Genomic DNA, 72,089 nt, shown 5'->3' on the forward strand with positions numbered 1-72,089 from the left:
TTTTAAATATTATTTATTTTAAAGACATATAAATAATTTAAAACAATATAATAATTTTGATAACCATATATAACTACAATAAAGCTTTTACGGGTTGTTGTATCAAATTTACTAATAAACTAGATTATGACCCGCCCTCCAGAGGACGGGTATATTTTTTGTTTTACATTTTATTCTAAATTTTTATTTTCATATTCATATTTTTTTAATTATTTTTAAATATTGGAATAAATGACTCTATTCCAATTCATGATTTAATTTGTTTACGTCGATATAAAAGTGTTCCAATTTAAGGTTTGTAATCATATTTAACATATTCTAGATTCTGACCCGCTCTTAAAAGGATGTGTATATTTTTTGTTTTATAATTTTTTAGAAATTTATTTTTTATATTATGTTTTTAATCATATTTATGTGTTTCCATTGTATAAAAATTAAATTTCTAAATAAATATAAAAGGACGGGTCAAAATTTAGTAACCTATTTAAAACCCGTTAAACTAAAATCCGTAGAATATATTCTAGTAACCCATCTATACTTCTAGGGCTGGGCGTTCGGGTACCCATTCGGGTTTCGGTTCAGTCTATTCGGGTTTCGGGTTTTCGGGGTCAAAGATTTCAGTCCCATTCGGATATTTCTAAATTTCGGTTCGGGTTCGGTTCGGATCTTTGCGGGTTCGTTTCAGGTTCGGATAACCCATTTAAAATGTTTTTAAATTTTAAAAATTCATTATATACTTTAAATTTTCAAAATCTATAAGAAAGATAATATATTACATATAAATTTTCATAACATATATGTCAAAATACCTTAATTTAACATATAAATTGGTTTTCTTTGAATATTTGGATAAAGAATCAATAGATATTTAACTATTTTGGTGTTTTCAGTAGACTTTAGCTATTTTAAACATTTACTTTTGACTATTTGCATATATTTTCCGAGTATTTTGGAAAACTTAAAGGTATCTTATATATTTTTAATATTTTTAATATACATTATATATAAAATAATGTATATATAAGTATATAAATTTATTTCGGATACATTCGGGTACCCAAAATATTTCGGTTCGGATCGGGTTTGGTTTCGGTTCTTTAAATACCGAAATTTTGAATCCGTTCGGATATTTAATCAATTTCGGTTCGGGTTCGGTGCTACTTTTTCGGATCGGGTTCAGTTTGGTTTTTCGGGTTCGGATTTTTTGCCCAACCCTATATACTTCCATAATAATATCAATTGACAATGTTCCTAATTCAATAAAATATATAGATTAAATCATTTAATCAATACTATTAAAAGAAACATAACCTCTATATGTTTGGGTGTTTGTATAATCATATTTCTTTATGAAATGAAATAAATATAATAGATAATTTTATGTAACTATATTAAATAAACCAAGTTTTGTAAGTATTCTCCTTTTGTCAATATTCAGCCCAATTGTTTTTTTCTGAAATGAATTCAACCCAAATGATTATGTGTGGTATTCAATAATTTCAACCTTTTATTGATAAAAATAACAGTATTCAATAATTTCAACTTTTTATTGATAAAAAATAACATGTTACATGCATCTCACCCATATCGTTTGGAGATAAGGGAAGTTACTTACGAACGGTTTAACAATATTCCAAGTATAATTATATTTTACTTTATGCAGTTATATTTTAAATTAGATCCAACATTCTATCAATATATCATACTGCAAAATAGAAATATATATATATATATATTAACTTAAAACATAATAAACCAAAGGCTATAGATTGAACCAGTGGATGACCAATATTTAACCCAATTTATTTAAATTGTTACTTTTATAAATTTTAGATTTAATTTCATTATTTGAATTAGATACTCAATTAATTTTAATTTTTATATTATTGTATTTTATTATATGTCTTCCTTTCAACTTGTTAAAAATTATTTAAATTAAATTCTTATGTGAAATGAAAAATAAATAAAATAGATTTTAAAAATTTACTATATTTTTAAACGTGATTTTTTATTTTATTTTTCAATATTGATATATTTATAATCTATTCTATTAAATTATAAATATGCTTATTGATAAATGTTATGTCCAACTATTTATTTCATTTATTTAAGGATCCATTGATTATTTTCTTTGTATAATTGTATCTAGTTTTGTTTAAATACTAACAACCACAAATATAATTAAAAATACATATATGAAAACTAATTTTCTCAAAATAAATTAAAACAAAAATATATTCATCTTTTAAAGAACAAATCAAAATCTAGTCATATATTAAAATTAATTAAACTACACCATAGTCCATCCACAGTCTTATTATCTCACAACTATATCAGAACAATTGGAAAGTAGTCTAAACCTAGTTTCTAGCATATTAATATCATTAATATTTATTTACAAAATACATCTAAATAAATGCAGGTTAAACTAATAATTATGTGATCAAAACAAAAAAATAGAGAATAGCCACGTAGTCTGGTGGAAAGTGTTTCCTAATATTTTGGAACTAAAGAGTGATATTTAAAAAGTAATGAAATTAGCAACGGCGGTTTTAGAAGTAGTTTCTTTTTAGGTGGTTTAGAAATAGTTTCCTTTAATTACAGTTAATAGAGTTTGATTTATTATAGTTGTATAATATTTGGTTTATTATTTTACATGGTCAATTTATTAGTTGGACACAACCTTCTATCAATTGGTCATGCTTCAGAATTAATAGAATAAGATTAATGAGTTAATCTACTTTATTTTTGTAAAATATGAAATTATAATCATTTAAATTAATATAAAAATTTCGTATATAATATTATATAAATAAAAGTACAATATAACATATTAAAATAGTATATATTTATATATATTAAAATTGTTATTCATATTATAATCACACTATAAATGCAACACTACTACAAATTATATAATGTTATTATCTACAAAAAAAAAAACTATCAACTCATCTCAGATTTTGATTTCGACAAATATATTTTTATACAAAGTAGAAAACAAAGAAACAAATTTTAAAATATTATGTGTTAATAACATGTTTAAATTGAGTAAACTATACAATACATTTATACCAAAATATAAAACTGATAATACATCTGAGACATCTATAAACAAATTATTTTAAATATAACCAAACTTTAAAAACAAAATTATTAAAAAATAATTATGTGTTTTGAAGCAAGGATAAAAAAAGAATAAACTTAGTTTTACTAATTAAATACACAAATTATTAACAAAATACTATATAGAAATATAACTTTGGTCGAGGAAAATATATTAATTTAATTACTGTAACACTCAGACACAGTATGAATAAGGAACACATGTTCAAACATAAAAGAGAAAAACACCTCCGCGCTGATGATCAAGGTTTATTAAAATCTTTGGAAGAGACTTCATTATTTTGTTCACAAACACGCATGGTAAGATTTGAAGTTCAAAGTTTGCAAAGGTTAGTAATCAAATTCGATTACTAAAATAGAGGGTACTCTTCGGACATGATTAAGAGGATAAGAGCAGACCAGCCAGTGAAAACGCGTGCACCTTCTCCGGTTCCTTTTGTTTGGTCGTAGTGTTCCCAGATATATCCAGTCTGATCATAGTTTCTAACCACGTTCCTGCAACAACCACACAAATATATATATATATATATATATAAGGCCTCATTTACTCAGATATTTTCAGCTCCAATGTACCAAGCATTCATACCTTATTAGGTTACTCCTTAGTTGCTCGTAAATGCTTCTTGCCTTGGCCATGTACGGTCCATCCACTGCAGTAATTTTATAGAAGTTGTACATCACTTTTTTGTTTGTCAAGTGAGGAGATGAGAAATGAGTACCTATAGAGTAATGGTGCAGGGAAGAAAGAATCATGTAGTTCATGTTCATCCATATCGGACCTCTCCAATAGGGTGCTTCGTGCTCAGTGTTATACTTCATGTACAAAGAACTTCATGTAGACAAAAACGAATGAGCCAGTGCTCACGGATGGGCTCACGGAAGAATGAAATTTCTCAGGTATATATATGTTTGTTCTTGCAGGGCTCACCTAGTTTTGCCAAGTGAGAGTAATCCATAGTCACTCCATACAGTGCTCCTGCTTGAAATGAGATCAAGCTGTTTCTCGAGGATTGAAGAAGCCTTCAATCAAACAAGAAAAGAACGTGCAGGTTTAGCTACAGTTGTTGTCAGCTTGTAAGCTAAGGGAGTATATATTAGATACTAATTAGTGCCAAATGAATTACTCACAGGTGGGATGATTCTAAACATGAAGGGAAAGAAGCTGACGTAACCAATGTGAGGTACCAATCTTAGCTCTGGCTTCCCAAATGTCTCCCTTACAAGCTCTCGGGACACACGACCATCCTCTCCAGTTACCTCTTTCCAGACTAACCGAACCTGAGGAATATATTTTCTTTAAAAAAAAAAAATCCAAAGAGTTTTCAATCAAGAAGGTTGATATTCAGGCAGGGAGATAAAATTTCCTTACATCTTCCGTATGATTACCAAAGTCGAGGTAAGCCCCAAGATCATGGTCATAGTGCATCTGTAAAGCGAATCAGAGGTGAAGAAGAGGTCATGTGATTAAGGCGTAGGTAGCCTTGTAGTCATTTTTTAATAGAATATAAACCTGATTCAGGAGATTGAAATCTGCAAGCAGCTTGACAGTTGAGCGATAGTCCACCTGCATGATTCAGTTCCAAAAAACATGTGAACAAACACATTAGAGAGAATGTGTAGTTTAATTTTCTTGTAATGTTCTTCTAACCGTCGCAGGTCTGTCTTTTTCCCCAAGAAACTCTATGATGGAGTTCATGCAATCTGCTGCAAGATACATCCAGCACCTGAGGTCTACATGCCTCTCATCTTCAGTTGGGTGAGAAGCCCGCGGATAATCATCCAATCCCGAGGAAAGAGACTGAAATAATTTGTTAAAGATAAGTCTCTAGTTTTCTCTACCAAAGTCTGGTGAGGGCTAAAAATAATACTAATATTTTGGTTTAACGTTTCTACTGAGGAATCAAGAAAGAGTACCTGAGGGTTTAGTTGCCGATTTGTTAAACTGTCTCTGCCATGCCAAAAGTAACTTCCCATCTCCTTCCCTGGTACATCATCATATACGATATAGTTAGTTCATGTAAGTAGAACGGTACTAAGTGTGGCTCCATTTGAGTACGGTAGATACTAGAAACACAAAGAGCAGACGAAGAGTGAAAACACCCTGAAACTCTGTAAAAAATGGACTCCTACCTTTTTGGGAAGTATTGAACCATTGAAACCATGCATCTAGCCGTACAAAAGCTAGGTCAAGGAAGGACAAGATTTCATCTCTTTCTTCCTTGTTAAATTTCTCTGCCCTTATCCCATTTATCAGGTCTGGTAAAAAGAAAAAAAAAACATTTGACTTTAATTCGATTTTGAAAACCGTGTTACTCTTTTTTTCCCAATCTGCAAGCATGTAGCAAAGGTGAATTTAAGAACTATCAATCTTTGACGACAAGATTCTTACCGTGTATCACCAAAAGTAGTGTAGGTGGATTGCCATTACTTGGGATCTGAACAACGTACCCCTTTGGCATCTTACTGCAGAAAGAAATACACTTAAAAAGTTTTTGATATACAACAAAAAGCAATAATGATGACTCTATATATTGAAGTTAGTAACTAGGAGTATTATTTATATAAGAACCTCAGAGCTTCATCTCCCAAGACTTGCTCACGCGGTATCCATCCATCTATGTTCATCAAGTCTAACCAGTTTCCAACGATCTCCAAGGTTATACGGAAATCCCAGCGCCTGAAGAAACCCATCCCACATAAGAAGAACAATCCTTTGAAGAAAGAAAAAAATGTTTTCAGCCTACTGAATGATCCATCTGATATAACAACGAACCAGACCAACAGTTGATGGAAGCCTTCGTCCCACAAAAATCCTCTAGGAAAATTGGGCCTGCTTGGAACTGCTGTGTACAGCTCAGCTGGCCAATATAGCAAGAATTCTTCCTGACTTTTAGCCTGCAGCTGAAAAAATATTAAAACAAACTCTATGAATCTGTTGTTTTAAGGGGTTGGACGTAAATTGAAGCAAGAAAATTGAAAATCACCTGAGTACTTGTAGGAACCTGGATTTTTGATTGTCCATAGAAGTAACCAATGCCACCAAGCATGTTCCCAATTGCAGCTTTACCAACCATCAAAGTTTCAGAATCAAGCTGTACATCAGGGAAATAATATGAAGAATATATTTTGCACAAGCCGCTACAGTTAAGTAGTAAGCAGTCTCTGGTAAAATATATACATCCAGATTAATTTTAGATATTAACTACAAAACAGATCCTCCATTAAACTAGACCTTTTGATGTACTAAATATTAGCTATTGCATTGGCATCTGAAGTTTCAAATTAATAAAAAAAACAGAGCAGAGTCACACCTTTTCAGAAAGGTGGAAACATTCCTTGAACTTTGCATCAAATGCTATATGTTTCTCTTCAAGTAGACTAGAGAGTGGCAAACCTACATAGAAAAATAACTTAGCTCAGACAAGATAAAACTAAAAAAAAAATGACTATGGAGAAGCTTTGTTGTTCAGAAAATGTAATCTGATTTTGCATAAATGCTTTGAAATAACCAAAAGGATTATAAACCTGTAAGACTCCTAATACGATGTTCCACATCAGAAGTGTCTCCTCTTATCCCAGAGACAAATGCAATATCAATAGTAGATTGAGTTGTTGTGGAAATCTGCATGACGAAATAGATGGTGATTAGAGATGAAGAACAACATAAAAAACATCTTGAATCAATATTGATTACCTGAAAAACATAAATGCTGGAAGAATCCTCTGATGTATCAGAGAGCTGGAGTCTTGCAGACTTGTTTTCCTGAAAATATACAGGCCAAGAGGGCTACAAATAAGCACTGTGCTCTTCATAAAGAAGAAAAAAAAAAATACAGTAACTTTCAAAGTTGGGATATAACGTGTATAGCGAGATTTTTCTGAACAGCATCAGACAGATTGACAATGTCAGGGTTCTTGAAACCGCAATAATGTGTTTCAAGATGAGCCTGCAAACAAAAGAGCAGCTGTTGTATTGAAAGAACAACTGAAGATCCTATGATCTCTAAAAAGTAATTGCAAACAAAACGTTACTTGTGACTGTGAAGTTAAGTGCATCTGCCAGCTTCCTACGTCTGCACGTGAACCAGAAGCCAGAAGAGAACTCTCTTTAGGATCCAATACATCTTTGCCTAAATTTAGAATATTGCCACCTTCATCAGCTATGTAGAAGAAGAGATGCACGGTTCTCTGTACTTCATCATTCAACCTATTTTTTCAGCCCAAAATATTGTATTTAGGCAACAATTATGAAAGCAGAGAGACACAACTAACTGAAAATAATAGTAGTATTAGTTGCTTACCCTTTGTTTATAAGATTGATTCGAGCTGACCAGTCCCCTCCATAACCAAGGCTTCCCTCTTTAGACTTGACAAAACTTGTCTCCAGTATAATATCTTGTTCAAACAGCTCTTGCCTCCCAAAGTCTACTCCATTGTGTTCTCTCCAGCCAAATGACTTGAGATCTTCAGAGTTTTCACAGAAATGCCTGATCACATGCTTCCCATCATCATCTTTCTCATCACCGAGCCACATCAAGCCAGCAACGAGAGACTGAGGAGTTCTGCATTAATGTCATCTACAACTTAGCATCTTGTATACAAGAAAAAAAACACTGTTTCACATGATACGGGGAAATGATTAGCTTTTAGAGCTTATGTGAGTTTAGATACTAAGATTCTAGTGTTCTTTTCCTATTCCACATTTACATTCAAGATCTCCGCAGAATAACTGATTCTCACGTACAAACAAGATCATCTCAGAATAAAATAGACAAACAAAGACTATACTCCTTTTGAGGTAACAAGATTTAAAGCAACAAGGAGGTTTTTCAAAAGTAATTTACCTGGCTCGAACTCCAAAATACACCTGTGGACGATAAGTTCCCCAATACAAGCTTTCTTTGTGATCACCTTGAAACTTGAAACAAGAAGCTCCAAGTTCAGATTTCCCCCTAAAAAAACAAGAAGAAGAAAAGTACAGAAGAGGAATAGTCGAGAGTATAATACCATAGGTAAGTGCGAGAGTTTAGGAGCAGGGAAAGGAGTGATAACACGAGGAATCTGGAATTCATCAGGTGCAATAGTCTTATGGCTTGCTCCAGTCATCATCATCCGAGGATCAGAGTATATGATAAACCAAGCGATGAGCAGGGTCCAGAAAAAGAGAGTACAGAGTATTGTTCTGCTTTGTGAATGATCTGAGAAAGTGAATTCTAGCAGGTAGACTTTTAACACACCATGGCTCTGGTCTTTGTCTTTTTGTTTTTTTTTTTGTTTTTTTATAGTAGTTGTCGTTGGGTGGTGGTCACATACTTTTCAGTCATTTTAAAAGACTTTGAAAGTCTTTTTCTAATACCTAGTTTTATTGTAGAGGTCTTTATCGTGATGGATAGTGATGTTGACAGAATAACAACAACGTATATTAGATACTAATTATTGATACGGTATCTGATCTGATTCGAGACTAATGATAAATTTTAGGTCTTATACATGTTGGGACGGTAACATTATGTCATAGTTTCTGCATAAATTAACATGTTGGTGCAAATTGAATACGAAAGTTGTTGTTGACGACTCTGTTTTGTACTCCCCACATTAGTAGACAGAGCTTTGAGGGAATGCTAAAAGTTCAACTTGGGTGCCTCATTATGGTGTTATATCATGGGTGGAGATGTTGTCAAGGACATGCATGCATACTACTTTACAAAGTTCCATTCGAAAGCTCCACTTTGTAATATATGGAAATGACGCTGGCCACCTTTTTATTAATGAGACTCTCGTGACTTTTATCCTCACTAATCACTACCACTCAAATCTTCTTTAATCTCTTTAACAACCACACGGAAGAAATGGTATAAACCCCTAATCATCTCTTTATCTTACGAAGAAGCCTTTGTGGCTGCTCTCGGTTTATACATCTATCCAGTTACGTTCTATCTGCAAACTCATCATTTTTTTTTTTCGTTTCTTCTTTGTTGGTTTTGTTTTGGTGTTGTTGTTCCTAAGATTTATATCACACGTGTGTTTATTATTATTTTTTTCTTCTTCCAGCTTGGTTTTTTTGTTGTTGTAATTTTAGTGTCTGGTAGGCATTTGAAATTCATGATCATAGATTTTCTTTTTACTGGTTATGCAGAGTTGACTTGACACTTCTTTATCATCAAACAACCCCCAATTTTGTCGTCTCTCTCTTTTGCATTATGCTCTCCGTTTACTCCCTCTCTCTCTCTCTTTAGGTGGTGTTGAAAATGGATTTAACACAGGTCCATTAAGAGCTAAATCCAAAATTAGGTCCAACACACTAAGCAAATAAATGGTGACTTTATTAAAAGACAAAATGTACTTTGCTATAAATAGAGAATGCCAAACTCAATGTCAGAGACAGTCAAAAAGGTACAAAGAGTAGAAAAAAAAGACCCCGCTCCAAAAAACGACCATCCACACTTAGAGATCATCGACCGCACATCAAAAGTCTTAGACTAGCTGCACCATTCGGAGCAGCGCATCTTCGACGACCACACACCAAAAGAGAGATACTTGTTTAGAGAACTTGTGTAGACAAGCATCTCTAGTTCTTGTAGTTTTCGAGTTTGTTATTCTTGATTATTAATACGAAAATTTCTGTCCCTTTACATCTTTCATCTCTATTATTCCATCAATCGAATATGGAAATTGATGTTTTGTTTCTGTTTTTTTTTTTCTTTTTTCTTGGGTCATAAACTCATAATTCCTTTTCACAGCAGAGGTAAAATTTTCTAGCCATTTTCTTTAATTGTAACTGATTCTCTTCGTTCCTTAGTGTTTGGAAACAAAAAAACCAAAACATTTGTTGGTTTTGAATAAGTTGTGGCTTTGAGAGTTTCCAGGTGAGGTTGTTGGATCATGGATGTAAGCGAGGTCGAGGAGAATTTGTTTGCTGCTAGTGATGCCAAGGTAATATATATATATATATATATATATATATATATATATATATAGCTCAATCCCATCTCTCTCTCTCTCAGATATTCTTGTGATATAACATGGATTTCATCAATTTCTACCATGGTATATTAGTATTTTATTATATAACTAATGTGTTTTCTAGCCTATTATATATGTTTTCAGGTTCATGAACGTTTCGTGATAAAGTGATGTTTTGGAGCATTTTGGAGTACAAGAGATAATACACCCGAGTTGACCATTCAAAACCAAGTCGGAAGTCAACATTGTGATAAGAATCGATCGATACCCATCCAGAGTTGTCGATTGATGTAGCTGAGAAGATCCGCGTACTAGAAGATTATAATTGATCGATACACATCTAGTGTTGTCGATCGATATCGAAGACGAAATGGTTTAGCCGACTACTTCACCAAGACTTCACCAAATTACAAGATTGCTCCTGACAAGTTTTTAACCTAATGGAAATGCTTAAATATTCCTGCTAAGTTTTTGACGGTAACAAGCTTTGAAAGCAAGCAACAAGTCTTGAGAGGCAAAGCAGAGAGTGTGAGAGAAAGATTAGAGTTTTATGTTTTGAGAGATTGGAGAGATCATTGAGAGATTTGTGATTGAACTTCATTTTTTTCTATTCCCTATCTAAGCAATTCTTTTATCTATCTTATATTATGAATTGTTTAGCTATGTCTGAGTAGTCTACTTGTTAGGTCTAGGGTTTAAATAGGTTTGTGGGATTAGCCACAAACTATAATTGATAAGTTGTGATATTCATCAAATAAATTGCACCCTAAGCTTGTTCTAGAGTAGCTAACTAGAGCATAGATCACTAGGATCTTTGATATCTTGAATTATTTGTTTGAACTAGTTGTCTCCTTGGAGAAGAGCTAACTGCCCTCCTTGAGACCTAGTGTTCATTATCGGCTCGCGCCTAGGCATATCTAGAAGCCGTCGATCGATATCCCGACAGGTGAATCGATCGGCGCTGCAAAAGGTGTATCGCTCGATATCTCTAAAGGATATCGATCGACTCTTTTTCTGGTCAACATACGACAGTTGAGGCCAGAGATCTAGATTATTTAACCAGTGAGACACCACTGAGAGTTAAGCGGCTGAGTTCTATAGTATCATGGAAGCAACTTGTTAGGCATTTATAGATATTATAATCTCCATTCCTGAATAAAAGCCCTAAGTCTACCACTCTTTATTATCATTTAAACAATCATCATATTGTTAGTTAGAGCAACTACCTTGCTCATTTTAGGAATTGTCATTTACATTTCATTATTAAGACCAACATCACTTTGGATTGATTAATTGATTAGATTTAACCGGTTCTCTTGCTGATTTGATCCCTAAGTACTACAGCTGAACCTCTTATTTGAGAGAGTAAGCTCTATAGGGTAATTTGAGCAGTATCATCTTGCCGGTGGAATCTAATGGTATAAAATAAGGGCTTTGCTTTTGTTGGATTGGTCCTGTTTTTTCATTTTATAGAAATTTTAATCTATCCAATGCATTTTTTTGGTCTTTGCTAGAAAACGGTGAAAAGCCACATCCTTTGTTTTTGCATTGCTTCGAACCAAATTATGGGCTGAGATTGTAATTTGTGAATCTTGGGGATGGTTTATTCTTCTTCTTTGATCGGATTTGTTCTATCTATTAAGGTTTGAATCAAGCTCGAGATCAAGGTGAATGAAGTAGTGGAGATTTAGAGAAGATGATGAACGAAAGAAGGTTTATTATTAACATTAATGTTAACTGTACAAAGTAAACTAATGTTACTTATATACATAAAACTGATATTAACCAGTAAACCAAAGTATCTAATTATCATCTAAACCGGTTAAGTAAACCATCTATCCTAAGACGCCCCCTCAGGTCTTTAGCTTCTGTGTCTGGTTGAAGATAAAGTCTTGACATGGAGAATCACCGTAGGAGAGAATGGAATGGACCAGGGTGTAAGGCCTTCGTAAGAATGTCAGCCAACTGATTGCTCGTAGACACATGAAGAGTTTGTAGTCGTCCAACCTTCAGTTGATCACGTACGGTATGACAATCAATGTCGATATGCTTCGTCCATTCGTGGAAGACGGGATTCATAGCAATATGGATGGCTGATTTGTTATCACAGAAAAGCTTCGCCGTCATAGTTACTTGAACATGAAGATCCCGAAACAATTTGCAAGTAGCCAACGCCATACTCCTCTACTCTGCCTCAGTACTACTTCTGTTCACAACTGATTGTTTCTTAGACTTTCAGGAAACCAGAGAAGAACCCAAGAAGACACAAAAGCCAGTAACAGAGCATCTTGTATCCTTGCAAGTAGCCCAATCCGCATCGGAAAAAGCGTTGAGACAAACCTCTGTATCAGCAGGATAAAACAAACCATATGCATGATTATTCTTCAAGTACCGCATCACCTTATGAGCAGCTTTCAGATGGATATGAGTAGGAGCTGAGAGAAACTGACCCAAATGATGCACGGCAAAGGTGATGTCGGGTCTTGTTATCGTGAGATATAACAAACGGACCAATAAGCTCCCTATAAGAAGTAGCATTCCCCAAAGGAATACCCAGATCCTTTGACAAATGCAATGTAGGATCCATAGGAACAGAGCTTGGCTTGCATCCCAAAAAGCCATAATCTTCAAGTAATTAAATTCAACGTATACTTGCGTTGACAAACAACAATGCCTTTGGAGGAACGAACAATCTCCAATCCAAGAAAGAAACGAGCAACACCAAGATCCTTGATCTTAAACTCCGACTTAAGAAGATTTTGCAGCTCCACCAACGCTTCATTATTGTTGCTTGCAATCAATATGTCATCGACATAGACTAAAACAGCCACAAAAGAGATTGATCTGATCTTGACGAAGAGAGTGTTATCAGCTGGTGACTGAACATAGTTAGCACCAAACAGAATGGAAGAGAACCTCTTGTACCATTGCCGAGACGCCTGTTTCATACCATATAAAGATTTGAGAAGTCGACAAACAGGGTTTGGAGGCAATGTAGTACCAGAAGGAGGAGTATATCCTTGAGGTAAGCTCATATATATATATATATATATATATATATATATATATATATATATATATATATCTTCTTCAAGATCACCATGCAAAAAAAAAATTAGAAACATCCATCTGATTCAAAGCCCGTCCGCGTGCAGAAGCTAATGCTAACAAAAGTTTCACACTCGTCAACTTAGCAACAAGGGAGAAGGTATCAACATATTCAAGACCCTACTGTTGAGTAAATCCCTGATCACCAAGCGAGACTTGCATCTCTCAGGGGTACCATCTGCATTATACTTAATTGTATGTACCCATCTACTACCAACAACATTTTTACCAGGAGGTAATGTTTGAACATCCCAAGTTTTGTTTTCTTAAAGAGCATCGAATTCCACTTTCACAGACTCTCTTCACTTCTCAGATGCCATTGCTTGTTTAAAAGGTTTTGGGTTCGGTTTCAAGAGTATAAGCCAGAATGAAAGCTTGGAAATGAGGGGAAAGATTATCATAAGATAAAACAGAAGAAAGTGGATAAGGTGTTTTTGCTCAGAAGGAAAATAAGAAGGGGAAAAGGAACTGAAAGGTAAGAGAGCACAATGATACTCAGAGAGATAGCTAGGGGGTAACCTGTCGTTTGGGTCTATCAACAGGTACAGAGCTAACACCAGTAGTAGAAGTATGATCAGGATGCGATGAAGATGCATGAGCAGTAGGCGATGAAGATGCATGATCAGCATGAGCATGTGGAGGTAATGGATATGTTTCAAAAAAATGTAATGAGACAGGTAATGGAAGAATGTGATTAGGAAACATATCAGCCGCATCAGAGATCAGTTCATCAGTTTTGAAAGGAAATTCAGATTCATGAAAATAACATTTCTAGAAACAGAAATCGATCTAGACTCTAAATCGAGGACTTTGAAACCTTTATAACCAACTGGATAGCCTAAGAAAACACAAGGTTTGGCCCGTTGACTAAACTTAGTACGATCCTTCAATAAATTGGAAACATAACACAACGAACCAAACATCTTAAGAATAGCATATTCAGGTTTCTTGCCAAGTAAAAGTTCAAAAGGAGATTTGAAACCAAGGAGAGGTGAAGGCAATCTAATAATCAGGAAAATAGCCGTTAAGACACAATCACTCTAGTATTTCAAAGGAACATTCGACTGAAATAACAAAGCACGAGCCACGTTAAGCAAATGTTTATGTTTTCGTTCAACTTCAGAGTTTTGTTGAGGTGTGTAAGCACAAGAAAAATAATGAATCATTCCATTTTCCTTTATAATATCAGTAAAAGCCAATTCAGGTGCATTATCAGAACGAATTGCTTTGACTTTGGCATTATACTGAGTGTTAGCGTGCTTTAAAAAAGCAGGAAATGAAACAGAAACATCACTTTTATTCCTCAACATGTAAACCCAAGTCATTCGTGTACAATAATCTACCAAAGTAAAGAAATAACGAAAACCTTCAACAGAGTTTGTACTAAACGGACCCCAGACATCAAACGGTTTCGGAGACAAATTGTTATGTGAAATGAAAGCTAACTTTTTTTTTAGCTGAAGGACATATCGAGACTCTAAAGACGATGAGGAAGACTTCAAAGATGGTAAAATCCGTTGTAAAACAGCAGGTGAAGGATGACCTAAACAAAGGTGCCACAGATGGTCATCAGACAAGACAAAACCACATAAAACAGCAGGAGAAGATGATGGTGAGAGGGACGGCTTCTCAAGAATATAAAGATTATGAAAGATATTACCCCTCCCAATCATCAAGCCCTGTGTAAGTTCCTGTAACAAACAAACATTTGAGAAAAAATGTGCAGCACAAAACAAAGTTTTCAAAAGATTACTGACACTAATCAAATTAAAATGGAAGTCAGGAACATGCAACACATTATACAGTATCAATGAATCAGATAAACGAATGATGCCGATATGCATGATAGGAACACGAGTTCCATTTGGTAATGTAACCATAACAATATGTACTGGTGTGAGCTCTGTAAACATTGATATATACGAACACACATGGCTAAAAGCCCCACTATCTATTATCCAAGCATCACGTGGAAGAAAAGAATGGATAGTAGAAATGCAATGATCTTGAAAGGTAATAATAGTATGCTCATATTTAAGAGTAGTAGAAGGAAAAGGAATGCTACCCGAAGAAGATGTGGTAGCCATGGCACCATGTTCAGCGATAGTAGCTCGTGAGGAAGGAACATGAGGCTCTTGAAGTCGAACTTGAGAGTTAAACTGACAGATCAAATGTTGTATATGTTGTGGTGTAAACTCCTGAAGGGTAGTACGCACACCTCCACTCGTAACCCGAGGAGCTCCAGGATTAACATAAGCAAATGGAGAAGAGCCAACATCAGAATGAACATTTTCAATAGAATTCACTTGCTGAGAAGTCGTAGGATAAGTGATCTGCATTTGCTGAGCAAGACAATTCTGTTGCATACTCTGAGAAGACTTCCGGTTCTGCAGATTATTCGATCCATAACGAGCACCATTTGTCTTATAACCAGGAGGAAAGCCAATAGTTTGAAACATAGATGAACTGTATGACCACTCTTCCCACAATGAGTACAAACTGGTCTTTGATTCTGACGCAGAGTATTATTAGCCACAATGAGTAGTCTGGTGGCTTCTACTGATCCTTCTCAATAGCAGATAATGAAGAAGGATCAGTAGAAGCCACCAGAGTCATAGCTTGAAAAGGGACGTTATCAACCTTTGTAGAAAGCTTAACAGAGGACGAGGAATAGTATCATCGATAAAGCCCAGCTTGTTACGAATATTAAGAGCCATACGCACCGATCTTCTCCAAGAATGGAACTCCAAAGCCATAGTCAATCGATCCGATACAAGAACAAGACTCTGATGATCGCTATTGTGAAGATAATACGGGTTCTCATATTAATACATTTGTGATGTGATCTTGACAAGCAATGAAACTAAAGAGATGGAACAGTTTGAACCAGAGCTTAAGGAAGTTGAAGAAAGAACCATGGAGCAGCTTGAACCTGAGGAAACAAATGGCAAGGACCTAGAAGTACCAGTTGGTCCAATGACTAGATCCAAGCAAGCCAGATTCAATCAAGCTTTCCATAAACTCTTATACACTATCAAGGGCAGTCTAGAGTGTGCTTATCCAACTACTCTGGTTGTAATTCAAGCCGTCTAAGACATTCATCAAGAGAGGTGTTGTGACTTGCACTCTTTTCCTTGGTTTGGTTTTGTCCCATTAGGTTTTCCAAACAAGGTTTTAATGAGGCTTGGACACAACAGTTATACAATAGCCTCTTGATGAAACCATGTCATTTCTCTTATTTTCTAGTCTATTTTCGAATTTAAAACTTGTTCTTTGTTTATGTTTTCAAGGGAGCCTTAGTTTTAAGTATTTTGTGTGTTTCCAAGAAGTTGTGCATGTACAGACTTCTTGTCTATATATTATGGACGAAAATCATGAATAAAGTCATCAAACACTTTCTATTAAAAATTCTCTCTGAATCTTGTTTGATCAAAGCTTGTCTAAGTGTTATTCGGATCCTTGATCCTTACCTTGCAAGCAAACCATTTATAGTCTGAGAGTAATTCCGCAACTCTTAGAAGTATCTTCTCAATCCACTGCTTATTTCATCATCACAATCCGTTGGAGAGCATCAGGGACGAGATCCATTCACCTAGGATCATATCAATTTGGAATCGAGAAGTATTGGGAACAGTCGTCTCCTCACGAGAAAGCAATCCAGAATCAGGATTCGTCATCGAGAAATTAGGATACCAAAACCAAAAGAATCATAACGAAACGATAAAAAGAAGGAAGAATTGTTCGCAAAGGTCAAGCAAAGAGAAATAGAAAATAAAGTGAAGAGAAAATAGCTCAAAACACCTCGAACGAGCTCAACAATGGCGATAAGCAAAAAGAACGCAAATCGCGAAATCTGCATCATTGGAACACTCATGATGTAACGGAAGATCAAAGAGAGTGCTCTGATACCATATTAAGGTTCGATTCAAACTCGAGATCAAGGTGAAGTAATGGATATTTGGAGAAGATGGTGAACCAAAGAAAGTTTGTCATTCACATTATTGTTAACTGTACAAAGTAAGCTAATGTTGCTTATATACATAAACCGATATGAACCAGTAAACCAAAGTATCTAATTATCATCTAAACCGGTTAAGTAAACCATCTATCCGAAGACTATCTATGATTTTCTGCTAAAGTTTTGTGTGTTATGGCCAATTGCTAACAATGCAGTTACATAGAGATATGTGCAAGGAACTATCTGCAATTTATTGCAAAGTACTGTCCATCTTCCCTTCCTTGGAAGAGGCAAGACCTCGGAGTAAATCAGGGATTCAAGCCTGGTGCTGCTTACATATTGCACTCGAGAAGGCAAAGAACATTCTTCAACACTGTTCCGAGTCTAGCAAACTTTACTTGGTCAGTTTTCCTCCTTTGCTTGATACATGTTCTCTCTTGTGTTTTTGGTCTCTTGAATCATCCCTCTATTTCTTTTTGGCATTTCTGAACAGGCTATTACTGGGGATGCTGTATTGTCAAAATTTTAGAAAGCAAAATTTGTGCTTATTGACAGTCTTAGACGTGTAGAAGATATTGTTTCTATCTCAATTGGGTCTCATGTATGTCTCTTTTAGTGTACAACTCATTGTTTCCTTTTACAAACACACCCTCATGTTTATTTTACTTGTTGGATTTGGAATGTTCTGATTGATTGATTTCCTTCAGATTTTGGAGATTGTTGGTGAACTAGAGCACACCAAGTTCTTGCTGGATCCATCAGAGAAGGAAGTTGGTGATAGAATCATTGCTTTCTTGCAACAAGGCAAGAAATTTGACAACGGCACTAACAACTCCGAGCTTGAAATTTTCCACCAAGCAGCTACTAGACTCAGTATAATTTCTTCTAGATCAGCTCTGGCTGAGCGGCGAGCTTTAAAGAAACTCATTGACAGGACACGTGCGGAAGAAGACAAGCGGAAAGAGTCGATTATAGCTTACCTCTTGCATCTCATGAGAAAATACTCCAAGCTCTTCAGAAATGAGATTACAGATGAGAATGACTCTCAGGGTTCGCCACCATCTTCTCCCACTTGTAATGAAGACCCTGTACATCATGCGTTTGGGTGTCAACTATCTAAGTTCGGTTCTATTAATATTCAGAAGTCAGGACAGGCTCCCACTACACCAGAAGAACTGAGGTGTCCCATATCTTTGCAGCTTATGTGTGATCATGTCATTATTGCTTCAGGACAGACTTATGAACGGGTCTGCATCGAGAGATGGTTCAATGATGGACATAACTCTTTTCCGAAGACTCAACAGCAGCTCCCACATCTTTCCCTGACTCTCAATTACTGTGCTAAAGGTCTGATTGCGAGCTGGTGTGAACAGAATGGGATCTCAGTCCCTACTGGACCACCAGACTCTCTTTACCACCTCAATACTAGAGACTGGCCCTGTCTGTCATTGAATCCGCCAATTCAAAGTCAGTTGATCGTTTAGGATCATGCATACCGAAGGCTGTTAAAACTGTTCTGTTGGAGGAGAGTGGTACTATTGTTTCCGAACAACAACAAGACAAAGAAGAGGTCCATGTGGCTGATGAGGAGGCTTCTGATATCAATGTTCTAGAAAAGTATCAGGATATATTGGCTATCTTGGACAAGGAAGAAAACTTAGTTAAAAAGTGCAAAGTAGTAGAAAATGTCACGCTGTTGCTGAAGGATGATGAAGAGGCCAGGATCCTCATGGGAGCCAATGGGTTGTTGAAGCGTTTTCACGGTTTCTAGAATCAGCTGTTCATGAAAACAATGCAGCCGCACAAGAAACTGGAGCTATGGCTCTGTTTAACTTAGCAGTCAACAATAACAGGTAGCACATTGTGTCTTTCTTACCAGGCAATATTCACTGACTAATCTTCTCTCTAATATAACTGTTTGTGGAACATTGATTGTTCCTCTGCAGAAACAAAGAGTTGATGCTAACTTCAAGAGTCATCCCCCTGCTGGAGAGAATGATCTCTTGTTCCCACTCCCAAGGGCCAGCAACTGCGTTGTATCTAAACCTCTCCTACCTGGAGAAAGCCAAAGCCAGTGATTGGTTCAAGTCAAGCAGTTCCCTTCTCCATGAAACTACTTGTTCAGGGAGAAAACACTGAGCCACAACGCAAGCTAGACGCCCTTCACGTCCTCTACAACCTTTCAACCTACTCTTCCAATATCTCCACTCTCCTCTCATCTAACATAATCAAAAGCCTCCAATTCCTTGCGTCAACAGGTGACCACTTGTGGGTAGAGAAGTCACTAGCCGTGTTACTAAACCTAGCCTCTAGCCAGGAAGGGAATGAAGAGATGATATCATCACAAGGCATGATCAACACTCTTGCAACGGTGCTAGACATTGGGGACACGATTGAATAAGAGCAAGCCGTTTCTTGCCTTGTGAACCTATGCACATGAAGCGAGCGGTGTATCCAGATGGTTCTACAAGAAGGAGTGATTCCGTCTCTGGTTTCAATCTCGGTGAACGGAAGTCCCCGAGGAGGAGACAAATCTCAGAAGCTTCTGATGATGTTCAGGGAACAGAGGCAACGAGAACAGCCATCTCTAAACAAATATGAAACTCCCAGGAACATCGTATCTGCACCGTTACCAATGTCTGTACCTGCTCAAGGTTCAGTTCAAGAGTCTGACTTAAAACCTTTCTTCAAATCAATCTCAAGAACGAAAACATTTACAAGACCATTCAGCTTTCTCTGGAAGAAAAGATACTCGCTCCACCATTAAAAAAGACAAGATAGATTGGAGTGTGTTACATTTTACACACTCCTATGTAAAGTTCTGGTTTTGTTTTCTTTACCTCTTACAAGTCACCTGCATAGATAAGAAATATATATATATATCTGTACAGAACAGTTTGTGATCAACGCTATTTTTGCTCACCTTTCCTCTCACACCAGCGCAAGTGTATCCATGCAGATAGCTTACTGATTGATGTACATGTTTATAACCAGGTTTGGAGTTAGCAAAACAACTGGATAATTAAAAGCTCAAACTCAATAAAAATAAAAAACCGTCATTAACCCCGTAACTCAACACTGGTTTGTCCTAATAAAATTCAGAAAATATAATATTTGTTTAAAAAATTGATTAAATCTTGGGAAATTGCATTAGGTGACCATGAAACCAAAGATAATTAGACAAATGGAATAAACTACAGTTGTAAATTCATAATACCGACATCATCCCTATCTCTAGTTCCACACCTATTACTAGCTAATTATTGACATGTAGGTCTGAAGTGACATTTACTAGTGTATCTTATGCTCTCCATCTCCTTCTCTTTCTTCGTCTCTCTCGTGCATTTTGTAAAGTTTTTTTTTTCAAAACACTGTAAAATTAAAAGTTGGTTTTAATTGTTTTGAGTTACAAGATTAAACCATTACCTTTTTATGTTCATGTGCTTTCAACACAAAAATAATAGCAAATAATAATTTGTTTAATTAGATTCTGTTTATAAAAAAAACTATCAAAAAATATTATCAATCGGTGAAAAAAATTTAAACATTGTTAACGCTGTAAACAAAATTCTAAGCTGTAAACCCTAAATATTAGGGTTAATCTCTAAAGTTTAGGGTTTAATGTTTATTTTTGTAGGGTTTAGAGTTTAGGGTTCACCGTATAAGATTTAGGATTTAGAAACTAGAGTTTATGGTTCACTACATAAGGTTTAGGTTTAGATTTTACAAAACTTTTTTATAAATATATTAAATAATATAGTTTAATATTACATAATATTATTTAATATTTTCAGATTTTGATAATTGGATTTTAGTATTTACAATTGGGTTTATGATTTATTGATTTAAGATTTAAATTTTTGTATTTTCAGATTTTGATATTTGAATTTTTTATTTATATTTTTAGGTTTATGATTTAAGGATTAGGGTTTGAGATTTTATTTGAATTTATGATTTTTATTTGAGTTTATTTGGATTAAACCATAAGTTTTAACTCTAACCATTAGGGTTCATTTTTAAAAATTTTGGGTTTAGAATTTAATTTTTACTCAAAAAGGTTTAGAGATTAGAGTTTAGGATCCACCACATAGATCTATGATTTAGAGATTAGGATTCCTGTTTTTTTTTTTGAATAATATGTAAAATTTATTCAGAAAAAGGTATTTTTTACAGACTAAGCTACTGGAAAACAGAGTGTTTTGAAAAACTACGGATCATATTTCAGTTTCCTATCGAGTAGCCAGCCAGGCTTGAAGTATCATTCCATAGCGTCGAGCCCGCTTTGAAACCCAACAAGAGACACTGGTTCCGAATCTGTCAGTCAATAGTTTTAATCATCGCAGGTGCAAGGATTGGCGATTCTCCATGCATACGATTGTTTCGTTCTCTCCAGACTGTGTAGAGAGTCACTTGGAAACTATATCTTAAGAGATAAAGCTGAATCATCTGTTGAGTATTATCTGACAGTAGCTCCCTGATGTCTTGCCACCGGACAGAGAATCGGGAAGGTAGAATCTTGTGGGTCAAGTTCCGCCATATCTGTTGAGAGTAGCTGCATTCAAAAAACAAATGCTCTCTCGTTTCCAGTTGATGTTGGCATAAAACACATCCAAGGTTTATTCCAGAATTCCAAAGAAGCATCTTGTCACCCGTGGACAACCGATTATGCATCGCGATCCAAACCATGAAACTGTATTTCGGAGTGGAAGAAGGGAACCAGACAGTAGAGTACCAGTCAACTTGCGGTTTTGATTCATGAATGAGCAGCCAGGTGCTTTTTGTGTTAAATCTCGGTTTGAAAGTATCCAGATTTTGCTTCCACACTATGACATCTTCTCCAGCATTCATCTTAGTTCTCTGCTTATTCACTGCTTCCTCGATCATTATATAGATATCATATCTATGCCTCCGTTGACGACGAGTCATAGCAGCTTCCACCGTAGCGGATTGAGAGAGTCCCATATCAATACAGCCCCTTGCTCCCACAATATCAAACAGGCGACCCATATCAGACCATGCATCAAACCAGAGCGAGGTTCCTCTCCCATTATTAACTTCTATGCGATGAAATTCCTTCGCTTTATCACGATACTTCAGAAGTTTACGCCATAACCATGATCCTAGCGTTGAATTTGAACGAACTGCCCAGAATGTCTCTCCCTTTAATAGGTACTCTTTAACCCACCGAGCCCAAAGGAAATGGGAAGATGTGATCCTCCATATTAGTTTCAAACAGCAAACAGAATTAACTTCTTTCAAAGGCCGTAGCCCCAGACCCCCTTCTTCTATCTTTGTCGTAACTACTTCCCAAGCAATCTTTGCTTTTTTAGTGTTCAATTCCGGTCCAGACCAGAGAAAAGCTAAGCATAAACTATTGATCTCCTTCAGACATTCTCCAGGAAGGCAAAATGATGACATCCAGAAGTTAACTATGCTCATGAGTACAAACTTTATGAGTTGCAGTCATCCAGCCCTTGATAAAAATCGATTTGTCCAGAGACTTATGCTCTTTTTTATCTTCTCAATAAGAGGTTGATACTCATTTTTGCCCATTCTCTTTGTCAAGAGAGGTAGACCAAGATATCGAACAGGTAACGTACCAACATCCAAGTGAAACTGATTACATATTGCCTGTCTATTTTCCTCCTGCATCCCACCACAGTAGATAGTTGACTTCTCCACACTCATCATCAGCCCTGAGATGGTTGCAAATTTTTCAAAGACGTCCAAGATGCTTTGTATTGAATGTGAATTGCCATCTGAGAAAACAAGAATATCATCTGCAAAACTCAAATGAGTAAAGCTGAGGTTCTTGCATTTAGGATGGAAACCCATCTTGTGCTCTGCTGCAGATTTGTCAAGTAACTTGGACAAAACATCCATACTGATAACAAATAGATAGGGAGAAAGAGCACAACCCTGTCTCAGACCTCTCTCACTTCTGAAGAAACTAGCCAGCTCCGCATTGACTTGAACAGAGAATGATGGTGTAGGAACACAGAGCGAGATCCAATGTATGAATTTTTGCGGTAAACCCAGAGCCCTTAGTGTGTTGAAAAGAAATGTCCACTGCACTGAATCGAAAGCCTTTGAAATATCAATCTTTATCGCGCATCTTTTAGAGATCGTTTCCTTATGATAGTCTTTCACAAGCTCTGTTGCCAAGAGGAGATTTTCGATGAGAAGTCTATCTTGGATAAATGCTGATTGATTGAGACTAATGAAGTTCGGTAGAAGCTTCTTCAGACGATTAGCGATGATCTTTGAGATCACTTTGTATAGAACATTGCAGCAGGATATGGGACGATAATCTTTCATCGTTTTAGCTCCTGTTATTTTGGGAATAAGAGCCAGAATTGTTGTATTGACCCCTTTTGGTAAGAAACCCTTTTCAAAGAAGCTCTGAATCGCCATTACAAACTCTGCACCAATTATCGACCAAGCTGATTTATAAAACTCAACCGTGTAGCCATCCGGACCAGGGGATTTCTCATTAGGCATCGCAAATAATACCTTCATTATCTCCTCAGATGTAACTTCTTTAACCAGGTTCTCCATTTCCAGATCAGAGCATCGGTAAGATAAGAGAGTTTGAAGTTCCTCCACTTCAATTCCAGCATAGTTTGATGGCTTATGCTGTAAGAATTCCCGGAAGTGCCTTTCAGCCTCTGCCTTAATATCCTTAGGAGAAGTCACTACTGAGCCATCAGTGCATTGTATCTCCTTAATTGTGTTAATAATTTCTCGAAGTGTTTCTCCGCGATGACAAACTTTATTGTTTTTATCTCCAACTTCTAGCAAGTGCATCTTTGATTTCTGTTTGAGAAAACTTTCCTCCAGACCTGAAACAAAATCCCATCTCCTATATGCCATACTCTCAGCCTCCATACTCTGTGTAGTTGGGTTCCTCATTGTTTCTTCTTGCCTTAGACAGAGCTCTTCTAAAGAAGCTTTTGATTTTATCGACAGGTTCCCCAATTTCTTCTTTCCCAAGTCTCGTATTACCGGTTTTAATCCCTTTAGCTTCTTTGAGAATCTAAACAGAGAGGAGGTCGATAGGAAAATTGGCTCCGTTGATTGTTGTATTGACCCCCTTTGGTAAGAAACCCTTTTCAGGAGAAGTCCTCAGGAGAAACCCTTTTCTTCGTCTCACTGCTGGTGAAAACTCCTCCAGGCGTGTGATAGCGTTGACAAATTTAAATGGTCTTTTAGGTCGAGATAGTTCTGATTGTAGCTGGATACAGCATCTGAGATGATCCGAACATCCTCCACTTTCAAACACAGCATATGATTGAGGATACGCTGCTAACCAACTGTCATTGAAGAGGACGCGATCTATTTTCTTTAAGATGAGGCCTTCTGCTCGCTTATTACACCAAGTATATCGAGGACCATGTGAGGCTAAGTCGAGAAAAGAACAGTACTGCATGATCTCATGAAAATCTCGCATGCCTTGTGTCGTCATAGGAGATGTCTCATGTGAGGAATGGTCCTCCATCTCCAGAGTTTCATTGAAATCACCTACTACAGTCCAAGGTTTATGTCGGATTATAGGTGAATCCTGATGAAGCTTCAGATCGTTCCAAAGCTCCCTTCTTTCTTCCGCTGAGTTAGATGCATAGACTATCGAGTAAAAGAAATCCTCTGCTCCTTCTAATGATATCGAGACTGTGAGGATTTGTCCACTCTTAAAGAATGGAGTAACTCTCACATCTGACTTCCACACCAACCAGATTCGTCGCAGCGTATTATACTCATAATTTGAGATCGAACTCCAATCTTTAAACACTGTCGACAAGATATTTTCACTCTTCTTCTCTTTGACTCTTGTTTCCAGTAACCCTCCAAACTTAAACTCTTTTCCATGAGCCCAATTCTTCACCACTTGATGCTTCTTCTTTTGATTAAAATCTCGAATATTCCAGAAGAAACTCGACATATTAAAGATTTTTTATGTTTCTTTTCCTCCCTGCAGTACTAGCCAAGTTGCTTGTACTTTGGGACTTTACTTCTGCAGTAGATTTGGCCGTACTTTTCGAGTTTCTAATAGATACTCTCCGAGTGTTAGCACCATCTCCTATCTCTGTTTTTTCTTTTTCCAGACTTTCCTGTTTACTTACTTCCACGTGAGGCTGACTTTCCAGAATCTCCCCCTCTTCACTATCTTCCTCCACTTCTTGAGTTTCGTTAACAGATTCATCCGGTTCGTTATCTAGGACTGCAAACCGAGATGGTGAGCTGATGTTACTGGTTTCCTTTGGCGAGTGTACCATAGGATGACCATGTTTTGATGGTGAGACGTTTGACCACTTCTCTCCTTCCTCTACTTCTGTCATCACCATATTGGTTCTTACCTCCAAGACTGCCTCACTTGTTTTCTTAACTTCCTTCTCCACTTCCTTCTCCACTTCCTTTTCATCACTTACTGCCACTTCCTTCTCTACTGCTACTACTTCTCCTCCACTAGGATTCATGTTTTATGGTTTATGATTTAAGTTTTTGCTGTGTTAACAGCGTCTTAACAGAGCAAAAAAGTTTATTTCATAAACATATTATATAATATAATCTAATATTATTTAATATTTTTGGATTTTGATATTTGATTTTTAGAATTTATAATTGAGTTTATAATTTATTGATTAGAGATTTATTTTTTTGTATTTTCATATTTTGAAATTTAAGTTTATTGTTTATGTTTAAGTTTATGATTTAGTGACTAGGATTTATGATTTTTTATTTGGATTTATGATTTAGTGATTAGTGTTTAATATTTAATATTTTTAGATTTTTTTGATTATTTGTGACATAAACTCTTCTTCAGATTAATATAAATTTAACATTTTACCAAAAAAATATTTTTAGATTTTTATATTTCAATTTTTTGACTAAATATATTTCAGAATTTTGATACATTAACCTTATATACATATACAATAACTATATCACATGTGTAAAGCACATCACGTTTTATGGTTTTCCTATTTCAGCTATAAGTGAGAATAATGACAATACAACACGTCACTTTCGTCTGACCATATGACAAGTGTATCTAAGTTTCATATGTCTATTTTAACACTGTAGCCTATCTATAAAATTTAGATATTGCAAACATTCTGGTAATTTCTTTTATGCATCTCTATCCAACTATCTAATCATCTTTTTGTTTGCATACTTCTGTTTCGTATTTTCCAGCTAAATTGGCCTTAAACTTTTCATATACTTGTTGATCTTACATAAAACTGAATAAACTATAATGTGATTGTTTAGATTTTAATTAAATTTTAGAATAAAACTTTAGATATGACAGTATTAATTTATTTTGGTATTGGTAATCTTTTATAGTTTATATTTTTATTTATTTTAAATAAAAATGAATTTATTTTAATAATTTTTAGTTATTTATTATCTTAACTGGTCGTTAAAATTATAATTAAATATTAGAAATTTTCAATAGCTGTTTCTTCATGGCCGATGAAAAATTAAAATAAATTCCCAATCGATATCGGCTTTTGTAATAATACTAAGGGTCTAAGTGTTTACTGCGGTTAATAAAACCGCACATGGTGGGACCACTTTATGTTACCATTCAGTAATTTTTTGTGTTTGTTTACTGTTGGCTTTTTTAAATAAAAAATAATTAAAAAGGGATAAAATTGCATGTGACTCTCTGACAAGTGTGTTCTTTATCAAAACGCACAAGAAGACATAAGGGTGTGGTTTGTGTTATTTTGTTTTCAAAAGTAATTATTTTTAAATGAAAAAAAAATAAAAAAATCTCGCCTATATAAGGCAAGTCCTCATCAACCAACGCAATCATCTTCACTTCTCAAAATTATTAGTCTGCATTCTCAAATTTCTTCGTCTGCATTTTTTTTTGTTCCCTCTCGTGTAACCTGTTTCAAAGAAAGGTACAACACTTTCTTTTTTCTTTTTTGATCAACGATTCTTTTATCATAAATTTATAAACTATAAATTAGAAATTTAGTTAGATTTTATATATTAGTTGATTAACTAAAGTTTAGTTAGCAAAAAGTTTTGTGATGGTACATAACTTTAAGTATATAAATTAGTTAAATAAAAATTACTTAAGATAATAAAGATATGAAAGTTAGCTAGCTAAAAGTTTATTCTCTATATAAATAGTTTTATATATTAACGTAATTGGTTTTACATCAGCCAAAATAAGTTAAAGAATTAATCATAAACCGCATACAATAAACACTACAAGAAATATCAGTATTGGTAGCACTTGAAAAACGCTATTATAGGGCTTTCGTAGCGTTTTTGTAAACGCTCTGACAGCCGCATCTATAATAGACCCCCCCCTTATCATAACGTTTCTCGTGTGCTATAATGAATAGAGATATTGTAGCATTTAAGTTTCGCTGTATTAAAACATTTTAATAGCACCATGATTTTGCTGTTATATGATTTTCTATGGCGTTTTTCATGTACTATAGCATAAATTATAATAACATAGATATAACGCTATAACTAAAAATAAAATAATTAAAAATATTAGATTAATTTTTAAAAATTTAATTAATTAACAATAATTAATTAAAATAAAATAATGAAAATAAAAACTCAAATTAATTCATAGATAAAAAACATTTATTGATTAAAATCAGTATACAAATGATTAAGAACACGTTAAACCAAAAACAGATTAAAAAATTAAACCAAACCATAATTAACCTAAGGTTTACACATAAACCCGGTTTAGAAATTAAAAAAAAAAACTAAACCGGTTTAACCTAACAAAAAAAATTTAATCCTATCTCTGCACCAACTCTTCTCCGCCGTCAACCAACTGCATCAATCTACTCTTCCACCGCCATCAAACTTCTTATCTGTCTCTCTTCCCTCACCTCTAAACCAACTCCATCTCTTCTCTCATATCTTCCTCGATCCAACTCCATGTAATATTCATGTCGCAAACTGAAAGTAAAAAAAAAAAATCACAAATCTACTCATGATATCAAAATCGGTCAAAAATGCAGTAAGCACGGATACAAACAAACAAATCTCACCCCGTCAAACAGATCTGAGCCGTCGTCCTCTTCCTCTGTCTTCTTCCAATATCAAGCTCTCCACGAAACTACCACCAAAGAAAAATAAGAAACATAAACCATTCATATGACAACTCAAAATAATCCAACAACATAAAGTCTGAAAACTTTAAACAAAAACGCATCTTCTTCAAACGTTACCAACATATCTAGGACACGAAATTGTGGCTTCAAACTCAACCGCTTCAAACTCGACACGAATCTGGTTCTCTGAGTAAGTAAACCGAGTCTCGAAACGAGAGGAGATCTGTGAGTAATACTTCGAATTAGTAGAAAAGCTCGGGATCCAGGAGAAGAGGATTGAACATATCGAAGAAAAAGAGAGGTGATGAGATTTGCGGGGAATAATGAAAGAAAAAGACAAAGAATAAGATACTAGAAATAGAAGAGAAGATAGAGATCTGTCGCAGAAGGAAGAAAGAAGAGCAAACAAAAGAGACAAGAAAGAGAATTAAAACAGAAAAAGCAAAAAGATGTTAAAAAATTGTAACCATTGGATGCAATTGCATCAACGATTACTGATTGTGATCCATGTCTTTTGTTTTTGACCAATAAGGACCCAGATAAATGTTTTAATTTTAGCTTAAATATTTTTATTTATTGTCTTAGTTTTGGTCAAGTTGTGCGGCGGGAAGGAGAGGGAAAATTTGGTGGAAGTGTTGGTGGAAATATTTTAAGAGAAACCAATTAAATAATTTACTTTTAATTTCTACTTAAAATTCTGTGTTTAAATATTTTTTTAAAAATAACCAATTAAATAAATAAAGATGAACTTATGGTTTTGTATGTGGGTTTGAATTTTTGTTTTATGGTAATAAGATGAAGTTTTATATGTAGTTTGAAAAGAGTTTTTAGGGTTAAGATGAATAGTGTTCAAATTTGGAGTATATAGTTTGGAGTAATATATGTATCTTATAGGGATTAAGATATAAAATTTGTATATAGTTTGGAATAGTATACAATCTCTATATATATGTGTCTTATAGGAATTATAATTTATTTAAATTAATATTTATTATTTTATGACATAGGTTAATATGAGGTATGAATATTAATGTTAGGGTTAAGATTTAGAAATAAATATATGATTTGAGTTTTAGAATATACTTGGAGTTAAATTATAAAATATATTATAGGTTTGAAAAGATTATATTCATGATTTTGTATGTAGGGTTTAAGTTTAGGGTTTAGGGTATTAGATATAAGGAGTAGATATAAGGGTTAGTGTTTGAGGTTTAGAGAATAAATTGAAGATTATATTTAAAAAAAATATATAAATGTTGTGTTAAAGCTTGGTATTGAAGTTTTATTATGGAAAGATTGGAATATGATATAGGGTTTGGAGTTATAAGTGGGTTTGGAGTACATGCAGGGTTTGTATTATAATGTTTAAAGTTGAATCTTTCTTTATGATATATAATTTGAATGTTTGGATTAAAATGTTTAAAATTGAAGATTTATGTATAAATTGAATTTAAGATATAGGGTTTGAGATATGTAGTTAGAGTTTAGGGCATGTTTAGGGTTTAGAACTAGAGACAATTTTTTTTCTAATTTATTTTTTGCTTGGATTTTCTTTTTATCATATTACTTCTTCTGTTATCTTTTTGAAATGTGTAATTTAGAATTTGGATCATTATGGGGTTTACTCCATATTATAGTATCACACTAAACATATAAATTCTTAAATATTATATATAAATATTTTATAACAAAACTCTAATTATCATTTGTATCCTTTAATTTTATACTAGAAGATATTTAACTAAAATACAATCATTTTTGAATAATGATGATATATAAACTATTTTATAACAAAACTCTAATTATCGTCTATACATTGCAATTTGATCTATATATCAGGCTCTTTAAATAGTGCACGAGCTTCATTGTATGGCAATTCCTCTGGTATTTGATACCTACATTGATACCAAAATGGTAAAATGCAGTCAAAAGTCGCAAGTCTGATACCAATGTCCTGCTTGTTTCCTGCATTGCCACAAGTCGTTTGCTGTACTTCTCAATGTCCTCCTTGTTTCCTGCCTGTCAACATGAAAATAGCTTATAAAGCTATTCTCTTTCGGTAGTAAAACAAGTAACTCAAAAGGCAAGTAAGAGTGACAAAGACTCTTCAGTACATATAGCTGATAGTTGCCATCAGATATTTCAAAGTTACAAATTTAAAAAGGTTTCTTACAAGGTCGAGTTTGTGCTGGATTCGTTTAACAACTCTGGCACTTGCAACCCTCGAAGCTTCTTCAATCATCAGGCTCTACACCATTCCTACTAAATCAATACCTAGCAGCCTTTAAGATGGGTTCATTAATCTGCAACAGATACGAAAAGAGTGAAACTTAAACTCAGTAATAAGAGCTACAATGACCCTAAAGAGACATTATAATTGCAAGTATACACTTCTTGACAGATCAGATCAGAGAAAGACCAAATAAGATCTCACCAAAAGCTATCAAACTGCAGTTTCAATACAGTCACAGCACAAGGCGATTTAGACACAAGACAAGCTCAGCTCTTAACTAAACGAGCATCATCCACTGGCAATTTTATAACAACTTTCTTGGCTGCTTTCACTTGTAGTGCTTCTCCTTCTCTGAAATCGAACATACAAAACACCCACAAATAAATCATCAGCCATCAAGCATCCAAGAGAAACTTAAATCAAATCGACTTCTTTTAAATCTGTTTCTGTCTTTCACGGCACATGGCAAATGCTTGGGGCAAAAACAAAGCTCTACCAAAGATGAAGGACCATATCTGCAAATAGTTCAAAGATCACCATTGTTGCTCTTCTCCACTTCGATCCCGACGGTGAGGCATGATTCTGGTGATGACGAGAACAGAATAAGACGGAGATGCCGGTTGTGAAGCAAGAACGCGCCAGAGAAGCTTGATTCGGAGCAGGTGGTATCGTGTGGTGGTTTGGTCACGAACTCAGCGATGGATTATATGGATGAGAGCTCCAGACGTGACGGCGACGGCGAGACCGTTGCGGCGCGAAGCAGAGAACGGCGGATTGATGAGCAGAGACACGGCAGTGAGGTTCGAGAGTGGACAAGAGGCGCCACCGTGTTTGATTGCGGGTGAGTGGAGACGACAGAGTGGTGGTTGGAGCTCGAGATCGAGCAAAGGGGAAACACAGAGATGAGACTCGAGGATGACATAGACGACGAGGTGAGACTCGAGAGAGATAAGAACCCTAATGAAAAAGGAGAAGTTGTTTTCTTTTCTTTTTTTTTGGTAAGAAGTAAAGGAAAACCCAGAAAACTAGTTAAGTGTTGGTTCTAAAATAAATTTTTGGCTATAGTAGCGACTTTTGCATTCCCGCTTAATGAAATTTTATCTTGGCACGAATTTAATGCTACGATTGAGTTGTGATCCGATTTTGATATTTTTGGTAGCAGTTGATGAATTCGTGCTACCGCGAACTGCTACTAATACTCATATTTTTTGTAGTAAAAGTTAAATATTATTATGTATTTGAAATATATTTTGAAACAAAAATTTCGTTGTGTTTGAGATTTGAAAAAATACATTTTATTTGCAAATTTAATAAATAAATGTTTTAATATTTTAATTATATATACATTATATTTATATTTTAATTAAAATAGGATTAATGGTGAAACTCTAGTATATTAATAATATTTGTATCATTTTTATAATTCAGATATGTCGGGAAGACATCATGGAAACACAAATCCTTCGGGACATAGAAATTCAAATGTTCAGAACGAGACTTCATCACGAGTAAGAAATTTTATTTTATAGTTATTGCAGCTATTTTAATTACATATCGTTAGAAAAAATTATAAATATAGTTTTTTAATTTGTAGAACACGTCGAGGTTTAAGTGGACTTATGAACAAGAGAAAACACTGATTCAGTTGTATGATCAAGCAATTTCTATGAGCAATTATACTCTTAAAGATCCTACGGTTCTTGGTAGAGAGCTCCTGGTTGACAAATTTAACCGTGCATTTAATTTACATATAAATTATGCATTTTTCAAAAACAAACTGGATGATTTTAAAAAAGCATATAAGAAGTGGAAGTTTCTCATGACTTCTACTGGTATGACGGTCGATCCGGAGACTTCGATGATTTATGCATCAGGCGAATGGTGGGAAGCTCGTGAATCAGTAATAATATTTTTAACTATATTAACTAAAATAATATAATAAATATAACCAACACATTTATGAATTTTATAAAACTTTATTAGGTATGCAAAATAACAAGATCTTTTAAGAGACAACCCCCAGAGTTTTGGGATGTGATGGTTCGATGTTTTGTACTGCACGATGTTTACTCGCAACCTCAACAGTCGTCACATCAACGAAGACAACAAATTTTGAAAGAAGAAACAAAGGAGGATGACTTGCTTGGTTTTTCAGATATTGATGGTGATGACACACCTCAAAATAATGTTCCTGAAACCCAAGAAAGTGAAGAACCATATCGTGTTAACCTCAATGCTGATACACATCCTTCAAATGAATATACTGAAGATCCAACTCGGCTTCCTTCTCGAAGAGGTGAAGAACGTACAAGACGTGGGAGTAGTTCACGAGGAAGTGGAAGACGTGGGAGTATTTCGAATACGTCTGGTAGAAGCTCATGAACTAATGTTGGAAGTAGTTCAAGAGGTAATCGAAGAAGGCAATTATTTGAGAGGACAATACAAGACACAATTAATGGATACAAAGAATTTCAACGACAAAGTCTACAACAGCTATGTCCAGGTGATTTTGATAAGAATGATTATGATGAATTCAAAAAAGCAGAGCAAATATTTCTTGCTTTGGAGCTTTCCAAATTCACTAAATTTTATTGGGCTTGCATTAACTCACTTAAAGAGCTGGTTTTTTTGGCGAAAGTATTTCATTGATATAGCTGGAAGCAATAACGAGGATAAACTGCAATTACTAGAAGCTATGACTGGTGTAACAAGAAACAATGAAGACGTGCCAAAACAATTAGGCTCTGGCCAGCTATTTGGGAGTCCACATTCTGGAGGTTTATCATCTGGGAGTCCATCTTCTGTGGGTAATAGTTCGAGAGCAAACAGTTTTCAAAACTGGGGTGCACCACCGACAACACAACAATGAGGTACACCTCCAAATGTTCAACATTGGAGAACACCACCAAATGTTCAATATTGAGGGACACCACCAAATGTTCAACCATGGGGTGTACCTCCAAGTGGTCCCAGTTGGAACACACCCCCAAATGTTCAACAATGGAGTACACCACCATATCCCCAACAATGGAACATGCCACAGAATTTTCATCATGGTCAACATGCATCAAATTTTCAGCAAGCCGGCTCCTCAGGAACAACACCCACTAATGTTCAATTTCGATTTACAGTTGGAAATCAAGTTGAAAGTCCAATGAATAATCAACGAACGTATCCAGAAGGTACAACCAAAGATACTTCACCCAAAGTTCACCAAACACCATCACCGAATATCGGTTTCACAAATTATCTTGAATCTGGAAGTACTTCGCAACAACCGAGACATGGAGGTCTGTTCAACATTTGGGGAACCACATAAGAACATAATAAAGGACATCAAAGTGATTTAGGAGACGAAGATTAGCGACCTGATTGTCATGTTTTCATATTATGATATAATACTATATTATTTTTGTGTGTTAATGTTTCGTCAAGTCGTAATATTTTAAAATATTTAAATATTATTTTGGTGTGTTAATGTATTGTTATGGTGTAATGTTTTAAAATATTTAAATATTATTTTCGTGTGTTAATGTTTTGTCATGTTGTAATGTTTTAAAATATTTTTATATATTTTGGTGTGTAAATGATTATTATTTATATATGTCTAATGAAGCATTTCACATGTTTATTAATTTTCAGGCGTTTCGTATCTGCCAACTGCGATCACAAAACATCCACATGCTATCTTACGAAGAGAGAATTGAGTTGTGGAATTTAGAAAACGAGCAATTCGAAGAGTTGGTAATTGAACCCACATTGACTTATTATGATCGATATTTTCATAGAGCACCTGCCCGGACAAACGGAGGTAAAGGGTGGAGAAATATGTGGTCTCGACTTCAAGTAGATGATGCTGTTTGTCTACAACTCCTACGAATGTCGCTGCCATGTTTCCGGACTTTATGTAACATGCTACAAACGGATTATGGTTTACAACCAACTTCAAATGTAAGCATTGAAGAAAGTGTGGCTATGTTTTTGCGAATATGCGGGCACAATGAAGTTCAAAGAGATGTTGGGTTGAGATTTGGACGAAATCAAGAGACTGTGAAAAGAAAATTTAAAGAAGTTCTTAAAGCGACAGAATTACTTGCGTGCGATTATATCAGAACTCCAACAAGACAAGAACTATACCGAATTCCTGAAAGACTTCAAGTACATCCAAAATATTATCCATATTTTAGTGGATTTGTTGGAGCTATGGATGGGACTCCACCAGAGTTACAAGGAATGTATTGGAATCGACACGATAATGCATCGTTGAATATCATGGCAATTTGTGATTTCAATATGCTATTCACATATATATGGAATGAAGCACCGGGATCTTGTCATGATACAGCCGTTCTCACAATGGCACAACAAAGCGATCCTGAATTTTCTTTGCCTCCAATGGAAAAATATTATGTCGTTGATTCGGGGTATCCAAACATGCAAGGATTTTTGACTCCATATAAGTCAACACGAAACAATGTTGTCAGATATCATATGTCCCAGTTCAACTATGGTCCTGCTCCACGGAATAAAGAAGAACTGTTTAATCGATATCATGTGTCTCTACGTTCAGTTATAGAAAGAAGTTTTGGAGTTTGGAAGAAAAAATGGAGAATTCTTTGTGATTTCCCAAGATATAGTATTAACATACAGAAGAGAGTGGTAATCAGGAACGAAGCCAGAAAATTTATTCTATGGGTGCATAATTTAATAAGAAATAGCATTAGCGAAAATCGAAATTAAAAACTGTGGGTGCATAATTTGATTTTTACCAATTAAGTTAACAAATTCTATTAGTTTTAAGCTAAAAACGTAAATTTTATTATTATTGTGGGTGCATGTGCACCCTTTGTTAATAAGGTGGCTTCGCCCCTGGTGGTAATGGCTACAATGTGATTGCATAATTTTATCAAGGTTTCAAATTTTTCTGATGCAGATTTTGCTGAAACCATGTCAGAGATAGGAGGATTCAACACACATGGAGAGACTGATTTTCATACCGATTTAGATGATGTAGAAACAGTTGAGGGAACAGATGGAGAACATATGTCTCAAATAAGAGATAATATTGCAAATCTTTTGTGGGAAAATCAATAAATTATTTTTATCTTCTGAATGTAATTTATTTGTGCTTTATAAAAAAATGTAAAATATATTTATAATATACAGTAAAATATTATTTTATATTTTCCCGCACTTTTTAATTTATAATCACCATTCAAACATTTGTCCCGCACTATCTATTACTTTGGTCACCATTCACCTATTGTTTTGAACCGCTTCTTTTAGATGAACCGCACTTCTCCCGCAGTATGCGTTTTGCTAAAATAAATCGCAGTTAAAGCGCACCGCACTATCCTAACCGCTTATCCCGCACCGCTCAAACCGCTGTCTCCGTTCGAAGCCTAAAAAATTAAGAAAGGTCCTATGAAAAGAAGAATCATTATTATGGAAACTATGGAACCACGTATGAACCGAGTTAGGTGTATAACTAAAATAAATAAAAAATCCCTTATATAATAGCCATGTTCGGAATCGCGCTAGGTGTGAGTCGGGCGGTTGGTACGGACCTAGCGAGTTGTAAGAAAATCGGAAATTAATCGGGAGTTAATCGGGGATTAATTTTGAGTGTTTTTTTCAATTTTTAATAGCTTATGTAATATAAAACATGATTTACCAGGTTTGAAGAGAAAGTTATCGTGGTGTAGTGGTTTCTATGCATATTCTATGTCAAGAGATCCTCAGTCCGAGTAACCCTTGGTTTGTTTTTTATTTTTATTTTGTTTTTATCTCATTAATGGCATAATTGTAAATATCCCTTCATCTTCTTTGTTGTCTCTTCCCTTCCTCTGACCTACTAATTTGCAGCCGTTATCTCATTTCCTCCAACACAAATCAACTTTTTTTTAACGATTTGCTTTGATCTAACTATGTTTCTTTGTTTCTAGCACTGTATTATGATGGATTTGTGAAGAATTTATCATTTTCAAACATGGAAATGTCATAACATGATGTGTGTTTTTTGAAGCCGAGTTTTTGGCCGAACGGAGCCAAATCGCGGCGGAGCTACGACGCCGAACGTTGCACCGGCGAGTAATCGGCCACTACGGCCGCGTTTTAGAACCCTGCGCCGCAACTCCGCCGCTCTCTCTCACAGCAACTCAGTCATCATTAGTCGTCACCAAATTCGCGACGGCATCATCTCTGGCACCGTCGGAACCCCATATTATCTGGAGTTCCATGATCTAGATTCTCCAGAAACTGAAAGTCCTCTTCAGCTCTAGCTTATTGAGAATGGCATTAGTTGGGGTGATGAAGAGGGCTAGTAGAAACAATTGGAGGGCGAGATATTTGGGAAGCAGGAGGCAGCTTTCAATCACAAATACCTTTCAAGTGGAAGAAGATGCTAAGCTTCCTGTTCTGATTGTCGGTGCTGGACCTGTGGGTCTCGTTTTATCCATCCTTCTCACCAAACTAGGTTACTCTTTTACATTGTAAAAACTACTTCCTTGATCGAATTGGATTCTCATCTCTTTCTTTCTTTCTTTCTTGTTAGGTGTGAAATGTGCTCTTGTTGACAAAGCCACTCGCTTTTCTAAACATCCACAAGCTCATTTTATCAACAACCGCTCTATGGAGGTTGCCTTTTCTTTTCTTTTCTTTTTTTTTTTGGTTTCTGGTGGTTATCATCCTTTACTTTTCTTCATATGCTTTTAGATCTTTCGTAAACTTGATGGATTAGCTGGGGAGATTGAACGATCACAGCCTCCTGTAGATTTGTGGAGAAAATTTATATACTGTACGTCTCTCTCCGGTTCAACTCTAGGCACTGTGGACCACATGCAGCCTCAAGGTCTCTTCTTCTGTACATATTTTGTTTTTTGTTTTCTCTATCCAGGCCTTGATTGTGTGTGTGTGTTGTTTTTAAAAAACAGATTTTGACAAGCTTCTCAGCCCCGCTTCCGTTGCTCACTTCTCCCAGTACAAATTGACAAGTTTAATGCTTAAGCGGTTAGAAAACCTCGGCTTTAATGTTCAAAAAGACTCGGATGGTCTTGACCTTACTACGGGGAAAATCCTCATGGGTCATGAGTGTGTGGCGATTGATGCTAACAATAAGGAAAGTGTTACTGCAACTCTTTCTTTTCTCAAAGAAGGCAAGCATATGAAGAGGAACATCCAATGTAGTCTACTGGTTGGTGCTGATGGTGCTGGGAGTGCTGTGAGAAGGCTCGCAAAAGTAGAAATGGGTGGGGAGAGAGATCTACAGAAGCTTATTAGTGTCCATTTCATCAGCAAGGAGCTCGGTGAGTACTTGATCAATAACAGACCTGGCATGTTGTTTTTCATTTTCAACACCGGTTGTATAGGAGTTCTCGTTGCCCACGATCTTCTACAAGGAGAATTTGTTTTGCAGGTTTTATCTCAATTACTCTCTATATTTCATATACAACAGTAGCTTAGCGTGTAACCATTTTATTTTTCACTGCAGATTCCATTCTATCCTCCTCAGCAGAGTCTATCTGATTTCAGTCCCGAGGTATTTACTTATAGTTCTCACTTGGTGAGACTAGCTTTGATACACCCCTCTACAAAGTTCAAATGTGATTTTGCTTGTAGATGTGCAAGATGCTGATATTTAATTTGGTGGGACATGAGCTCACAGACTTGAATGTAGCTGATATTAAGCCATGGGTTATGCATGCTGAAGTCGCCGAGAAATTCATGTGCTGTGAGAACAGGGTTATACTTGCTGGTGATGCTGCTCACCGCTTCCCACCTGCTGGAGGTTTTGGTATGTCAAATCATCTCCATTCTTGTACTTTTTATGATTGAAAATATGGTCAGATGAGATACTGTGATACAAACGAATGAATGCCGCAAACTCAGAAAGTTGATTTAAAATGGTCCTTGTTGTCAGTTTCTTTTTCTAAGTTATATAAGTTGAGCCGCTCAGGAACTATCCTGATAGCAAATTACATATGACTTTTGAAGGAATGAACACTGGAATTCAAGATGCTCATAATCTTGCATGGAAAATAGCAGCTCTAGTTCAGGGTTCTGCAAAATCTTCAATTCTTAATACTTATGAAACAGAGCGTAGACCGGTATTGTGTTTTTAACTTTTCTAATTTTTTCTTGCCATCCTCTTTTCTTAAATTGATTCATTTATAAGCATCTTATTGTTTACTGCTAGATTGCCCTTTTCAATACTTCACTCAGCATTCAGAACTTCAGAGCAGCTATGTCGGTTCCTTCAGCGCTAGGTCTTGACCCAACAGTTGCAAACTCAGGTAAACTAGAAGTAGCTTTTCTTCTTGCTCAGTTCATCGTTCCATGATCAGCTTTACAATAATACTTATTATTATATCTCTATGGTGTTGTAGTTCATAGGTTTATAAACAAAACAATCGGTTCCATCCTTCCAACTGGGATGCAAAAGGCGATCTTGGATAATGTCTTTGCACTAGGTCGTGCACAGCTTTCGGAATCCCTGTTGAATGAGAGCAATCCCCTGGGACATCAGAGACTTAGCAGACTAAAAAGTATATTCGAAGGAGGAAAAAGCCTGCAGCTACAGTTTCCTGCAGAAGATCTTGGTTTCAGGTATCAACATCATCATCACCTTTTGAACTGTAGAATGTTCACTCAAGTACAAAGAGTAGAAACTAGGCCACCTGGCCAATCTGCTTTTGTAAACTGTATTAGCGGTTTCATGAAACGGAGATTTTGGTTTTTAATGTTCCATTGTGTTTCTTACATTACATTTCAACAAAAGATATTTAAACTGAGAGTAATTAAAAACAGTAACCAGAGCTGGTGTGTTTACTCTTTAGGTATCTAGAGGGAGCCATTGTTCCTGATAAAGAGTCTGAAGCTGGTGATCCTGAAGCACCGAGTGGTCGTAGAAGAGACTATGTTCCTTGTGCTGAACCAGGTTCAAGACTGCCTCATATGTATGTGAAAGTCCTGTCAGATTCCACAAGAGAAGTTATTGTTTCTACACTGGATCTTGTTTCGATCGACAGGGTGGAGTTTCTACTTATAATATCGCCCTTACAAGAGTCCTATGAGCTAGCTCGCGCTACAATCGAAGTCGCAAAAGAGTTCAAGGCTGATGTAAAGGTATGTGTGGTCTGGCCTAGTAGTAGTAGCAATGATGGTGTTGTAAGGGATAGCAAATCAGCGCTAGTTCCATGTGAAAATGTTGTTGACGTTATGGAAGTTGGTGAAGAAGCTTCTTGGTGGAGTATTTGTAAGATGTCAGAGAGAGGTTCTATTTTAGTTCGTCCGGATGAACACATTGCTTGGCGTATGAAGTCTAGTGTTCCTTTGGAACCTACTCTGCACATGAGAGATGTCTTCACCATCATACTTGGTAAACAATGAACAATGATGCCAAATTACTCCACAAATTCTTCTTTGTATTCTATTTATTTCCAAATAAAACCACGTCTGTTTTTTTTTTTTCGGTAATGGTGTTTTAAGTTCTCTTTACATAGAGTGTAGAATGGTAAGGAGAACATTCATAAATAAGAATATTTAAGTTTCGGTTCTGTTCAGCGGTTTCACTAGGTAGAGGAGTTGTGTCTATGATTGTAAAAAAGATAAGCAAAATAATGCGCCTATGAATAGAGACACAAGGTACCTTTTTTTTTTTTAACAGACATAAGGTACCAAGAGGTGAAGAGTTTGATGAACTGAGCGATGGTGAAAGCCGTGAGGGCGGAGATGAGAGGGTAGTTTGTGAAAATGGAGAAATAATGAGTCGAGGACGTAGACGTAGCAGTAGAATCCTCCATGGCGCTGATGATTGATGTTCGAGAGAGAAGAAGAAGAAGATGATATATGATCCTTTTACGAATTTTCGTCTTCCAATAGCGTCTCCCTGACGGATTAATCTTCTCTTTGACCAACTCTGTTTTCGCTAAATCAAAGACTGGTTTGATTTGGTGTACAACCGGGTCGGTATACTACAAATCAAATTTGAAAGCGGTTCGGTTCGTTTATACCATCTTCTATGTAAACTAATGCGTCTAGCTGTTTGATCAAAAAAAAGTCTAGCTGTTTCGAGTCCCACCAGTTTTCCAACTATAAAAACAATCTCGTTCGTATTATTGTAAATGATGATTCATCCGATGGAGACAGATGTCCACAAATCATCTATCACCGTTATTAATATGTGTCCTCATCTCCTTTTAAGTCATCTTTCACCTTTAGACACTTGTCCTCTTCTCTTCTCATATGAGATGACTATGATACTTTTTCTTGTACTATATAAATAGTACATACGTGAGATCAATGAGATATAACTTCACTCTTTTATTTTCTTGCACACACATGTCCAAAATGTCCACAAATCATCTATCACCGTTTTTTTTTTTTTTTGATTTTTTTGATTTTTTTTTTTGATTAACCTGGGGGTATCCCGGGCCTATGGAAGGGCCCAGACTAATCCCCAAGGGGAGGTGCAGTCCACGGATAGACCCTCTCTCCGGATATGCAAATGGGCCCTAAAGCATAGGCCCATATCCGTGTTGGTGTCCAGAAATCATGACTTAGTTCCCTCCAGCAGGGTTCGAACTCACAACCTGGGTGCAGGAAGGAGCCCGTCCTTACCATTGGGCCATGATGTTCTGGACAACCGAAGAGTTATTCACTCCAAATCGTCCAACTTTGGTCAAGTCATCATTTCTTGGTCAATTTAAAGTCTTTGGTCAAGTCTTCATTATTTTTATAAATTGCTAAATTATATGTTTGACTAGTATTTTGTATTTCAACCTTTTGTATTCTTTGCCTATTATATAAAGACTATTTGATCAATGAAATAAAATAAGTTTTAATTGTTTATTTTTGGAAACTTGAGAGGGTATCTCACTTTTCTTGTTCTTGGTGTGGTTAGCTCCAAGTAACTTTCTGTTTCTCGTTGGACCGGTGCGTCACATCCGGCAACAGATCGAGTTTGCTTCCTTGTCGGACCTGTGAGTCATATCAGGCGACAATCAAGCACCTCTGGTAGTATCATTGGGTCATTCCGCAACCCTTTGTGTCACCGTTCAATCCATCAGTTCTCTTCGGAGTTCACCTCTGGTAGTATCATTGGGCCTTCCGCAACCCTTTGTGTCACCGTTCATCCCATCAGTTCTCCCTTTTGGCGAGTTCATATCCCTAAGTCCGTTTGAGTGATCCTGCCCCGACCCAGGACGTATCAAGAATGATACACCCTAAATCGGGAAGGATCACTTTAGCTGGGTGTTGGATATGAATCGAGAAGTCGAGGCACTTCCGGAACTGGGATGGAATGAATGGATCGTCAAGAGGTGCGGAATGGTTCTTGATATACCCTCGATCTACGGCTAACCACCAAAGAAAAGATTAGTGTGTTGGCTAACCACCAATTAACACACAAAGATGATTGGCTGACCACCAAATCAACAAGCCGGTTCAAACCAATGAACTAGCTAAAGAACTCTCTCTCACTCAGAGAAAAGAAACACAAATAAACTCCAAAATGATCTGATTTTATTCATAGATGAGACTACATATTTATACTACTTGTAGTCAAAGAGAAACATAAAGAAATTGTGGAAAACAATGCATAGAAAAAGACAACATTGACTAGAAAATTATTAATGAGTCAAATTTGTGGAATTTGATGAAGACTGGTCAAGGTTGGTGAAATTGAGGCAGATTGGTCAAAGTGAATCTCTGTCCAGGTTCATTCTGGTCGTGCTGGTCCACGGTGGGAATGATCGGGATGCACGCCGGACGATCCACACAGCCCGAATTCGTGAAAATTGAAGATCACCTTATTTGTAAATTGCATAACTTCCACATCTGAATTCCGTTTGATCTGATTCTTCTTCGGGGAGTTCTGTAATTGAGTTGAGCACATTCTCCAAGTGATTTCATGCGTAGAATCCTCGTGGTTTGGAAGATATGAGTCAAACAATGAACATATATCATTACTGCTTCCCATGACCAAACCATGCATGTCTGTTTTGCCCAGTGTGCTATCCAAGGGTGCATCAAAACCAGCTCCTTCTTCAGTGTCACTTACCTCATCCAGCTCCACAGTAGTGTCACTTATCTCACTCAGCTCATTCAGCTCCAAAGTAGTGTCACGTTCTGATGGAAAAATCTTGGTTGGATCAAGCTGGTAGACATGATCCCCATGTTGGGCCGTGTCCATGAACCAAAAAGGACGGTGCTTGATTTTGGTTCTATCATACTCTCCCAAGGTTTCTCCACCAATTATATGTTTGACTAGTATTTTGTATTTCAACATTTTGTATTCTTTGCCTATTATATAAAGGCTATTTGATCAATGAAATAAAATAAGTTTTGAGTGTTTATTTTTGGAACCTTGAGAGGGTATCTCACTTTTCTTATTCTTGGTGTGGTTAGCTCCAAGTAACTTTCTCTTTCTCGTTGGACCGGTGCGTCACATCCGGCAACAGATCGAGTTTGCTTCCTTGTCGGACCTGTGAATCATATCAGGCGACAATCAAGCACCTCTGGTAGTATCATTGGGTCATTCCGCAACCCTTTGTGTCACCGTTCAATCCATCAGTTCTCTTCGGAGTTCACCTCTGGTAATATCATTGGGCCTTCCGCAACCCTTTGTGTCACCGTTCATCCCATCAGTTCTCCCTTTTGGCGAGTTCATATCCCTAAGTCCATTTGAGTGATCCTGCCCCGACCCAGGACGTATCAAGAGCTTTCTATACCTTGAGAGGGTATCATAACAAATTCGATTTGGGTCCGTTTTACACCAAATTCGACCAGGCCTTTCCTGATGATCTCCTGCCCATTTGCATCAAGAAATATCAACAAAAGGAGTCAAAGTCGTGGCCTGCATTGATTTCTTCAAAGACTAGTCAAAATTCAACTTCTCGGTTCTACAAAAGTCTTTAGTCTTAGTCTTTATTTGTGTTTTCTATGCTTCTAGTTTTCCACAATTATTTATGTCTTTCTTTGACTCATTCTACTATAAATATGTAATCCATTTCATGAATAAAAAAGCAGATCATTTTGGAGTTTATTTGTGTTTCTTTTCTCTGAGTGAGAGAGAGTTCTTTAGCTAGTTCATCGGTTTGAACCGGCTTGTTGATTTGGTGGTCAGCCAATCATCTTTGTGTGTTAATTGGTGGTTAGCCAACACACTAATCTGTTCTTTGGTGGTTAGCCTTAGATCGAGGGTATATCAAGAGTCATTCCGCACCTCTTGACGATCCATTCATTCCATCCCAGTTCCGGAAGTGCCTCGACTTCTCGGTTCATATCCAACACCCGGCTAAAGTGATCCTTCCCGATTTAGGGTGTATCATTTGGTATCAGAGCCACTTTGGCTGGTTTGTTTTCATTATTCTTTTCATCATCTATTCTCTTCATCATTTTCTTTTCTTATTTCTTTTTGGATCCGGGCTGTTCCTTTACTCCCTTGTGATTGCCATTTAAAAAAAAAGAAAAAAATCAGAAAAAAAAAGAAAAAAAAGAAAAAAAAGTAAAAGATTGGCTTGAATCACTTGGAGTGGTGGAAGAGTAATCCTGCTGGCTGAAGAGAAACCCAGCCTTAGGACAGTTAAGGCGGATCCACACAAAACAAAAAAAATTTCTTCATCTTCATTTCTTTTCTTTTTTCACAAAGTTTGTTTTGGGTTTTTGATTGCTGAATTTTGACTGCTTATCATCCTTTGAACCAGTAAAAGAACTCTGAGTGATCACCTAAAAAAATCGTGAGCTAAACACTTTGAGAGTGTGAGGATTTTTATGTGCTAACGTTTGTTAAGTGTTTCAGGATGTTTGGACTTCTCAAGAAATCAAAACCACTACAAGATGATATCTTTTTTTTCTTTTAAAACTGTTTCGGAGAAAGAGCAATTAATTTTTAGAAATAAGAAACATTTTGCTGCTAATAGGTTTGATTTTGTGCAGAAACAAAGGAAGAGACAAAGTAGGTCGGATGATGAGAAGTGGGTCAGAAGTGGTGATCGTCCCTTCACCAAAACCAAGAGAAGCAGCCGTGATGTGTTTGATCAGAATGAGATTCAGACTTATGCCAGTTTGGAGAAGATGTTGCATAAGGCGATTCATGTTATCCGACAACTCAAAAAGAAGGGAAACCCCAACACTTCTCCTGCACCAAAACAGCAAAGTAATTTTTCTTCTCTTTCAAATTCTGATTTGAAAACTAATGTGTTGTCTTCTGATAAAAGCAAAGCTGTGAAACCTACAAGCAAAGCTCTTTCTACCAGGTGCTTCAAATACCATAGGATCGGTCATTATGCCAACAAGTGCCAAAAACAGAAATCGTTGGTGACTTTGGAGAAAGTTGAAACCGAGCCAGAAAAGGAAGATCCTTTGCCAATTTTTGATGACTATGAACATGAACCGAAGGAAGGGTCAGATGGAGAGCAAAACCGTGGTCATCAAGAAGGATCTTCTTCCATTCACAAACCGGACCGAACTCAAGGTGAGCCACGTTTTGATTATGGTTCTTTTGCTTATAATCCTTTTCCTTTTAATGTTTCAGATTTGAGGACAAATCTTTTTAAAGAGGGAGAGTATGATAGAACCAAAATCAAGCACCGTCCTTTTTGGTTCATGGACATAGCCCATGATGGTGATCATGTCGACCAGCTTGATCCAACCGAGATTTTTCCATCAGATCGTGACACTACTTTGGAGCTAGATGAGCTGAGTGAGATAAGTGACACTACTATGGAGCTGGATGAGCTAAGTGACACTAACTTGGAGCTGAATGAGCTATGTGACACTGAAGAAGGAGCTGGTTTAGCTGCTGGGCGAAATGAGCCTTTTTCGGCCCACCGAAAAATTCATAACAAATTCAATTTTGGTCCGTTTTACACCAAATTCGACCAGGCCTTTCCTGATGGTCTTCTGCCCATTTACATAAAGAAATATCAAGAAAATGAGTCAAAGTCGTGGCCTGCATTGATTTCTTCAAAGACTAGTCAAAATTCAACTTCTCGGTTCTACAAAAGTCTTTAGTCTTAGTCTTTGTTTGTGTTTTCTATGCTTCTAGTTTTCCACAATTATTTATGTCTTTCTTTGACTCATTCTACTATAAATATGTAATCTATTTCATGAATAAAAAAGCAGATCATTTTGGAGTTTATTTGTGTTTCTTTTCTCTGAGTGAGAGAGAGAGTTCTTTAGCTAGTTCATCGGTTTGAACCGGCTTGTTGATTTGGTGGTCAGCCAATCATCTTTGTGTGTTAATTGGTGGTTAGCCAACACACTAATCCGTTCTTAGGTGGTTAGCCTTAGATCGTTGGTATATCAAGAGTCATTCCGCACCTCTTGACGATCCTATCAATCCATCTTAGTTCCAGAAGTGCTTTGCCTTCTCGGTTCATATCCAACATCCGGCCAAAGCCATCCATCCCGATTTTGGGCGTAATCTGTTGGTTAGCCAACACACTATGCTAAGAACCAAGGTTTCTCCACCAGTTCATGCTGATCACACCGACCGAGCCGCACGTTCTGTCCACCGTATTGACCCGTGTACGTCCAGAGCTCGTCTTTCCCGACCAACTCGACATTCTAAGACCCACGGTCGAGCCAGACTTAGCTTGGGTCGTGAGGAAATATGATAGAACCAAAATCGAACACCGTCCTTTTGGGTTCACGGACATAGCCCATCATGGTGATCATGTCGACCAGCTTGATCCAACCGAGATTTTTCCATCAGATCGTGACACTGCTTTGGAACTAGATGAGCTGAGTGAGATAAGTGACACTACTATGGAGCTGGATGAGCTAAGTGACACTAACTTGGAGCTGAATGAGTTATGTGACACTGAAGAAGGAGCTGGTTTAGCTGCTGGACGAAATGAGCCTTTTTCGGCCCACCAAAAAATTCATAACAAATTCAATTTTGGTCCGTTTTACACCAAATTCGACCAGGCCTTTCCTGATGGTCTCCTGCCCATTTACATCAAGAAATATCAAGAAAATGAGTCAAAGTCGTGGCCTGCATTGATTTCTTCAATGACTAGTCAAAATTCAACTTCTCGGTTTTACAAAAGTCTTTAGTCTTAGTTTTTGTTTGTGTTTTCTATGCTTCTAGTTTTCCACAATTATTTATATTTTTCTTTGACTCATTCTACTATAAATATGTAATCCATTTCATGAATAAAAATCAGATCATTTTGGTTATTTATTTTCGTTCTTCTTCTCTGAGTGAGAGAGAGTTCTTTAGCTAGTTCATCGGTGTTAACCGGCTTGTTGATTTGGTGGTCAGCCAATCATCTTTGTGTGCTATTTGGTGGTTAGCCAACACATTACAACCGTTCTTAGGTGGTTAGCCTTAGATCGTTGGTATATCAAGAGTCATTCCGCACCTCTTGACGATCCTATCAATCCATCCCAGTTCCAGAAGTGCCTTGCCTTCTCGGTTCATATCCAACATCCGGCCAAAGCCATATTTCCCAATTTTGGGCCTATCATTTGGTATCAGAGCCACTTTGGCTGGTTTGTTTTCTATCTTCTTTTCACCTTCTCATCTCTTCATCATTTCTTATTTCTTTTTGGATCCGGGCTGTTCCTTTACTCCCATGTGATCGCCATTAAAAAAAAAAAAAAAAAAAGAAAAAAGAAAAAAAAAAAAAGTAAAAGATTGGCTTGAATCACTTGGAGTGGTGGAAGAGTAATCCTGCTGGCCGAGGAGAAATCCGGCCTTAGGACAGTTAAGGCGGATCCACAAAAAAAAAATCTCTTCATCTTCATTCCTTTTCTTTTTCCACAAAGTTTTTTTTGGGTTTTTGATTGCTGAATTTTGACTGCCTATCATCCTTTGAACCAGTAAAAGAACTCTGAGTGATCACCTAAAAATCGTGACCTAAACACTTTGAGAGTGTGAGGATTTTTATGTGCTAACGTTTGTTAAGTGTTTCAGGATGTTTGGACTTCTCAAGAAATCAAAACCACTACAAGATGATATATTCTTTCCTTTTAAAATTGTTTCGGAAAAAGAGCAATTAATTTTTAGAAATAAGAAACAGTTTGCTGCTAATAGGTTTGATTTTGTGCAGAAACAAAGGAAGAGACAAAACAGGTCTGATGATGAGAAGTGGGTCAGAAGTGGTGATCGTCCCTTCACCAAAACCAAGAGAATCAGCCGTGATGTGTTTGATCAGAATGAGATTCAGACTTATGAACATATATATCATTACTGCTTCCCATGACCAAACCATGCATGTCTGTTTTGCCCAGTGTGCTATCCAAGGGTGCATCAAAACCAGCTCCTTCTTCAGTGTCACTTACCTCATCCAGCTCCATAGTAGTGTCACTTATCTCACTCAGCTCATTCAGCTCCAAAGTAGTGTCACGTTCTGAAGGAAAAATCTTGGTTGGATCAAGCTGGTCGACATGATCCCCATGTTGGGCCGTGTCCATGAACCAAAAAGGACGGTGCTTGATTTTGGTTCTATCATACTAGTCACAGATTGAATTTGCTTCCTTTTCGGACCTGTGAGTCATATCAGGCGACAATCAAGCACCTCTGGTAGTATCATTGGGTCATTCCGCAACCCTTTGTGTCACCGTTCAATCCACCAGTTCTCAATCCTTCCGGATCTGAGTCCATATCAACCTTACCGAAAGAGTGATCTCGATTTTGGTTCTATCATACTCTCCCTCTTCAAAAAGATTTGTCCTCAAATCTTAATCATTAAAAGGAAAAGGATTATAAGCAAAAGGATTATAATCAACACAAAGCTCATTATGAATGTGGTCCGACTTTTGAATGGACAAAGATACTTCCTTTTTCTGGCTCGGTTTCAACGTTCTTCAAGGTCACCAACGGTTTCTGTTTGTGGTACTTGTTAGCATAATGGCCGACCTTATGGCATTTGAAGCACCTGGTAGAAAGAGCCTTGCTTGTGGGTTTCACAGCTTTGCTTTTATCAAAAGAAATATCATTAGTTTTCAAATCAGAATTTGAAAGATAAGAAGACTTACATTGCTGTTTTGGTGCTGAAGAAGTGTTGGTGTTTTCCTTCTTTTTGAGTTGCCGGACAGCATGGATCGCCTTATGCAACATCTTCTCCAAACTGGCACAAGTCTGAATCTCATTCTGATCAAACACATCACGGCTGCTTCTCTTGGTTTTGGTGAAGGGACGATCACCACTTCTGACCCACTTCTCATCATCAGACCTGTTTTGTCTCTTCCTTTGTTTCTGCACAAAATCAAACCTATTAGAAGCAAACTATTTCTTTTCAAAAATCAATTGCTCCTTTTCAGAAACAGTTTTAAAAGAAAAGTAGACGTCTTGTTGTGGTTTTGATTTCTTGAGAAGTCCAAACATCCTGGAAACACTTAACAACCAAGTTAGCAAATAAAATCCTCACACTCTCAACGTGTTTAGCTCTCAATTTTTAGGTCATCACTCAGAGTTCTTTCCACTGGTTCAAAGGATGATAGGCAATCAAAATCAGCAATCAAAACCCAAAACAAACTTTGTGGGAAAAAAAAAGGAGAAAGAAAGATGAAGATTTTTTTTTTTTTGTGGATCCGCCTTAACTGTCCTAAGGCCGGATTTCTCCCCGGCCAGCAGGCTTTCTCTTCCACCACTCCCCCTGGATTTCTCTTCAGTAGTGATTCAAGCCAAAAACTTTTTACTTTTTTTTTTCTTTTTTTTTCGATTTTTTTTCTTTTTTTTTAAATGGCGATCACAAGGGAGTAAAGGAACAGCCCGGATCCAAAAATAAATAAGAAAAAAAAATGATGAAGAGATGAGAAGGTGAAAAGAAGATAGAAAACAAACCAGCCAAAGTGGCTCTGATACCAAATGATACACCCTAAATCGGGAAGGATCACTTTAGCCGGGTGTTGGATATGAACCGAGAAGTCGAGGCACTTCCGGAACTGGGATGGAATGAATGGATCGTCAAGAGGTGCAGAATGGCTCTTGATATACCCTCGATCTAAGGCTAACCACCAAAGAACGGATTAGTGTGTTGGCTAACCACCAATTAACACACAAAGATGATTGGCTGACCACCAAATCAACAAGCCGGTTCAAACCGATGAACTAGCTAAAGAACTCTCTCTCACTCAGAGAAAAGAAACACAAATAAACTCCAAAATGATCTAATTTTATTCATAGATGAGACTACATATTTATACTACTTGTAGTCAAAGAGAAACATAAAGAAATTGTGGAAAACAATGCATAGAAAAAGACAACATTGACTAGAAAATTATTAATGAGTCAAATTTGTAGAATTTGATGAAGACTGGTCAAGGTTGGTGAAATTGAGGCAGACTGGTCAAAGTGAATCTCTGTCCAGGTTCATTCTGGTCGTGCTGGTCCACGGTGGGAATGATCGGGATGCACGCCGGACGATCCACACAGCCCGAATTCGCGAGAATTAAAGATCACCTTATTTGTAAATTGCATAACTTCCACATCTGAATTCCGTTTGATCTGATTCTTCTTCGGGGAGTTCTGTAATTGAGTTGAGCACATTCTCCAAGTGATTTCATGCGTAGAATACTCGTGGTTTGGAAGATATGAGTCAAACAATGAATATATATCATTACTGCTTCCCATGACCAAACCATGCATGTCTGTTTTGTCCAGTGTGCTATCCAAGGGTGCGTCAAAACCAGCTCCTTCTTCAGTATCACTTACCTCATCCAGCTCCACAGTAGTGTCACTTATCTCACTCAGCTCATTCAGCTCCAAAGTAGTGTCATGTTCTGATGGAAAAATCTTGGTTGGATCAAGCTGGTCGACATGATCCCCATGTTGGGCCGTGTCCATGAACCAAAAAGGACGGTTCTTGATTTTGGTTCTATCAATATTTCCAATGAAAGAATGAAAAGGTTGGTAAAAGACGGAATCATTCCAAATATTGATTTTACCAACAATAAAATATGTATAGATTGCATCAAGGGTAAGCAAACTAAACACACTAAGAAAGGAGCCACAAGAAGTACACAGCTTCTTGAAATCATACATACAGATATTTGTGGACCTTTTGACGTTCCAACTTTTGGAGGTGAAAAGTATTTCATTACCTTTATTGATGATTATTCACGTTATTGTTATATCTATCTATTGCATGAAAAATCTCAATCTGTGAATGCTGTACAAGCATTCATAACTGAAGTAGAGATGCAATTAGATAAAAAAATGAAAATCATTAGGTCAGATAGAGGTGGTGAATTTTATGGCAGGTATGATGAAATGGGACAACATCCCGGACCTTTCGCCAAACTTCTCCAAAATTTAGGAATCGTTTCCCAATACACAAAGCCTGGTTCTCCATGGCAGAATGGTGTAGCTGAAAGGCGTAATCGTACTTATATGGAAATGGTTAGATCAATGATGAGTCATGCTAACTTACCTATATCTTTGGGATGGATGCATTACGTACCGCAGTCTATATCTTGAATAGGGTTCCAAGCAAAGCAGTTCCAAAGACTCCTTTTGAACTGTGGAAAGGCTGGAAACCTAGTCTGGCACACCTCCAAGTTTGGGGATTTCCAGCTGAAGCAAGAATATATAATCCACATGAAAAGAAATTAGATTTCAAAACGATCAGTGGTTTCTTTATTGGCTCCCCTGAGAAATCTAAAGGATATAGGATTTATTGTCCAAACCATAGTACGAGAATAGTAGAAACCAATAATGTCAGATTCTATGAGAATGGCAAAATTAGTGGGAGTCATAAAGTAAAAGAAGTGGTCATTCAAGAAATTAGGGTAAATATTCCTTTGTCCTCAATTTCGAATGTTGGTAATTCTCCTTTTGTTGAACCGTTAAACAATGAGGAGAATCCAGTGAATGACCATATACTCCATAATGAAAATATCGCCAATAATGATCAAGTACATGAAGCACAAGAGGAACCAGCATTAAGAAGATCTACTCGTGAGAGGAAATCTGCTATTTCCAATGATTATGTACTTTATCAAGTAGAATCTGAAGAAATAAATATTAAAGATCCGGTTTCTTATTCACAAGCCATAAAAGATGTTAATTCTGATAAATGGATCGGTGCCATGAAGGATGAAATAAAATCGATGGCTGAAAATGAAGTATGGGATGTCGTTCAATTACCTAAAGGACATAAGCCAGTCGGGTGTAAGTGGATCTTTAAGACCAAACTCGACTGTAACAGAAATATTGAACGACATAAAGCCCGACTTGTAGCCAAAGGTTTTAATCAAAAGGAAGGCATCGATTATACTGAGACCTTTTCTCCTGTGTCCAGAAAAGACTCTCTCAGAATTATCATGGCTTTGGTAGCTCAGTATGATCTTGAGTTGCACCAAATGGATGTGAAAACTGCCTTTCTTAATGGAGACTTGCAAGAAGAAGTCTATATGCAGCAACCTGAAGGCTTCATAATTGAAGGTCAGGAAGACATGGTCTGCAAACTAAAGAAATCAATCTATGGACTGAAACAAGCTTCGAGGCAATGGTATCTCAAATTTGATGAAACCATTACGAAATTCGGTTTCAAAGAGAATATTGTAGATCCATGTATATACCTCAAGATCAGTGGGAGTAAGTTCATATTTTTGGTTCTGTATGTTGATGATATCTTATTGGCCAGCAGTGATCTTGATCTATTAAGTGAGACCAAGAATTATCTTTCTAAAAACTTTGCAATGAAAGATATGGACGAGGCAACTTATGTGATTGGGATTGAAATTTTCCGTGATAGATCACTTGGAATTCTAGGGTTGTCTCAGAAAGCATATATTGACAAAGTTCTTGAGAGATATGGCATGCTATCGTGTTCTTCTAGTATTGTTCCTATGCAGAAAGGTGATAAGCTTGATCTTAAGCAATGTCCGCAGAATGAAATGGAACGTAAGGAAATGGAAAAATATCCTTATGCCTCTCTTGTGGGAAGTTTGATGTATGCACAAGTCTGCACAAGACCTGATATTAGCCATGCAGTGGGAATGCTAGGAAGATTTCAGAGCAACCCAGGACTAGCTCATTGGAAAGCTGCAAAGAAAGTTTTGAGATACCTAAAGGGAACAAGAAATTATATGCTTACATATAGGAGATCAATACACCCACAGGTGGTTGGATTTTCTGACTCAGATTTTGGTGGATGTCAAGATACAAGGCATTGTACTCTTGGTTATGTGTACCTCTTGAGTGGAGGTGCTGTCTCATGGAAAAGCCAAAAGTCGGAACTGATCTATAAATCCACTATGGAAGCTGAGTATGTAGCATGTTACGAGGCTTCCATTCAGGGAATGTGGTTGCGGAACTTCGTCTCCGAGTTTAGGGCTTTAAACTTTATTGACAAGCCTTTAACTCTTTATTGTGACAATCAAGCTGCAACCTTCTTCTCAAAGCATGATAGGATATCTAAAGGATCCAAGCATATGGACTTAAAGTATCTATCATTAAAGCAAGATGTCAAAAGAGAAAAGTTTGTCATTGAACACATAGGCACCGAACTTATGGTCGCAGACATATTTACGAAAACTTTACCTCCGAAGACATTCATGAAGCATGCTGAAAGTATGGGTCTAGAGGATATAAGTAATTAAAGTTGTTTGTTTATGTAACGCCTATTTTGACAATATGAGCTCTTAATTTCTTTTGTATCTTTTGTATTATGTTTCTAAAATGTGTACACATTATCGTTGTTGGTTTAATAACAGAATAAGTCTATTAAATAAGACATAAAAGGGACCCTAATGATAACTCCTATTTATGGTCTAACTTTGATAGTAATCAGTGTGGTAGTACATGGAAGGGATCGTGTTGCAAAATGATGTGTGACCGCCATGACTCTCATTGGTTACTTGATTGGATAAGACAATGACGGGGACTAAAGGTTTAACAACTTATGCCGGCCTTATGATTTCTTAATAGAAATTTAAGTACGTTAAACTATAGACCAAGTGGGAGAATGTTAGGATTTATAATGTTATTAATCCTTCCCAATTATATGGTCTTATAGTTTAACACATTTTCTATTATAATTGTTATACCTAACTAATCAACTTGATGGATGGTTGAAATTAGAGACATTTGTCAAGTTATAAAAAAATCCTTAATGAGGAAGCAATGTAAACTTGACAATGAAGCAATCAAAGCTTGATGAGAAAGCAATCAAAGCTTGGTGATAAAGTCATCAAAGTCTTGGTGAGAAAGTCATCAAAGACTTGGTGAGAAATTTTTGGTCCCTCTCCCCACCTATATATAGTGCTCTTTGGACCATCACAAAGACACACACACATGAAAGAAAATCAAAGCAACACATAAAGAGTGATTTAGGCAAGGGGAGAGAAACACAAAAATTCAAGTGAGAGAAACCTCAAAGTTCTTGTGAAATCAAGAACTTATCCTTCTTGTAAAATCAAGAACTCATCATCTTCCGATCAAAGCCGTTCAAGAAGTTTTCCGCAATCATGAATGGAGGTATTCCGATAACATTTCTTAAAGTTCTATTATGTGATTAGTTTAGATGTTGAAGATCTTAGGGTTCATGTAAAATCATGTTTTACACCTGAAGCAGCCACCGTCGATGATAATGATGATGTTTAATTTGCAGTGAGTGGGATGAGTAGTGGGGCTGAGAAGTTAATGCTGAGAATAAAGAAAGAAAAAAATGGAAGACGTTACAGTGATGGGAAGATGAAGAAGATGGAGGAGACAAAAAAGTGCGACGGAGGAAACGCAAAAACCCTAAAAGTAAAAATGACAAAATAAAACTCAGCCCAAACCACATAGACCATAAACATCTATTACAATAAACATAGAATCCCATTACACAAACACACAAACAAACGAACTAAAAATACTCGACGATGAAAACGCAAACCAGAGATCACTTATTAAAACAGGGACACGTGTCCAATTTTAGACATAGGAGTGCTGATGTGGCTTAATGAGAAATGAGAAAACTCAACTTTATTGTTATAGATTTGTTTCTTTCTTCGTCTCTCTCTCGGTCGATCTTTTTACAAGGTTCACTAGTGGTACGGATGGAGTTTTCTATCTCCTCAACTCTCTCTGTAATGGCCACCACTGTAGCAGCTGTTGAGATTGTGAAATCTCATGTCCAACTCTGATATTATCCGATTAGTACGATATTGTCCACTTTGAGCCTTAATGATAAGCCCGCATGGATTTACTTTTGGTTTCCTTCCCAAAAGGCCTCGTACTAATTAGAGTTGGACATATCTTTATATATTAGACTTTCCTTTGTCTAATATCCAATGTGGGACTTAGATTGCTTCTCACATTCTCCCCTTCAAACTAAGAACCACAACTCATCTCTTGTGTGTTTCTTAATCACAGGGCTTTCCTTTGAGAATGCTTCTCCCACAACATCACAGATTCCATGATCTTATGACATTCCTGCTACAGACCTCCTTTTTCTTTCTTCAAGGATTCCTCATTCCTTCGAGGGGTATTTTAGTCTTTCTTGCAGATCTTCGTCAAACCGCTCTGATACCAATTGTTGGGATTGTGAAAGCCTATGTCCAACTCTATTTATCCGATTAGTACGATATTGTCCACTTTGGGCCTTAATGGCAAGCCCGCATAGATTTACTTTTGGTTTCCATCCCAAAAGGCCTCGTACTAATTAGAGTTGGACATCTCTTTATATATTAGACACTTCTTCTCTAATTCTCCAATGTGGGACTTAGTTTGTCATTTCACAGCAGCAACAAAACTCACCTCCTTGAAAGCCACAGCTGGGAAGCTCGGTTACCTTGAGATCTGTCAGGTCCGTAAATGGGCTCCGCTTCAATCTGTGATGCCTTGTTTCGGTATGCTGCGATGTGCATTTGCAACTTCCACTGGTATTCAACTACCTTCTCTCTCTTACTTAGCCGTTTCCCTTATGATTTTTTTTCTCTCTCTCTCTTCCTCGTTAGATTCTACCATCATTTCGCACGCAGTTGTAAAAGCTCAAGCTCAAGGCACTGCTGTTGAGCACACAACAGAAGAAGAAGCTGTTCCAAAAGTGGAATCTCTAGTTGTCGTTATCACTGGTGCCTCTAGAGGGATTGGTAAAGCTATTGCTCTATCCTTGGGCAAAGCTGGCTGTAAGGTTTGAACTTTGAACTTTTACACCATCTGCTTCCTTTTTCAATTCATATATTTGGTATGTAAAGCCCATTCACTTTGCACCGTTCTAGTCTTTTGACTTATCTAGATTTTAGCTCCCCTTTGGTTGCTGTACTACCCCCATAAGTCTTAGTTATTACTACCTTTTTTTCTTTCATTTCTACGTAAAGAAAAAAACAGATGGAGTACGTACTGTCTGTTGTGTTTCTGCTTGCAGGTCTTGGTAATTTATGCTAGGTCTGCTAAGGAGGCTGAAGAAGTTTCCAAACAGGTGATTTAATTATGCTTTGCTTTTGCAGCTCTTTCCTCGTTTTCTGTTTCGGGGTAGACCTATAAATATCATTGTTGCTAGAAAAAGAAATGCGGCACCTTTTTGAGTTTTTGTGTTCTGATGCAACAACTGAATTTACCACTGTATTTTTTCTGGCTCTGGAAAAATGTTTCATTATTCGGTTTCTTGTTGTTTCTATATGCTTCTCAAATATCACTCCTTGTACACTGAGTTACCCCATCTTTTACCTAATATATATATATATTATATATATATACAACACTTTTAGTCAGTAGTGTGTTTTCATCGCCTTATTACCCCTGGACTCTGTAGATTGAAGCATATGGTGGCCAGGTTATTACGTTTGGAGGTGATGTCTCGAAAGAGGCTGATGTGGAAGCCATGATGAAAATTGTTAGTCATCAATTGTTGTACTCTTATTTTATTTTATAATTCTTCTACATCTCATCATTTTCCTTTTTCGTGTAATTTGTTTCTTCTTCAGGTTGTTGATAAATGGGGAACCATTGACGTTGTGGTTAACAATGCAGGTATATGCAAACCTTGGTTCTGCATTGATTGTTTTACATAAATATCATACTGACATGGCTACATAATCTTCAGGAATTACGCGGATACCTTGTTGATAAAAATGAAGAAATCCCAATGGGATGAAGTGATGGAGTTGAATCTCAGTGGAGTGTTTCTCTGTACCCAGATTAGTAGTGTTACTGCTGAAGTTTTCATACTCAAAATCTTAGGGACTGAAACTCATGGTTACTCCTTGTAAGCAGCAACAAAGATCATGATGAAGAAGAGAAAGGTATTGTCTCACTTCACCTTGTAGTACATTAAATCTCTCATTTGTCACTGCCTTTACCTCACATGTTTTCCATTGTATTCTTGACGACCATAATTTATGATATAGTTTTGCATATGATCTTGTAGGTAAGGATCATCAACATAGCGTCAGTTGTTGGTCTAATTGGTAATATTGAGCAAGCAAACTACGCTGCTGCTAAAGCTGGAGTTATTGGGTTTTCCAAGACTGCCGCCAGAGAGGGTGAAAGCAGAAAAATATAAATGTATGTGACCTATTTTCCTCTTTTTATTTCTTGGAGGCTTGGAAAATCTTTTAAACTTGGGTCCAACGACCAACTTGCTCGTTTACAGGTCAATTTGGTTTTCCCTGGATTCATTGCATGGAGGGTTCAACTCTATTCTTACATTTGTTTACGTAGCTTAGGATGTATCTGATACAAAGCAAACTTGATTTAATATTTCAGGACGATATGGACAACCGGAAGATGTGGCTTGCTTGGTCGAATTCTTGGCTCTGAGCCCGGCAGCGAGTTACATAACTGGACAGGTTATCTCATTACTCTTAAATGATGATTTGGTAGTAGCCTTTCGTTTATGTCTATGTTATCTGGCTCATTATGGTTTAAAATCGTTGGTTTGCAGACATTCACCATCGATGGAGGTATTGCAATCTAGGCCTTTATGCAGAACAATTTAGGTAAAACAGACAAATTTGAGTTTGTTTATGGCACTTGGTCCGATTTCTGTTTTCTGGATTCTGTTTGGAGATATCCTTTTTTTTAAATCGGACCGGTTAGCAAACCCGAAATATTTTGGGTGATGGGCCATTGTGGTTCGACCGGGTTCGAACCGGGTTCGCTCGGGTTTCATTGGATTAAATTAAATTTAATGATATTTTATTATTTTGTAAACAATATACATATTCTTACAAATATAGATGATATCAAATAAAATGTTTTCATAGCCATAATGTAATCGGCAGATGAGAATGGTGATTCCACGATCCAGCCTCCGTTGATGCAGATCCTGTAATCGGCAGACGCTGCATCATCGTAAGGAAGACTACCTACACTTCTTGCGCTCCAGCGTCGCATCCAGTTCCCGGAGAGTTTCTTAGATCCTGTCGTCTTCCCCACGTAAAGGCAGATCGATGGCGTGATCTCTGACGACAAAGTCTCTCAGGTCGAAGTTTCCTTTGAAACTTTGATCTCCATCTAATCATCATGTTTATTTGACATGGGGATTACCGATCGTCCGACAGCGGCCCTGATCTCTTCCATCACTCTCTGTTCTATTTCACTCTCACGAACCAGTAGTGTCCCGGCTTGAATGTTCCAGCAGTGATCTAAACAATTTCATTGGTTTGTCTGGATCCGTCTGATCTGATATGACAAAGAAAGCTACGACCTTACGTCGAAGCTTCATAATCTTTGTCCTCTCGTGTGACAAGAGATATCAATATCACGTACTCTCATATGGGGTCGTCATATCGAAACACATCCAATCACCTTGCAGATATAAAGGGTAAGGAATTCTATACGAGAATGATGACGAACTGATCATGATATCTCCCAAAATATCAAAGAATTTCAGTTGTCATTGATAAGATCCTCAACCCGAAGAAACAAAACGTTGAAAAGCTTCTCCATAAAATGCCAGCACAATGGGGACTGCAGGATCGCATAACTGCGAATGACCTGGGCAACGGGAAGTTTCTTCTTAACTTTACCTCAGAAGAGGATCTCAGCTCTGTTCTTCGGCAGGGCCCTTTTCACTTCAACTTCTGCATGTTTGTGCTGGTTCGATGGGAACCTATTGTACATGATGATTATCCTTGGATAATTCCCTTTTTGGATTCGCTTGATTGGAGTCCTTTTACATCTATGGACTGAAAAAAACCTAAAAGGAATAGGTTGTCGGCTAGGTTATGTCCACCAGGACACAATCGAACTGACTGAAGGCATAATGCTTCTAGACATTGATACTCGTCGGACCCTAAAGTTCTCGAGGAAGGCAGAATCCCCGGAAGGAGATGAGGTTACGATCGGAATCAAATATGATATGCTGTTCAAGCATTGCTCCACTTGTTGCACGCTTACTGATATACTAGTATTTTATTATATATTTAATCTGTTTTCTAGCCTGTTAGGTATGTTTTCAGGTTCAGGAGCATTTTGTGAGAAAGTGATGTTTTTGGAGCATTTTGGAGTACAAGAGATGATACACCCGAGTTGACCATTCAAGACTCAGACGGAAGTCAACATTGCGATTACAATCGATCGATACTCATCCTGAGTTGTCGATCGATGTAGCTGAGAAGATCCGCGTACTAGAAGATTATAATCGATCAATACACATTTAGTGTTGTCGATCGATATCGAGGACGAAATGGTTTAGCCGACTACTTCACCAAGACTTCACCAAATTACGAGATTACCCCTGGCGAGTTTTTAACTTAATGGAAATGCTTAAATACTCCTGCTAAGTATTTTTGACGGCAAGTTTTGGAGAAACCCTTTGAAGCTTGAAGCTTTTTACAACCAAAGCAGAGAGTGTGAGAGAGAGACTAGAGTTTTATTTGTTTGAGAGAGATTGGAGAGATTTCTCATCTCATTTTGTATTTCTACTTTACTATATCTATGCAATTCTTTCATCTATCTATTGTTATGAATTGTTTAGCTATTTCTGAGTAGTCTACTTGTTAGATCTAGGGTTTAAATAGGTTTAAGGGATTAGCCCCAAGCTATAATTGCTAAGTTGTGATACTCATCAAATGGATTGTACCCTATGCTTGTTTTAGAGTAGCTAACTAGAACATAGATCACTAGGATCTTAGATTATCTTGAATTATCCATTTGAGCGATGCCTGTTTCCCGTTGAGAAGAACGACAGTTCCTCCTTGAGACCTCGCGGTCATATTCGGTTCGCGCCTAGGCAGATCTAGAAGCCGTCGATCGATACCCTACTGGTAAATCGATCGGCGCCGCGAAAGGTGTATCGCTCGATATCTCAAAAGGATATCGACCGACTCTTTTTCTGTGTCATCATGCGAAAGGTGTGGCCAGAGATCTAGATATTTTAACCAGTGATTCATTCACATATGTTAAGCGGCTGAGATATATAGTATCATGCAAGCAACTTATTAAGGCATTTATAGAGATTATAATCTCCATTCCTGAATAGAAACCCTATGTCTAGCACTCTTTATCCCATTTAAACAACCCTTCATATTGTTAGTTAGAGCAACTGCCTTGCTCATTTAGGAATTGTTGTTTTCATTTCTATCATATAAACCAACCTTGCCTAGGATTGATTAGTAGGTTTTATTTAATTGGTTCCCTAGCTCCTCGTGATTCGATCCCTAAGTACTACAGCTGTACCTCTTATTTGAGAGAGTAAGCTCTACTGGGTAATTTGAGCACTATCAAATTTGGCGCCGTTGCCGGGGAGCTTTGATCGCCATTAGATTTAATCTTATTAATCTTAGGTTTTTCTTTTACCCCCTTTTCTTATTTAAATTTTTTTTGTTTGTCTTTTCAGGTACATGCCCAGCAGTACCAGAAGCAACAAGGGAAATCAACTATTATTCTCAGAGGATCCTGCACACTTGGAACGCTCAATCCGCAAAGACCTACGCTTCGCATCGATCGACAGAACCGCATTACCGTCGACTGATACTCACGTTCAACAGTCGACCGACACTCAGACAGCACCGTCGACCGATACCGTTCACCGATCAACATTGATCGATACTTCTAACCGTATATCGATCGACACTACTCCGCGAAGCATGGTCGCGATTGTCATTCTCACGCAGGGCGAGAATAGAAACCTGTATGACCAAGATGGTCATCTGCGTAATGCAACAGGTCAGAAGCTAGATGCACATGGAAACATAATCCCTGAAACTGAAGCTGAGGCTACAGGAGAAGCTCAAACACGATCGTTGGCAGACTATAACCGTCCAGACGAGTACTACACCAACAGATCAGCTATTCGACTTCCGGAGATTCAGAAGCCGAACTTCGAGCTCAAGCCGCAGTACTACTCTCTCGTGTCTCAGATACCTTATTCTGGGCAATCACACGAGCATCCTATGGACCATCTGGAGAGGTTCGAGGATCTTATCACTGCTATTCGTATGGATGGAGTCCCCGAGGACTACCTACTCTGCAAGCTCTTCAAATACTCACTTATTGGAGAAGCTTCGCACTGGCTCAAGCAGCTACCTACAGGATCACTGACATCCTGGGCCGACATCAAGAACGCCTTCCTGCGTAATTTCTTTTATGAGGCACGCGCTGAAGACTTAAGGAGCAAAATAGCCACTTTTGCGCAAAAGCCTAGTGAGACTTTTAAAGACGCGTGGATCAGATTCAAGTTCTTCCAGCGAGACTGTCCACACCATGGATTCAATGAAGTGCAGCTGTTAAGCACTTTTTACAGAGGTATCGCCTTAAGGTATCAGATGGCTCTTGATACCGCTAGTGAGGGGAACTTCAACACTAGGAATCCAATAGAGGCTGTGAGACTTATTGAGAACCTAGCCAACAGCAGCAGCACCAAGAACACTGACTCTGACAAGAAGAAATCGGTTGCAGCCATAGGTGAAGACCAGATGAATGAAGTCAGAGCCAAGATAGATGCTTTACACGCATTTCTGGGACAACCAGTCTGCTCAGCTTAAGAAGGAGAGGCTAGAGAGGATGATACAGAGGAAGATGTGAACTACATTGGAGGTACTGGATTTCAGAGATATGGAAACCAGAGTGGAAACATAAACTTCTTTGGCAGTGGTCAGAAGAGTAACTACAACCAGAGTTCACAGTATCAGAAACCCTTCACCAATACAAGGAACTATGGCAACTCAGCTTACCAAAACCCACTGCCACCCACCCAGGAGAGTAAGTTTGATGCCATGATTGATAGAGTTCTGGAAGGTCAGCAGAAGATTACAGTAGACTTCAATGGGAAGATTGATTATGTCTTTAACAATCTGACCACGAGGATAGATACCATCTGCACTCAAGTTAAGAAACTTGAGACACAGATTGTCCAGACTAAAGACTCTATCAGGAGGATTGGAACTTCTAAGGAAGTAGGGGAAGGAAATAGGAAACACCACGTCAATGCTATCATAGATGATGATTTCTGGCAAGTGGTGAAACAAGAGAAGCTACAAGAAGGAGACTTTGAAGTAGAAAGTTTGCTAAGTCTCGGTGGATCGCAATGGTGTTGATCGACACCAACTAGTCCACATCGATCGACATCGACGATGTCATTTCTGGATACGCTTGTAGACTGCAACGCGGTTAGGATATTGACACATGCTGAATTCACGCTTCTCATCCATACCCACCCACCCACACCTACGAATATATCGACCGACGAGACGAGCCACTCATCGATCGACACAATGAAGAGAACCGTATCGATAGACCCTATTCTCCACCTATCGATCGACACGCACCTTTCATATACCGAGTGCAACTACCATCGATATACAGCAACAGAATCAATGCACTCAGACCCACACCGAAACCACAAACTAACCCTACAGAGATCACTGGTAACCCTTCAGACACTACACCTACATCAGAGGGAACTGAAGGAAGAAGGTTAAGGAGTCGGAAGGAGAAGATTCCTAAGAACCTTAAGAGGGAAGCTAATGAAAAGGAGATTGATGGTTTCACTAAAAGAGTTATCGGAATCCCACCGGAAAAAAATTTCGAGGAGGTTTATTTCACAAAGAGATTGTGGATGTTCTTCAGAGAAACAAGGGAGAATGAAACTGACATTAGGAGAAGGTTTGACAACGTCAGAGAAGAGATGAGGAAAAGGATTACTTTGCTAAAGAAGAGTGATCCTGGGAAGTTTGCAATACCCTGTGTGGTACAAGGTATTGAATTTCCTCACGCACTATGTGACACTGGTTCATCAGTTAGCATCTTACCAAAGGTCATGGCAGACCATCTGGGCCTGCAAGTAGAGCCTTCACCACAGATCTTTACTTTCGTGGATTACTCTCAGAGAAACTCTGGAGGCTTCATTAAAGACCTAGAGGTGCACATTGGTGATGCTATCGTCCCTGTGGATTTTCATGTCCTAGACATCAAGCTAAATTGGAACTCTTCCCTCTTACTTGGAAGAGCATTTATGGCTACAGTAGGAACCATATGTGACATGAAGACCAACAGGATGTGCTTGACTATGATAGATCCAGATATCCACTACGACCCTGTCAAGCTTGACAAACCACCAGCCAAATTAGTGGTAAAGGAAGATGATACTGGTATCATCGCAGTTTGCCATTGTGAAGTTGAGTACGAGACAGAGTACTCAGGATCGATCGACAGTACTTTGACGTCATCGATCGACACATTCAAGTCAGAGGAGATCGACAACAACAATGGATCATCGATCGACAGAGACCCACCGTATGATGAACTCGATCTACCAGATCATTGCTACCCGAATTTCGCCATCCCACCCAACCGAAATGAAGATGATTACTCAATAAGGAGTTGGGCAGATAGCGGATTTCATGAGGTTTTTGCAGTAGACATAGCCACCTCTTCCCACAGTGGAGACCACAGTGAGGAATATGATGAAGACTATTGGGAAGAGAGAGCTTGGGAAATCTACTTGGAGAATGACATATTTGCACCACAATCGACCGACATCAAACGCCCATCATCGATCGATTATCTACTTCATCCAGCAAAACGACATCGTCCATCGATCGACATTGCCAGTATAATATCGATCGATATTAACACGGACGACTTAAAGGACAAAATCGGAATTTCACCGATTAGGGCAACACATGGGTATAAAAGGTTGACAACTCAAGCCACGAAAATTCAAAACTTTTCACCTTCTACCCAGCAGCTTCCAGCATTCAGAGATTCATCAATGGAAGATTGCAACAACATGATCAATCGATCCAACCGTGCAGATAGACGTGCACCATCGACCGCCACCAACACACACCCATCGATCGACACCATCAACAGAGCTCAACCGAGATCTCATGAACCTTATGATATCAGGAACGTTTCACTAACACCTGATGAATTTGGAATTTTCAGGGACACAGATGGCTATGCAAGAGCTATGGATGGAAGAGTTCTGCACATAACCAGAGAGGACATAGCAGACATCCTCCAAGTTGCCAATGGACCAGAAAACCTGTTCACACAGCAACGTAGCCATCCAGACATCCTACATCACGTCCAGGACAACCACAACACCAACACAAGGGAGGATCCAGTTCCTCAACACTTCGGTCAACCTCGACATTCACAATCGATCGACATCGTTTCAACACCGTCGATCGATGGCGGATATCCAGGATCGATCGACAGACCAAGAGTCTGATCGCCCGACAGACGACTGGAGTTTGGACGACGTGCCTTCAATACCGATGAATCCAGGAGATTCAAGTGGGAAGCTAAGGATGAATATGGTGTCTACAGAGACGAGTTTGGCTATGCTAGAGGAGTTGATGGTGAGATCATCCATGTTACCAAGGAGCAAGTAAAGAGACTTTTGGATAGAGCATCCCTTTTTCACAAAGGTTGCTTACAACTTCCAACACACACACGCCCCTACCTTGCATACACACCACCACCAATGCCCTACAGTAGAGAGGAGGTGGATGATATGGTGACTGATGTATGGAAAGCTCCGGCGCACCTTGAGGCAAACATGCACACATTGGCGGAAGACACTTTCCAGCCTTTGGATGTCAGCTACAAGGACTTCCAGAATGATGTGGATGGGATAAGAGTGAAGCTTGGAAACATTTTGACCATGCTTGAGAAAGTGGCTACGCCACTAGTATCGACCGACAGAGTACTTGTACCATCGATTGACATCGGCAAGACTACATCCATGGACCGACCAGGACGTTCATCACCTAAGAAAGATGAATGGGAGGTTTCTTACATCAATACACGGATTGGAGACGTCTACAGCCCTCTCAACAACAATGTCGAATGGTTAAGCAAGAGGATCGATCTTCTACAGAAGGAGTTGGATACAATTCGCCAGAATGACCAAGCTCAGAATGCTACTTTTCCATCGATCGACACACATCTTTCGTCGTCGATCGACACGAGGTTCGCAGAACTGGAAGATAGGATGAAATCGTACGAAGAGAAGCATGATCTTTTAAGTTCACCTATCATGCGATACCTGGATAAGCTTTCACGACAGCTAGACAAGCTCGAAAGAGATATGAGCATCATTAAGGCTTATATTGATCTACGTGATAGCAATGAAGCATCGATCGACAGGCCTCGACCAACATCGATCGACACCGAACCACCACCAGCGAAGAGAGCTTGCACCACAGCAGAAGTTGATGAGATCAAACATAAGCTGTACGTAGCCATGAATTCTATGGAGGAGAGACTCATAGAAAGAAGTGATAACATTGAGGAGACTCTCAATGTAAGAGTGACCAACCTTTGCAGAGCTACTGGTCTCTTGAAGAATGAGATACGCACTATGCAGAGCAATCTTGAGTACCAAGGCCAACGTTCAGAATCGATCGACAAATCTGACATGGAGTCGATCGACAGTGATCCCAGCGAAGCGACCGACATACCTATTGTAGCGTCGATCGATACCACCGCTTTGGCAGATAAGGATCAACAGATTCAGAACCAGCATGCCAGAGACCAACATGCGGATCTACCTGAGCATTCTAGATTTAACTTTTATCAGCATCAGTTAGACACAGAAGATTTGGTCAGAAGGTTGCAAGTCATCAAAGCCGATTTAGCTAAGATATCTCCTAGATGGACAAGATCAGGTGGTGCCACAAGAAGCTTCACTGATGCTGAGTCCAAAGATGAGGGAAGTGTTTGCCCACCAGCAAACAAAAACCATCACTGTACCCCATGAGTCACTCACCTACCACAGTCAAGCTAAATGACTATAACCAAGCGCTGAGTGGGAGGCAACCCACTATTAGGTTTTCTTTTTCTTTATTTTATTTTTATTTTTTTGCTTTTATTTTTTTTCGACTTTATTTCGCAGTTTTATTGGATCTAAGTAGAATGATAATTCCATCGACCGACATTCACCATTCATATCGCTCGACACCACACGACCATTACTAACGATCGACGTATACCACTACGAATCGATCGACATCTTGTCGATCAGGTTTATTCATTCTAACTTGTTATATTTATTACGTTTTATTTTATTTACCTCACCACCGGATGTTACACTGGGACAGTGTAATTTAAGTCTGGGGGGGAGTTTACTAATATGTGTTTTTATTTTGGTTTTTATTTAAATTGGTTTTCAAAATTATTTTCGCATAAGTATTAAATAGGAACATTGATATGGATTTATATTTGATTGTCTAACCACTCTTTAGCACCATTCTAGATTACTGATTGCAGATAGTACTAAAGATGCTAAAGTGGATCAGCTTGCTATCTATATTCACTAGCTAAGATTGTTTGAAGGAACCAAAGCTGACCTCCAACACTAATACTGACTTATTTGCTTGTCTTGAGGCTTGGATATCACTGGATCGGAATCCTCCTACAAGTCTGGAAGGTAAAAAGTCTGCGTGTTTCTGGTTCCCTTCCTTCGCTCTCTTCGGCATCTCGAGATCTAAGTTTATGTTATAAAAGATTGAAATGATTTCTTGAGAAGCAGAGGGATAGGAGTGTCTCTTGCGACCCCAGTATTCTAAATCTCAAGGATGATCACACATTGTGGAAACGAGGGGTAGGAGTGATTCCCGCGACCCCAATATTCGCTACACTTTGTCAAAAATGTATGAGTTACAACGCAAATGTCAATGAGATGGACTAGATGACCTATGTGGCATCGAACCCTGTTGAAATTGAAACTAATAAGAGATTCAGTGAAGAGAGAAGAGGGGAGAAAGGAATCAGAGAAGACTACCTGTGTGTTCAGATACTTGTTTGAGTTGAATCCATGTGTTCTTTGATCGATACTCCCAAGGTAAAGTCTGCACTTTATTTTATGTTAAGAAATGAGGTTAGTAGAGGGGAATGTCAGATGAGAATTGCTATGTTGTTAACTAGATGAGTTTAGTTGCTAAGCTAGGATAAGACATAATGAACTTCTGTGATTAGGATGTTTAGACATGAATTGCAAACCCATAGAGTGATGACTTCAATATATTGAATCCTTGAGTTCCTGCTATTTCCAAACCTTTTCCAAAGACTACTGCTTTTGCTTGAGGACAAGCAAAGGAGTAAGTCTGGGGGAGTTGATATACCATGGATTTTACCCGTTTTTAACCATGGTATACTAGTATTTTATTATATATTTAATCTGTTTTCTAGCATGTTAGGTCTGTTTTCAGGTTCAGGAGCATTTTGTGAGAAAGTGATGTTTTTGGAGCATTTTGGAGTACAAGAGATGATACACCCGAGTTGACCATTCAAGACTAAGTCGGAAGTCAACATTGCGATTACAATCGATCGATACTCATCCTGAGTTGTCGATCGATGTAGCTGAGAAAATCCGCGTACTAGAAGATTATAATCGATCGATACACATTTAGTGTTGTCGATCGATATCGAGGACGAAATGGTTTAGACGACTACTTCACCAAGACTTCACCAAATTACGAGATTGCCCCTGACGATTTTTTAACCTAATGGAAATGCTTAAATACTCATGCTAAGTATTTTTGACGGCAAGTTTTGGAGAAACCCTTTGAAGCTTGAAGCTTTTTACAACCAAAGCAGAGAGTGTGAGAGAGAGACTAGAGTTTTATTTGTTTGAGAGAGATTGGAGAGATTTCTCATCTCCTTTTGTATTTCTACTTTATTCTATCTATGCAATTCTTTCATCTATCTATTGTTATGAATTGTTTAGCTATGTCTGAGTAGTCTACTTGTTAGATCTAGGGTTTAAATAGGTTTGAGGGATTAGCCCCAAACTATAATTGATAAGTTGTGATACACATCAAATGGATTGTACCCTATGCTTGTTTTGGAGTAGCTAACTAGAACATAGATCACTAGGATCTTAGATTATCTTGAATTATCCATTTGAGCGATGCCTGTTTCCCGTTGAGAAGAACGACAATTCCTCCTTGAGACCTCACGGTCATATTCGGTTCGCGCCTAGGCAGATCTAGAAGCCGTAGATCGATACCCTACTGGTAAATCGATCGGCGCCGCGAAAGGTGTATCGCTCGATATCTCAAAAGGATATCGACCGACTCTTTTTCTGTGTCATCATGCGAAAGGTGTGGCCAGAGATCTAGATATTTTAACCAGTGATTCATTCACATATGTTAAGCGGCTGAGATCTATAGTATCATGCAAGCAACTTATTAAGGCATTTATAGAGATTATAATCTTCATTCCTGAATAGAAACCCTATGTCTAGCACTCTTTATCCCATTTAAACAACCCTTCATATTGTTAGTTAGAGAAACTGCCTTGCTCATTTAGGAATTGTTATTTTCATTTCTATCATATAAACCAACCTTGCCTAGGATTGATTAGTAGGTTTTATTTAATTGGTTCCCTAGCTCCTCGTGATTCGATCCCTAAGTACTACAGCTGTACCTCTTATTTGAGATAGTAAGCTCTACTGGGTAATTTGAGCACTATCACTTACCCATGAGAAAGAGTATTGCCCTCTTTTCATCAGTCCATCCAGAAGGAACATTGGAAAAATGGTCGGCCATCTCAACCATTGCTTCAATACAAAGAACGCTCCAACAGCTCGAGGTATGGACAACCTGAAGGAAAGCATGATTCGAAGGTTCCCGGTGAGAATAACAAAGTCCATGCTGATAGGATCATTCGACGTGGGAATGACTTTAATTGAAGCAACCGTTATTAGGGCTCGCGCGCTGGTACTGGTCCTTATTACCGTCGCCAGGAGGTAATCTGGAGGGAAAAGCAAGTACAGAAGCGTCACGAGTATATGCATGATCGTGTGGACAGAACGAGTGGTGACCAAAACCTCTTGCATGATCGAGATCGTGCGGATAGAGTAAGTGGTGACCAGAACCACTTGAGTGCTCACGAACATGATCATGGGAACCGAGATGATGTTTCTTATGGACATACGTTGGCGGTAATCAATAAAGAACCACTAAGCCAAGATCGACAGAGCTCTGAGGTTAAGAATACAAATGAGGTTCACAGTACTAGGAGATTAGCCAGTAATATTGTTACACCATCTCGGATTGAGCATGGTATGGAAGAAAATGTCACCAAACGTGCAAAAGGGGCTCCTCGGTCCTTAGCGTTTAATACATTGAGTGAGCAGTAGTATACACCTATTGCTGGAGATGATCAGGTTATCGAGGCACTTAATGGTATGGAAATTACGAAACAGCCAGAGGATGGGATGATGGACTGTGATATGCAAGACGATGATTTAATGGGTTTGGAACTTGCTGAAATGGAGGCTAAGGCTGTACAGGCTGCTCCCACAGGTCTCAAAGACCTAATGCTAAATCGAGAAGCAGTAAACATGGCTCTAAAACGAGTGTCCCTTTGGGCATTCAGACCAAGAAATTTGAGATTCTTCTTCGAGGATCTCCACATAAGAGATCATCTTTGTGTCATGATACTCGTGCGGTTGGTTATTCTGCAAGACATCATCATCATAGTTCGAAGAAATAGAAGATAGGCACCTCCAAGAATGATGTTTCGATGGGGTCCAAAAACCCATCCCACCTTGATCAATGAGGACAATCAGTTGGAACTGTTGAGGGTTTGGAAACGACATCACAGTTCGACGCCTTACGGAGATGTGTCATAAACATTGCCCATGACTTGTGTTTCTTTCTGAGATGAAGAATAGGAAGCTTCTGTTGCAAAACATTCAGGCCGACTTAGGATTTGATCGTTTGTTTACCGTTGAGCCACTTGGTCTGAGCGGAGGTTTAGCAGTTTTTTCTATGGATGAATTTCAAGTTAATGTTTTATTTTCAAATAACAGAATCATTGACATTGAGACAGTCATTGATGGAATAAAAGTCTTTATGACGTTTGTTTACGGGGACCCTATTTTAGAAAGACGAGATCAAGTATGGGAACGTCTTACGCGTTTCTCAACTACTAAAAATGGACCTTGGTTCATGATAGGAGACTTTAATGAAATCAGAGGTTATAATGAGAAGGAAGGAGGTAGAGAGCGTTCTGATAGCTCGTTCTTGCCCTTCAAGCAAATGCTTAATGATTGTGGGATGCTAGAGTTCCCTTTCACGGGGGACATTCTTTCATGGGTAGGAAAGAGAGCAGGACGTGTAACGGTTCGATGTCGCCTAGACAGAGCAGTAGGAAATGCAGATTGGCATGAGAAGTTCCCACACTCGAATGTGAAGTACATGAGGTTATGGGGATCGGTATGTCGTCCGATTCTTGGAAACATACGCACAAAGCCAACGAGGAGGTCAAAAAAGTTCAAGTTCGACAGAAGATGGCTGGATAATGAGGAACTAAGGCAAGTCATTCTTGAGGAATGGAAATCTCCTGACTTCCCTCCCAAACCCGAATATAATGGAACACATCTCCAGCTGCCGAAAAGCCTTAAGTGAATGGAGGAAACAACGCAACATCAACTCGGCGAAGTTAGTGGAGGAGCTAAAGGAAAAGGTTGGGGGTTTATACACAGATGATAATGCGACGACTGAGTAAATTGCAGTAGCATTGAAGGAACTCTCTAATGCTCTTAAAGCAGAAGAAATGTTCTGGAAACAGAAGAGTAGAATGTCTTGGCTAAGAGAAGGAGATAAAAATACAAAATTCTTCCATGCCTTGACAAAGCAAAGAAGAGCAAGGAACAAAATCACGCAGCTACTAGATGCAGATGGTAACCTAGTTGAGGATGAAGAGGGATTAGTAGTCATTGCTACTAGTTATTTTAGTCAAATTTTTGAGTCCTCTAATCCAGAAGACATTGAGGAGGCGCTATCTGAAGTTCCTACGACGATAACTGGATCGATGAATGACAGCCTCACAGCTCCAGTTTCCGAATGGGAAGTCAAATTAGCTCTCTTTGCTATGCACCCAGATAAGGCGCCGAGACCAGATGGGATGACTGCACTTTTTTACCAGAAATTTTGGGATATAGTTAAGGAGGATTTAACTCTTATGGTTCACAATTGAGGGGACTGTGACAAATGGTCTGAATGATACAAATATATGTCTTATCCCAAAGACAACTAAACCTAATGATATGGCCCAATTCAGACCCATAAGTTTGTGCAATATCAGCTACAAGATCGTCTCTAAGGTCTTATGCCAGGACTAAAGAAAGTCTTGCCGGGACTGATATGAGAAACCTAGTCAACCTTTGTTCCTGGAAGACAGATTTCAGATATGCCTAAGAAATGATTCATGCCCTACGAACTAAACGTAGTGGACGTAATAAAAGGATGGCTATCAAGACGAATATGAGTAAAGCATATGATAGGATGGAATGGTCGTTCATTGAAGCAGTGCTGCAAAAGATAGGTTTCTCCGAAACATGGATCACCTGGATAATGAGGTGTATTACATCTGTAAAATGTAAAGTTCTTATGAATGGACAGCCAAGAGGAAATATTGTTCTAGGTAGAGGCCTGCATCAAGGAGATCTTTTGTCTCCTTTTATTTTTATTCTATACACGGAAGCGCTCGTTAGCCTTCTCAATCATGTAGAGAACCAAGGGAAGATAACGGGGATGCGCATTACCTGCACCTGTCCTTCGGTATCTCACCTTCTCTTTTTTGATGATAGTTTTTTCTTCTGTAAGGCGGAGCCCCGTGAGTGTGAAGAAGTAATGAAAGTAGTCATGACATATGGTAAAGCATCTGGCCAATGTATTAACTTTGACAAATCTTCCTTACTCTTGTAAGAGGATTAATGCAACTAGTAGGCAAGAGATTAAAGATGCACTTGGAATACAAAACGATGGTAGGATGGGGAAGTATTTGGGAATCCCAGAGGATATCAGTGGCTCAAAATGCAAACTCTTTGCATTCTTAAAGGATAACCTAATGCATATAGTAAATGGATGGACAGGTAGATGGCTCTCAAAAGGGGGGAAGGAGGTAATGATTAAATCCATTCTACTCGCTCTTCCGACATACGTTATGTCTACATTTCTGCTTCCATTGGAGATATGTGAAAACCTCGCTAGTGCCATTGCACAATTTTAGTGGGGCTCGAAACCACCAAAAAGAGGAATACACTAGCCGAAATGGGAAAAGGTTTGTCTACCAAAAGAAGAGAGCGGGATTGGTTTCCGTATGATTCATGAGTTTAATCTAGCACTATTGGCAAAGCAATTATGGAGATTGGGTCGGTATCCTGATTCACTGGTTGCTCGAGTCTTGAGGGGCAGATACTATAGAATGACCTCGCTATTAAGAGCAATCATTGCAAGTAGTCCATCATACGTGTGG

General features: G+C 37.7%; 4 protein-coding genes, 1 long non-coding RNA gene and 1 pseudogene across 7 annotated transcripts; 4 read left to right on the forward strand and 2 right to left on the reverse strand.

The window, feature by feature from the left end:
* Positions 1-3,261: 3,261 nt before the first annotated feature.
* Positions 3,262-8,376, reverse strand: LOC108858324 (alpha-glucosidase 2). Of its 2 annotated transcripts, none has more exons than XM_056986660.1 (22): positions 8,134-8,376; positions 7,971-8,044; positions 7,428-7,688; positions 7,159-7,333; positions 6,987-7,073; positions 6,821-6,889; positions 6,652-6,748; positions 6,438-6,520; positions 6,111-6,218; positions 5,900-6,021; positions 5,696-5,803; positions 5,516-5,589; positions 5,257-5,382; positions 5,041-5,108; positions 4,775-4,924; positions 4,637-4,690; positions 4,496-4,552; positions 4,255-4,404; positions 4,055-4,146; positions 3,846-3,955; positions 3,713-3,776; positions 3,262-3,621 (listed from the first exon to the last, which is right to left on the reverse strand). In XM_056986660.1, exons 1-22 carry the CDS (start codon positions 8,236-8,238, stop codon positions 3,477-3,479), a joined length of 2,379 nt encoding a protein of 792 aa, XP_056842640.1. In that variant the 5' UTR covers positions 8,239-8,376; the 3' UTR covers positions 3,262-3,476. The 2 variants fall into 2 exon arrangements, with proteins under 2 accessions (XP_056842640.1, XP_056842639.1); XM_056986659.1 differs by having other exon boundaries at positions 5,900-6,027; positions 8,134-8,375.
* A 1,632-nt stretch (positions 8,377-10,008) lies between these two features.
* On the forward strand, positions 10,009-19,922 carry LOC108860876 (U-box domain-containing protein 6). Its single transcript, XM_018634726.1, is given in 8 exon segments — positions 10,009-10,059; positions 17,371-17,556; positions 17,649-17,756; positions 17,863-18,561; positions 18,564-18,897; positions 18,900-19,008; positions 19,102-19,222; positions 19,224-19,922. Coding segments are annotated over 8 exon segments (2,307 nt in total).
* A 7,045-nt stretch (positions 19,923-26,967) lies between these two features.
* LOC108836744 (uncharacterized) lies at positions 26,968-34,079 on the forward strand (annotated as a pseudogene).
* On the reverse strand, positions 29,903-31,495 carry LOC130495265 (uncharacterized). 2 transcript variants are annotated; one of them, XR_008934536.1, is made up of 4 exons: positions 30,981-31,495; positions 30,686-30,835; positions 30,425-30,554; positions 29,903-30,270 (listed from the first exon to the last, which is right to left on the reverse strand). It is a non-coding gene; the product is annotated as an uncharacterized LOC130495265 (long non-coding RNA). The 2 variants fall into 2 exon arrangements; XR_008934535.1 differs by having other exon boundaries at positions 30,686-31,492.
* A 2,308-nt stretch (positions 34,080-36,387) lies between the features above and the next one.
* Positions 36,388-39,951, forward strand: LOC108805352 (uncharacterized). Its single transcript, XM_018577374.2, has 10 exons — positions 36,388-36,959; positions 37,038-37,120; positions 37,199-37,334; positions 37,417-37,898; positions 37,974-38,021; positions 38,102-38,276; positions 38,477-38,589; positions 38,679-38,775; positions 38,869-39,088; positions 39,319-39,951. Exons 1-10 carry the CDS (start codon positions 36,776-36,778, stop codon positions 39,869-39,871), a joined length of 2,091 nt encoding a protein of 696 aa, XP_018432876.1. The 5' UTR covers positions 36,388-36,775; the 3' UTR covers positions 39,872-39,951.
* A 14,057-nt stretch (positions 39,952-54,008) lies between these two features.
* On the forward strand, positions 54,009-56,928 carry LOC108858323 (3-oxoacyl-[acyl-carrier-protein] reductase 5, chloroplastic-like). Its single transcript, XM_018632273.2, has 8 exons — positions 54,009-55,306; positions 55,406-55,557; positions 55,792-55,845; positions 56,179-56,259; positions 56,351-56,412; positions 56,470-56,567; positions 56,640-56,668; positions 56,794-56,928. Exons 1-8 carry the CDS (start codon positions 55,138-55,140, stop codon positions 56,926-56,928), a joined length of 780 nt encoding a protein of 259 aa, XP_018487775.1. The 5' UTR covers positions 54,009-55,137.
* The last annotated feature ends 15,161 nt before the right edge of the window (positions 56,929-72,089 follow it).

This window comes from Raphanus sativus, chromosome 5 (genome assembly GCF_000801105.2).
Source record: "Raphanus sativus cultivar WK10039 chromosome 5, ASM80110v3, whole genome shotgun sequence".
In the NCBI taxonomy this organism is placed as follows: Eukaryota; Viridiplantae; Streptophyta; class Magnoliopsida; order Brassicales; family Brassicaceae; genus Raphanus; species Raphanus sativus.

Bases quoted from the DNA above. Each gene is read 5' to 3' on its own strand.
- LOC108858324 (XM_056986659.1), bottom strand. From the start codon at position 8,238: ATGATGATGACTGGAGCAAGCCATAAGACTATTGCACCTGATGAATTC. The intron at 4,553-4,636 runs GTTTATATTCTA...TTCGCTTTACAG, and splicing joins ATTTCAATCTCCTGAATCAG to ATGCACTATGACCATGATCT. The intron at 3,622-3,712 runs GTATGAATGCTT...TGGTTGTTGCAG, and splicing joins CTAAGGAGTAACCTAATAAG to GAACGTGGTTAGAAACTATG.
- LOC108805352 (XM_018577374.2), top strand. From the start codon at position 36,776: ATGGCATTAGTTGGGGTGATGAAGAGGGCTAGTAGAAACAATTGGAGG. The intron at 37,335-37,416 runs GTCTCTTCTTCT...TTTAAAAAACAG, and splicing joins GGACCACATGCAGCCTCAAG to ATTTTGACAAGCTTCTCAGC. The intron at 37,899-37,973 runs GTTTTATCTCAA...TTTTCACTGCAG, and splicing joins AAGGAGAATTTGTTTTGCAG to ATTCCATTCTATCCTCCTCA.
- LOC108858323 (XM_018632273.2), top strand. From the start codon at position 55,138: ATGTGGGACTTAGTTTGTCATTTCACAGCAGCAACAAAACTCACCTCC. The intron at 55,558-55,791 runs GTTTGAACTTTG...TTCTGCTTGCAG, and splicing joins TGGGCAAAGCTGGCTGTAAG to GTCTTGGTAATTTATGCTAG. The intron at 56,413-56,469 runs GTTCTGCATTGA...CATAATCTTCAG, and splicing joins GCAGGTATATGCAAACCTTG to GAATTACGCGGATACCTTGT.